Source organism: Gossypium raimondii, chromosome 11, assembly GCF_025698545.1.
Source record: "Gossypium raimondii isolate GPD5lz chromosome 11, ASM2569854v1, whole genome shotgun sequence".
Lineage (NCBI taxonomy): Eukaryota > Viridiplantae > Streptophyta > Magnoliopsida > Malvales > Malvaceae > Gossypium > Gossypium raimondii.
In genome coordinates, this window is record NC_068575.1 from 11,136,531 (window position 1) to 11,203,689 (window position 67,159).

At 32.7% G+C, this 67,159-nt stretch overlaps 1 protein-coding gene, 1 non-coding gene and 1 pseudogene across 2 annotated transcripts; all 3 read left to right on the forward strand.

Annotated features, from left to right (window-relative positions):
- Positions 1-12,780: 12,780 nt before the first annotated feature.
- On the forward strand, positions 12,781-12,887 carry LOC128035150 (small nucleolar RNA R71). The gene has a single exon (XR_008191551.1). It is a non-coding gene; the product is annotated as a small nucleolar RNA R71 (small nucleolar RNA).
- A 16,022-nt stretch (positions 12,888-28,909) lies between these two features.
- LOC105804669 ((+)-delta-cadinene synthase isozyme A-like) lies at positions 28,910-31,836 on the forward strand (annotated as a pseudogene).
- A 23,379-nt stretch (positions 31,837-55,215) lies between these two features.
- Positions 55,216-56,930, forward strand: LOC105804668 (UPF0481 protein At3g47200). The gene has a single exon (XM_012637366.2). It carries the CDS (start codon positions 55,356-55,358, stop codon positions 56,742-56,744), a length of 1,389 nt encoding a protein of 462 aa, XP_012492820.1. The 5' UTR covers positions 55,216-55,355; the 3' UTR covers positions 56,745-56,930.
- The last annotated feature ends 10,229 nt before the right edge of the window (positions 56,931-67,159 follow it).

A 67,159-nucleotide genomic window follows, 5' to 3' on the forward strand; every position in this document is an offset into this window, starting at 1 on the left:
TAAATAGGATTGCTCTACATATTCTATGAACAAATTTTTTTACCTACTTTTGATTATTCATCTTTTACTTAATTTTATATTTTAGGTTTCTTTTAGTTGTAATCGTCATTTAGTTGTTATTTCATTCTTCGCGGAAGATTGTAGATCAATCAAACTATTTGATGGATTACCGGTCATTCCATTATCAATATATTAATATTTTTACTATTTTTTTGTTTAATCTTTATGTTTATATTTTCAATCAAATTAAATATGTGTGTTAAATCCATGAGGGACTAATCTAGTAACGGGAGATCAAAAAGTGGATGTGGGATTAATTAGCTTCTTTGTAGAGTTTCTTAACAGATCAGCTGGTTGAGATTGGAGGAATTTAAAACCCTAGGCCTGATGACCCTAAAAAGTCATATAGATGGGAATGAACCCAAATTTGGTATTGCCTATCTGTGAAAACCTTACCCCAAACTGGTCTGGATTGTGAGGTCGAGAGATAAGTAGTTCTTGTCGACTTATTAGGTTAGTGGAAGGCCGAGAGGCCTTGCTAGGTTAATGAGTAGTTGATTGGATAGAACCCAAAGTAGGAGCTAATTATGAACACTACAGCAAGTTAGTCTTCTGTTGTTTTGATCGGTTAATTCTATAATTTGTTTTTTTTATTGTTCTTATGTTCTTTGATTAGTTTAATAAAATAGTTTCTATCACTATTCACTGTAATATAGTTTAATTAAAATACAAGTTAGACCTATTAGCTTAAAAATTAGAATTAGTCTAGTCTCGCCTCTCTTGGGTACGATCTTCAAATTACTTACATACTTCGTTGTAGAACTATATTACAACCTGAGCCGTATACTTGTAGAAACCACTCAATGCTTATATTTGGAACAATAGCAAAAAGCCTAATTAAAAACCGTATGTAATTAACCCTAGGTCATTCCTAATAAATGTATGAACTTTGGAACAATAGAAAAAAGCCTAATTAAAAACCGTGCACGAAACTTCTAAAATGTTGTTCAAAACCGAAAACACCTAGTTTAATGAAAAGTCCAAACCCACACATACCACAGTTTGTATAATCACCTTACTAAACTTATGGAAATTTTAATTAACCGACCAACACCAAAAATTTCTGAGATCTCTGATGTGCCGAATCCAAAGCTTAACAATGCGAATTACCTGAAAAGAGGAAACTAAAAGGGAGTGAGCTACACAAGCTCAGTGTGAGTTTTAAAACTAAGTAGTTGTGTCATGCTAGAATAGAAAATTACGAATGTAAACAGAGTAGCAGAATCACTAGAAAATTTGGAACCTTTACGGAATAAACCTACTGACAATATCAACATCCATAACAAATATGTGAACCAAAAACATATAGAATTCCACAAATTCATAACATGCATAATACTTTACCAAAATAACTTAACCACTTATTTACTAATAATCTAACATTCATATTCAATTATAGACATAATGAATCATGCTCGGATGAGTAGTAGTAAAAATTAAAACTTACCCAACCAGCCAAACACCATTTCATTCACCCTGCACACCAATTTAGGGCTATAGTAGGTCCATCCAACCTGCACACCACATAGGACCATAGTAGGCCCATCCACCTACACACCACAAATGTAGAACTAAGCCACTTGAATAGAATATGTAGCTGAGCTGACATAAGTATAATTTAATGCGGTAAACCGTTGTACAGAAATATTGCAGTTAAACTATCAAACCAATCTCCCTTCTCTTCACAACCAAAATTCCAGATTTTTATGCAAATGCAGGAATGCACACAATTTGCTAACATGCTCATAGAAACAGAGATACATATTCAGTCGAACAATTTCAGAATCAATAAAATTGTATACATTTAATAAGTAACGATAACAAGAAAATATCTTAAGCTCATTCTTCATATAACATCAATACATTTTTCGATCAACTAAACCTAGCCCTCGTAATAACTCATACATATATGAATCCAAGTGGTGGCGGTGTCTCAAACACAGTTACAAAGGCTTAAACGACGGTTAGATTACACAGGAACTAAAGCGAGTCAATTTTCCAACACAACAAAATCTACAAAATAGAGCCACACAGACGTGTGCCCAGGCTGTGTGGAGGAGTCCAAACCCTGTGAGGGGTTTACACAGTCGTGTGAAAGAGTGACACACCTCTGTGACAGAGCACACGGCTGTGTGGCTGAGACACACTCCCGCTTGACAGAGTTACATGGTCGTGTGGCCAACCCATGTAACTCACTGTACAACTGTACAAAATTAAACAAAATTTGGGAAACAAACTAGACATGGCCGTGTGGCTAAGAAACACGATCATCTGTCCAAGGCACACGCCCGTGTGAAAAATGATAAAATCCCCAAACAAAGGTCACACGACCGTGTGGGCATCCTGTGTGGCACACCTCAGGCCGTGTGACTCAAAAATACCTTAATTCCACAGCAACACACGACCCTGTGGTTCGCCCATGTGCGGCGGACGCCCATGTGCCTACTCGTGTGGTCACGAAACCACATCAAATTCGACTGAATTTCATGAATTGCGAGAACAAAATGATCCCTAACCACTAGTAGTTCAGAAACACACCTGATTAACATTCTTTGAAGCACCAACGATCGATCGAAATATTTCAAATCAGCCAATCTGAAACACTTGATTTACAAATGTACTTAACCTATAGGAAAATTGACACTTGACAATTTAAAGAACACTTATGGCCAACAACCAACAATGATGATGATAAAACCCAAAAATAATTTGAAGAAAAAAATGCAATGGCCAAAATCAACCAAAAATCAAAAGTGGAAAAGAAAGAGGAATCAGAAAGAAAATTTGACGTGCAAGAAATGGAGAAAATGATAGAGTAACATGGGAAATTTTTTTGGGGATTTTCCCTTTTTTTAACAAATAGATTAAAAACCAACTAAAACCAAATTAAAATATAATTAAAAAAAGAAATTTTAAAGGACATAAACCCATCAGATTTTCTTAAAATTTGAATTCAAAAATTAACTTTTAATTCCCTTTTACTCACACGAAGATTTGAACATAGAAGTAAGAGTAAACTAAGCACCTAACCACAGAACCACAAGCTATTTCTTGATTCTAATTCACCACGAAAAACATAAGAACCTACCCGAAATCCTTGACTTACAAGCAAACCTTAATTCTTCTAACCCCCAAAATTGGGATGTTACACTAGATGCTAGTACATTCGGAGACGATCAATTTCGAGTTAGTTGGTTTAAATCATGTGCGATTAAATCCTAGGAAGTAATTTAGGATAAACGAGATAAAAAGTTAAGTTTACCGTGTAAATCATAATTTATCCTAGTCAAGAAAGTGAAGTCAAAAGATAAGTGAGTATTGGTTGATTAGTATATCTTTTTTGTAGTATTTCCAGTCCAAATGTTTGCACGTTTGGTGGCAGTCAAGGTGTTGTCACGACGTCGGCCCTGAATTTTCAAAACTTTACAATGTGGTCCTAAACAAAATAGCATACATGTTTCTTCTACAAAATAGCATATAACAAAGTAGCTCGAAACGTATTAGCATTAGATACATTTAATAAATGTGTAATCTGAGTGCATAAAAACTGCATCCATATTTTTGCAATTGGGAACATAATTTCTTGGTTAAAGGAAGTTGAGTGCTTCCATTCACCCCTAACCTCAGTTAAGTAATTTACTATATTTTCCATTTCTATGTCTTTGAAGTATGTTAAATCAGTGTTTTAAACAAAATCAGACTCATAGTGTGACACATTGTAAAATTCACAGGTTTTCCTAGGGGTGATGAGCACCTCTTAGCCCCTAATTATTACATGGTCCCATATAGCCCCGTATGGTCTCCTAGCTTCGTGGTCTTTAAATGAAGCATAAAATTCTTGGACTATGGGTATAGCGGTAGGTTATTTTAAGGTTACACAAAAGTGCTCCCACCTATGGTACCGAACCAATACCCAAATTTCCTTACATAAATACATCGTTCACAATAAACCACTCCCTTGAATGATCGTCTTTCGTTGTAATTTGAGAAAATATTTTTTGACGTTCTAGTTTGTAACATTTGAGGGATTTACGTTCACCAGTGCTTCTTGCTCAATAGTTATTCTAGATTTCCAAGGAGGCATACTTTTAATATTTTTCTCTTAGAAAGACTAAAACCTAAGCAATATGTTTCCTAATGTAAGTAATGTAATAGTAACAATAATAGGAACCCCTAACCTTGTCACTCCGATTGCTTCTCTTTTCGTTTGCTCCTATTTGTAAATGCTCATTGCTTAGAATATTTGACTTTGCAATGTACCTAAAAAAGAATAAAGAAGGAAAAGAAAGATTTTGGAAAGAAAAGAGTAAGAATAGGTTTGAGAATTAGTGGGAGATAAGAAAAAATTAGCTTTTTAAAATTTAGAACTTAAAATTAAGCCTAATGCAATGTTTTAACTTATATAGGGGTGGGAAATTAGGGTTGAAATCAGGAAAGAATAGGTTTAAGCTCGGCAGGTTACACATTGGGTTGGGTAAAAAATTGCAAATTTTTGCAATAATGTCACGACATAGGGGTTCCGTGTCGCGACACCTCTGGTACTATTCCGTTGTTGCGACATCGGGGTTCGATGTCGCGATACCACTTGAAAATTTGAGTTTTGAGGCTACTGTCCTAGATGTTGCGATATCACGGTACCTGTGTCACGACACTAAGTAAATTTTTAAATTTTCAGCTCATATTCTTATTGTTGTTGTGACACTGAGGTTCTGTGTTGCAACCTAGCTCTGTTTTTGACTTGGTTTCTTATTTTTCAAGTTGTTTAGCACATGCATATCCCAATTCTGAGCTACCCTAATATAAGTACGTCCTAATGTCCTATTTATTCCTAATTTATGTCCTACTCCTATTTAATTAAAATTGATTAGGTTTATAAAAAATAATTAAATTACAAAAAATTACAAAATAATAAATATCTCATCTGTAAATCCTTCACGTTTTGCTATCTAATTCATCTGACAACTCAAATAGTCTTGTAACACCCCAAACTTGGCCTAACCATTATGGCTGAATCTGGCGATGCCACATTGTAACACCCCTTACCCGTATTCGACACCGGAATAGGGTACGAGGCATTACCAAAACACATACATTTATAAACGTATTAAACTGAGTTGTAAATTTTCATACAGATTAAAACTTTTAAATTATTATCTTCGAATCGCTAATTAGGCTTACAAGGCCCAATATATATATACTCATTCGATCCAAGCCTTATAGCTATCACCATTTGTTCATTTCATAGCCATATATGAACTTATAATCCTTCACTTCCTCGTCATATGAATTTATCAATTATTACTTGCTTCTCGCGAGTACTTGAATTGATCCGTATCATTTCATATTCTCGTATCGTCATATTTTTCCTATTAAACCATTGTAATATATTAAATATTCAACATCTTGTAAAGATTCACTAATCTATCCCATATACTTTCCCACGATTAATTCACAATTCACAAGTCTTATAATTTCAAAGCTTATAAGACACATGTACATATCTATACTAACTTGTATGAGTCTCATACTCATTCATATGCTCAATAAATCATTAAATCATGTCAACATCGAAGAATCCACATTATGTCGAAACAATACTAATAACAATCATAAATCTTTTCATATTAATTTCATATATCACTTACTGAACTTCAAATATCATTTCATAAATATGTAATTCACTAACACATCTTGCCATATACAATGTCCAATTGGTGAAATCACTTAATTGAATTCAACTTCAACAATCACAATAAATCTATCACTTGAGTGTGAGTCTATGTAACACTTACCAACTTTATCAAATTAGTAAACGTCTTATGGAATTAAGAACATTGTTTTCTCGATGCCATAGTCCAACTATGGTCTTACACGTAATCACATAACATATACCGATGCCATAGCCCAGCTATGGTCTTACACAGAATTACATATCACTTATTGCCAAGGTCCATCCATGGTATTTTCTGTCAATTCGTCTTTATCACTGAACGAAAGTACTCAATCCCTGCGTCCTACTCAATTTGAGCTTTCTTTCCAATTTATCTATCTTTCTCAACAATCATAATTCAACCATAAATATATATATAGAATAATAAATTATGTCATGCATAATACTAACAAATTATTGTTTGGTTTCATCCATATGAATTTACAATTCAATTCATAATAACTAATTGAAATGAAACATTATGTCATTTCAAATTCAACGTTTATCAAATATAATAGGCATATGACCAATTTATATACAAATCATTCATATATTTTATTTTTCTCCTTCTCCTCTCCATTCCGCATCCTTAATGTACATAACACTCTTATAAATAACATTTCAATAATTTTACTATTCACTCACATGTATATTCAAACCTGTCTTTCCGAGTCAGAGTCACTAAATTATTTTTATCTGGAGCTACAAAGCTCCAAATTAAGATCCATTAATTTTCCCTGAAACTAGATTCACATATATTCTTGTCATAAAAGTTTCAGAATTTTTGGCTAAGCCAATAAGTACAGTTTATTCTTTAAAGTTTCTCCTATTTCACTGCTCGACAGTTCTGACCTCTCTTCACTAAAAATTAATTATCTCACTGTACAGAACTAAGATCATACTTACGTTTATTTCAATTGAAAATAGACTCATTCAGGGTTCTAAACATATAAAGTTTAGCCAGCAATTATTTTTTTTTACAATTTTTAACAATTTTCCAAACTCAGAACAGGGGATTCCAAACTCATTCTGACCCTGTCTCACTAAACTTAAAATATCTCAAAATATATAAGTCTTTTGCTTGCTCTGTTTCATTTATGTAAAAAAAAATAGACTCATTAAGCTTTCATTTCATATCTTATGCACTCTCTAATTCGATTTAGACCATATTTGGTGATTTTTCAAAGTCACATAACTGTTTCTGTCCAAAATTATTTTGTTGCTAATTCTACTATTTCATCATTTCACTTTTTCACTTTCGATCACTATTCAATTCAATTCCACACATATATTCATCATTCAATTACACTTAATCGTTACATGATCTCATGTATTTTCACTTAGTCAATTTCCCGTTGAACACTCGGAATATACACAGATACGTAGAGAATTAGCACATAAGTGCCACACTGATATGTAGCTGAAGCTACCACTGATACATAGCCGTAGCTATCACTGAAATGTAGCCGAAGCTACCACTGATATGTAGCCGTAGCTACCACTGATATGTAGCCGAAGCTACCACTGATCAATAACACTAGAAATGTCCACGAGCCTGCTCACACAAGCTATCAGGTGTTTGCAGCACATGCTAGATCACTCAGCGCCCGAGACTCACTGTAACACTGGTCTCTAGTGACATGTCACTTGTATCCACCTCTATTCCTAAGTTCAACTGAGAATTTACACTTAACACTTTATTTTAAACACTTTATCACTTGAATAATTCATGAACAATTTTCCTTCCACATTCAATATTAATTCACATATCAAATATAATTCACAATTTATAAAAATATATTGCTATTATTTACACAAAACTTACTTTGGTGTAACAATTTAAAAAATTAACAATTTAGTCTTTAATATTTTCTTTTCTCCGATCAAGGTCTATTCCACTTCTTTCTTAATCTATAATAACATATTTGACTTATTTAATACTCACATTTATCAAAAAAGTCCTTGACTCAAACTTTGGAAAAATTATAATTTTGCCCTTAAACTTTTGCATATTTACACTTTTTCCCTAAAGCTCGTAAATTAAAATTCATCCCTTATTCTTATGTATTATGACATGCTGAACATTTTTCCCTTCTATGGAAACATCGAATTCCCACTCTAACACTTATGAACATTAGGTATTTTTACAAATTATGTCGTTTTACTCGTTTTCACTTAAAATTGCTTAGCAAAAGTTGTTTAACATAATTTCAAGCTTCATATTCTACCATAAAACATCAAAATAAACACATTTCACCCATGGTTATTTTTCCAAATATAAGCCCTAAGTTAAATTATTGCTAGAATAAGCTAAATCAAGTTATCGGGACTCCAAAAACGTAAAGAACATTAAAAACGAAGGCTTGGAATCACTTACTGTGGAGCTTGGAAGCTTGAAAACCATAACTATGGCTCCCCCCTTGTGAAATTCAGCCAAGGCTTGAAGATGGACAAATTTTTGGCTATTTTGACCTTTTTAATTCTTTTAATACTAAATGACCAAAATGCCCCTAACTTAAAAATATCCTATTTCACTTATCTCCTGTCCATTTTTGTCCAACAAGTTAAACAATGGTCTAATTTCCATTTAAGGACCTCTAATTCACTAACACATAACAATTGGACACTTTTAACATGTAGAACTCAACTTTTACAGTTTTTACAATTTAGTCCTTTTTACTAAATTGAGTGCCCAAACGTCAAAATTTTCGAACGAAATTTTCACAAAATCATTCCATGAAATCGTAGGCCATAAAATATAATAAAAATAATTTTTTTTCTCGTCGAATTTGTGGTCCCAAAACCACTGTTCCAACTAGGCCCAAAATCGGGCTGTTACAAGTCTATTCATGCGTAACCCCTTTTGTGTTTGTCTGTCTGAGTTCATCCACACTCCATCATGCCACTCCACAGTGCTCCAGTTGTCTTGCTCTCTAGGCTTACTCGTTCGACTTGCACTTATAATAGAATATACCTTTACAAGATACAGGTCGTCAAGGGTATTTATAGATTTTTGAAACATTTATCCCCATTATTTTCCTTGCATCCATCATTTTGTAGGTTACAACATTTAAATATTGTTAAGTATGACTCCTATTTTCAGTCAAATTTGAGAAATAATCTTCTAGTTAAACTCTGTTTATTTGTTTCAATCAAACACTGATTAGTTTAGATTATTTTATTATTATTTGACATATGAATTTAGCCTATAAATAGGACCTTTTACAACCTTAGAAAAAACACCCATTAGATATTAGAACTCATAACCCATTTAGAGAATTTTGTGTTTACGTTTTGAGAGTTCTTTATTTTTAGGTTTTCAGGGTTTAGTTTTTATCTCCATCTTTTGTACTCCTCGTTTCTTTTGTCATTATAGTAAAATTATCTTTGCCCGTGGTTTTTTATCCTCTTTGGAGGAGTTTTTCCACGTTAAACTTATGCGTTCAATTTCTTAATTTCTTCTGCTATTTTTACTTGTTCCTTACTTAATAGGGTCGATCTTTATCAAGTGGTATCAGAGCTAGTTAAATTTTCATATATCAGCCTATTCAGATATGGCAGCAACAAGGTTTGAAATTGAGAAGTTTGATGGTGAGATAAATTTCAATCTATGGCAAGTTCGGATGATGGCAATTCTCGTTCAATCCGGTTTGAAAAAGGTTGTTACCAGGAAAAAGCCTGAGAATCTAAATAAAACAGAATGGGAAGAGCTTGATGAAAAGGCTTTGTTTGCAATCCAGTTGTGCCTCGCAAATACGGTATTGCAGGAGGTATTGATGGAGAAGACCTCAAATACATTATGGAAAAGGTTAGAAAGTCTTTATGCAACTAAGTCTCTGGCTAACCGTTTAGTGTTGAAACAACGTCTATTTACGTTTCGCATGAACGAAGGTGAACTTCTTAGAGATCACTTCAGTCAATTCATTACTCTTTTAAATGAATTAAAGAATGTTGAGGTTCATATTGACGATGAAGATAAATCTATGCTATTATTGTGCTCTTTAACCCCTTCATACAAGTCTTTCAAGGAGACCCTGATTTATGGCAGAGACAAACTCTCGTTCGAAGATGTGAAGGGTCATTTGTTGAGTAGAGACAAACTCGGCAATGAGCTTCATTTGGATAGCACGTAAGATAGACAAGCTTCTGTTTTGATAGCATCAAAGAAATGAGACAAAAGGTGTCACTATTGTAAAAAGTTAGGTCACGTCAAAGCAGATTGTTATAAACTGAGAAATAAAAGAGCTGTTGAGAGTAATGAGGAAGATGTAGCTGGTGCTAATTTGATCAATGAAAGCGGTGATGATTTCTTGTTAGTGTAAATGAGCGATAACTTTAAACTCACGTCCGGGTGGATCCTAGATTCGGGATGTTCTTTCCACATTTGTACCAATAGAGAATGGTTGTCCACATACATTTCGGTTGAAGGTGGAGTTGTGCGCATGAGAAACGATTCATCTAGTAAGGTAAATGGTATTGGTACTATTAAAATTAGGATACATGATGAGACGATTAGAACACTCTCAGGTGTCAGGTATGTACCTGATTTACGAAAGAATCTCATCTCCTTTAGTATTTTAGACTTGAAAGGATGCAGAATCAACATCGAGTTGAGCGTCATTAAAGTATCTCGTGGAGCTCTCGTTTTGTTAAAAGGTAAAAGAACTGGCAGTCTTTATATTCTAGAAGGTTCTATAGTGACCGGTGAAATCGGTCATCCCTTGTCCATTACAGAGTCGAAGTCAACTCATTTGGAGCAGAGGCAACTTGATCATAGGAGGGAAAAATGTATGACCATTTCGTTGAAGAGAAGTTCTCTTTTGGATGCAGGTTTTCAAAAGTTAGGGCACTGTGTTCATGAAAATCAGACCCAGGTTAGTTTTGATTTGGTAGTGTACAAGTTGAAGGCTAGAAGTCTTCTAGTTTCTAAGCACAGATTCGACTCAGTTAATTCCCTGCATAGCTCAAGATAGGCTCGTGGTGGGCTTTGGCAAAATGGCGTTGTAGAAATATGAGTCATGGTGGAGATTTGTTAAGTATGACTCCTATTTTCAATCAAATTTGAGAAATAATCTTCTAGTTAAACTCTGTTTATTTTTTTCAATCAAACACTAATTAGTTTAGATTATTTTATTAGTATTTGACATATGAATTTAGCCTATAAGTAGGCCCTTTTACAACCATAGAAAAAAATACCCATTAGATATTAGAACTCATAACACATTTAGAGAATTTTATGTTTACGTTTTGAGGGTGCTTTATTTTCAGGTTTTCAGGATTTAGATTTTATCTCCATCTTTTGTACTTTTCATTTCTTTTGCCATTATAATAAAATTATCTTTTGTCCGTGGTTTTTTGTCCTCTTTCGAGGAGTTTTTCCACGTTAAATTTATGTGTTCAATTTCTCAATTTCTTCTGCTATTTTTAATTGTTCCTTGATTAATCGGGTCGATCTCTAACAAATATTTTAGTCTCACCATTTATTCTCATTATCAGTTCATTAATCTAAATCAATGGAAGACCTAGATGTTACTAAAAAGGGTCTTCCTAACAAAATGGGGATTTCACAGTCTTCTTCAAACTTGAGAATTACAAAATCGACTAGGATGATAGAATTACAAACTTTTACTAACACATCTTCGAGCACCCATTTCAATTGTACCGAAGATATGTCAGCTAACTGTTGTGTGATATTTGTGTTTTTTAGTTCCCTTAACCCGAGTTTCTTATATATTGATAAGGGCTTTAAATTAACATTGGCTCCTAGGTCACATATAGTATTGCTAAAATTTATGTCCCCTATTTCTATAGGAACTATGAAACTGCCCGAGTCTTTTAATTTTGGGGTTATCTTTTTTGTTATTATCACACTACAGGATGCGCCTATGCTAATTTGGTCTCCCTTTTTAATTTTCCTATGATTAGCCAATATTTCTTTTAAGTACTTTACGTATTTAGGAATTTTATCTATTAATTAGATAAGGGTAAAATAAAATTAAGCAATTTAAATAAGTTTAAGAAACTTGCAAATTCTGCTTCATCTCTTTTTTGTTTGTCCTCTAGCAGTGATGGGAATGGCATTTTTGTAAGGGTAGTTTTTTGTTTTGCTCAACTTCTGGCTCGGCTACCGTGTCTGGCTTTTCTATATTATTATCCTCTTAAAGGGTTTTTTCTTGAAGAATATCTGCACCTCCTTCTTCCTCCTCCTGAGTGGGTTCATCTAGGCTACTCAGTAATTTACTCGAATAGAGTACTATTACTTTCACTTGCTCCTCTCGTCTCTTCGAGGTTTATTCTCTGTAGTACTTGGGATACCGTTGCCAATTTTCCTTTTGATAGCTCCTATCACGCTCATTAATTGGCTCATCTGGTCTTCGAGTTTAGTCAATGTTGTTCTGGTTTGAGTGCACTTAGACTGCACTTGTCTCATTTCTATCCGCATTAACTTCAATTCCCTCTCTATTCGATACAGCCTTTGACCACATACAATATAAACATTTGGGTCGGTCATTTCCTGAGCTTTCTGCAAGTAAGGAGGCTGGTAAGTAATATTTTAACAATTTTGGTTAGAATTACCTCCTCATTGGTTACCTCCTTATCTCATATTTGAGTGGTCTTTCGAGCTGGGATTATAAGTGTTCGATTGGGGGTTTCCACACCTATTCCCAATGTATTTCATGTCTTCAGCTTGGTTCTTAGGGTATTGGCCGACTTTTCTAACTGCCTCATTCATTATGGGTATGGTGGACATTGATTCTAACCAGTTCAACTTGTCCAAAATCTGCTACTACTTATCCTCCTCCTAGACAACTTTAGCCGTGGATAGTCTCAGACTTTATGTAAATTTTTCGTTCAATCACTGGCATTAATTCATAGTCATGTTCCCTATCAATTGATAGATGTCCTTATATGTTCGACTCATCAAGGCTCCCCCTACAGCTCCATCTAGTCTTGACCTCGAATTTTCATCCAAGCCATTGTAGAACATATGCAACCTCAACCATTCAGGTAGACCATGATGAGGGCATCTTTATACCAGCTACATAAACCACTCCCAAGCTTTCTAAAATTGTTCTGCTTCCATCTGTTTGAAGTTGGTCATATCCCTTTTTAGTTGGACCTAAGAACTTGTATAGAAATTTCTTCATAAGATCGTTTCATGTCATGATTGATCCTAGTGCCTGTTAGTATAACCAAGAAAAAGCATTATCAATTAAGGAGAAGGGGAACAACCAAAGATAAATGGCATCATCAGTGACCACGTTAATTTTAAACGTATCACAAAGCTAGAAAAAACCATTTTAAGTGTCGATTTGGGTCCTCCGTTATCATCCTTCTAAATTGGAGGTTGTTCTGTATCATATGGATCATTGTCGACTTTATTTCAAAGTTATTTGTTGTAATTGTTAGTCTTATGATGCTTCGTTGTACTGCATCCAGGTTCGGTAGCACATAGTCTTTGAGCGTTCTTTCTTCTCGAGCCATTGGTAGCTCTATCGGTAACTGGTGTTGTGATGGTGGTGGGTTTTTTATTGGTGGATTGTCGAACAATGGATTATCTCATGGTAAATCAACTGCAATAGACGGGTTATTTTGCATCTGTTGTTGTTGTTGTTGTCAATGATTGCGGTGAATGATTCTCTTTGGATTTGTGGTTAGCCCTATAGGTGTGCCCCTATTCTGAGTCATACACTGAAATCTACAAAGAGAAGAAGCAAGTTAGTAAATTGAATAAATTAATAAAACATAAAATCGTATCTATAATTTGAAAAATCCCATAACTATCCTATTAAACGTAAAAATTAAAATTAATCTAATAAAGAAGCCTCCCCGGAAACGATGCCAATAACTTGACCACCTCTCGACATACTAATGTTGGAAGTGAGAATGCTGCTACAGAAGATAAGGATTTAGGCGGTGTTTGCAAATATACAGGTCAGGGTTGTAAGATAGATTGTACAACGAAGTTCTGGAAGTACTCCAAGGATCGTACCAAAATGAAGCTTGATTAAATTAAAACTAATTCCTACGCTAATAGGTCTAATTAATACTCTAATTAGATTATATTAAAATTATTAATAAATTTATAATAAAATGGTATTTATAAAAAAATAAAATAACGATTGACACGGTGTAAATTTATCAGATTTAAAGATAGAAGACTAACTCGTTTCCATGTTCATAGTTAACTCCTATTTTGGGTTTTATTCAATCAACTAGTCATTAACCTAGCAGGGCCTCTCAGTCTTCTACTGACCTAATGAGTTGACAAGTACTACTTATCTTTCGATGTCACAGGTCAAACCGGGTCAGGGTAAGGTTTCATGACGAGCAATATTGATTTCAGGTTCATTCCTACCTTCATGATTTCTTACGGTCGTCAATCCTAGGGTTTTAAATTCTTCTGTTCTCAACCAACTGATCCGCTTAGAAAACCTACATAGACGTTAATTACTCCCACATCCACTCATTAATCTCCCTACCAGATTAGTTTCTCATGGCTCTAACGCATACAATAGAATTGAATTGGAAAAGAGACATTTGCAAAATCAAAAGTAAAGTTGAGAAAGATCTTGATATAGATCTAAATATTGCTACACGAATAGTAATCCGTGACAAATCTGATGGATCTAAAAATTACAAAGAAAGCTAAACTACGAATGAAAGTAAAATTAAACTAAGGGAAAATTGTCTCTAAATTGTTCTAAACAATCATATTTATAAGCCTAGGGCTAGCAGTTCATCCTTAACCTAAAACAGCTGACTAATATTTGTTAAATTTCATTATGCGGATGAAAACACCCCTGGTCCATTAAGTGACCATGTCGTGTCGGTGTCACAACACCCTCTATCCTGTGTCGTGACACTGACTGCAGTATGCATCTTTGGCATGTCTTAGGGCCGTGTCGTGACACCCTCTGGTTTGTGTCGCAAGATCCTTGGCAGACTGCTCTTTGGGTATTTTACTCGCTGTGTTGCAACATCCAAGCTCCGAGTTACAACATCGCGAGCTGCCCACTATCTTTTTGGAACAACCCTAACCCGTCTTCGTCGCCGTATTGGGGTTACGGAGTATTACAATGAAATTTTCAAACATTTAACACTTTATAGAAACAAATATTCAAATATAATTATAAATAATCTAAACACATTCGATTTATAGCAAACATGTACTTATGGGCCTTAAATTATGGTTACGAGGCCCTAAAAATAGTTTGGGAATAATTAGGGACCAATTTGAAACAAAACAAAAAGTTTAGCATAAAATTAAAAATTATGAAAACAAGGGTCACATGACTGTGTGGCCAGGCCGGGTGACGTAGCTCGGACTGTGTGGACAATTGACCCTTTGACACATGACCGTGTCCCAGCCCGTGTGTCCGCCCGTGTGGTTATTCGAAATAGAGTCACACGGTCATGTCGCAGACCATGTGCTCAACCGTGTGTATATTTTAAGTTGGGTCACACGGCCGTGTGAAACCTACACCTAAACCAAATAACACACATGACCATGTGGCAGCCCGTGTTCTAGGCCGTGTGTACCAAAATTAACTTAAAAAACAAAACAAATTTACACCAATCTTGCATACCAATTTAAGACCATAACCACCCAATAAATACCTCTTAAAACACCTTGAGACAAGTCAATATGTGTCAAATAAAAATAACCTAAGTGCCTAACCAATGTGCCCTCATTGACACCACATTTCATACATCTAACAATATGCAATATCATCCGCTAAAACTCACATATATACACCTATATATCAATAACCATCCATTCTATTTAGCACATTAAACCATACATCAATCCAAACTACTTAACTTATAAAATACACATCCCAAAAGAGTTAAACTCATAAGGCAAACATATATTCATCCACAATCTGTAAACAAGCATTTGCATTAGAAACAAATATAACTCAAAATTTTACATGACAACATCCAATACATGTAATCCTTCATTTAGATACTATACACCAAAATGACCATTTCTCATAACATTAACATCCTTGGTACATGCCAAAACATAAAAGAAAAATCACCAACATTGAGTTCGGGATTATCACTAGATGCTGAGTCGACAATTAAAAATAGGTACCTAGCCTGCATATAAAGGAATGATCAAATAGTGAATAAATTTCATTAACTAAAAGAACTACACATACACTTAATAATCCATAATTTCAAAATCCATAACATGTAATGGTTGTTACCATATAGTTTACCATAAAGTTCATCATGAACATTCCAAGATATCCCTTATTTACCAACCTTCTTCAATAGATCGATTATACATCATCAATATGGAATCTGCTTGTTATTGGCACCTAGTGCCTGACGGATAAACCATAACAAAGTTTGCGCCCAGCGGTAGTCGGATAAATAGACAGTAGGTGTGTCCTGCACTAGTCAGATAAACCGACAATGGTTTCGCGCCCAGCGCTATTCGGGTAAACTGACCATATCAATGTGTGCCTAGCACTAGTTGGTTAAACCAACATTTCAATGTTTCGGTGTGCCAAGCACTAGTCAGTAAAACCAAAAAATACATACATATTTGCATAATTCCATTATTCTTCGTTTAACTACTTATCAATTATATACAATTGCAATTAGATATCAAAGTAATAAACAAATTAATTAAAAATGAATAAATAAAAAATTAAACAAACTTTGAGTTCAATGACTATGAACTTACTGAAATTATGATTGTTTCTGATAATTGAAGTTGATTATTCGAAAACTTTCATCTTCCCTTGGTTAACGATCGCTTTACTTGTTTCTTGATCTAGATACGATAATTTAATTCAGTTAATTAACTTAAAACCACAATAGTTCAACTTAAGCAATTTATCTCTTAATCATATTTATACATTTAACTTTCAACAATTGGCATTTACACAAATTAGTCACATCCTTATCTAATTTCCCTAACTAATCGAATGTACATATGATTCTCTTACAGTCCCTAAACTCTTGAAATTTATAATTTAACACCATGCTATTTAAAATTTATAACATTTAACTACTTGAAAGCTAACACTAGTAAGAATCATTACTTAGGGTAATAATTTCTCATATCATAAAATTTAATAATTCAACCAACATTTCCAGCACAATAAAGAATCTCAAAATAGCCCCATATTTTATCCAATTAGTCCCTCAATTAGCTTGGTCTAGCTTTAAGGGTTCCAAAAATGCAAAATCTATTAGAAATGAAAGTATAAAACACTTACATGCAAGGCATTCAACAACCAAAGCTTAAGTTTCTCCTTCCTATGGTGTTTTTCTAGTGAAGAAGAAACATTAGAGACGATGACCACCTATTTTTATTTTATCAAAGTTTTCTCTAATTTCTTATTTATAATTTTACCATTTAAGCATATTAAAATTACAACTAAACTAATCCATGTACATCCATTATCTTAATATTTGGTATTATTATCCAATAAGTTTTTAAATTTCCTTTTACATCAATTAATCACATTTACTAATAACTCTCAACTTTTGCATCTATTACACTTTAGTCATTTTTACTTAATTAGCTATTTGAACCTTAAAATTTCACTGCCAAATTTTAATACGACACCCATAATACCATATAATTACCAAATAATTAATATATTTTGACCCACTAGACGGAATTGTGGTCTTAAAACCTTTACTCCCCACACCACTGGAAATGGGTCGTTATACTTTTTGTCTACAAATGATGTCCTGCATACTCACCGAACATATTAGTCTACCTTTAGGCCTACCTGGACCCATAAGATCATATAAATTGCCTAAATTGCTCATTTTATTTCCTAAGTGTTGAAAGTAAAAACTAAATAAAAACATACCAAACTTGATTCCTAAGAGCTCATTAAGTACAAAAAGTAGTTTAATCTGCTACAATGAATTGCGGAAGATCACCAACCCTCCTATGGATTTAGTTACGAGCCATTCTAGATGCAATTAACCTAGCCCCATCATTAAACATTAAAATAATGAAAAATAATAAAGATAAAGGTAAGGAGTTCTCAGAAAATCCAAAGTTTCGAAGACTTGTGATTGGTTGAATGGCAACGTGAATCTACAAGATATGTTGATTATCAATTTGAATTAAAGCACGAGAAAAAATAAAGCAAAAGGAAAATAGCGGATGAAAACTGGAAATAGATTAACTTCAGAACTGAAAAGTAACAAAACAATGTTGAGAAAAACTTGAAAACTCACTCAAACTATGAATCTAAAACCTAAGAGAGCCCCACAACTAATGTTTCAAGGTAATATATACAGTCTAGATGTATTTTGACATATTAGGTCGATTACACACTAAATTAAAAGATAAATTCAATTGTACGGATGGAAACACCCTTGCAAAATTTTGGACCATCGAGCTTCAATGTCGTAATATTCCAAGACCAGTGTCGCGACTTTGCAGACAACTTGCTTTATTTTCTAGGACTAGGCTGAATGCTACAACTTTACTCCTCCAATAATGTGACTTTGTAGGCAGTTTGCTCGATCTCTTGGGATTGGGTTCGTAACACCCCGAACCCGTCTCTGTCGTTGGATTAGTGTTACGGGATGCTACAACAATTAACAATTCAAATATATATCATTAAAATTTAGAATTTAATTTAATCATCAATTATAAAAAGCCATTCATTATTCATGGCATACATACAAAAATGAGACTTAAATCGAGCTTGTGGAACCCAAAATGCAATTTAAAAACAAAGTCGGGACTAATTTGCAATAAAATAGAAAAATATGGTAAAAATAGAAAATAGGGGTTACACGGTCATGTGGCCAGGTCATGTGAAAAGGCTTAGACCGTGTGGCTTAAAGACATGGCCGTGTGGCCAAACCATGTAACAAACTGTGACTGTGTAATTCAGGGTCATATGACCATGTTGCCAGGTTGTGTAACTCTCTGATGCCGTGTAAGATTGGGTTACACGGTTGTGTCACCAAGTCTTGTAAAAAATTGTGACTGTGTGGACAAACTTGTACCAAAATTAAATAGGCAACATGGTTGTGTTGTACGACTGTGTGTGACACATGGTTGTGTCACAGGCCGTGTGCACCTAAAAATGCCTTCAAAACCAAGTCATTTCACCTACAATTTCTTAAACCTATCTAAAATACATTGAAACATGCCAAAATATACCAAATAACATTCAACCTAAGTGCCTAACCAATATGTCCTCAATTGACACATCAAATAATATATATATGCCTATACAAATTCACATTCATAAATCATCAACCCACAAGTATATACTTATCAACAAAGCCATTGCACATTAACACCTATCAAACCAAGCTCACAAAAATGACCAAAATTTTCAAAGCTGCAAGGGACACACGACCGTGTGGTCAGGCTGTGTGACACAAACAGTCAGGAGACACGCCCGTGTCTCAAGCCGTGTGGGCATTTGAAATAAGGACACACGTCTGTGTCTCAGCCCGTACCCGTGCTTGTGTAACCCCCTGACTTAGGTCACACGGCCAAGCTAGACGCCCGTGTGCTAGGCCATTTAAGCATACTGACTTGTGCAATTTAAAAGATAAAGGGGACACACGACCGTGTCACTTGGCCGTGTGTCACACACAGTTGAGACATACGCCCATGTCTCTACCCGTGTGGACAAAAATAGGCCAAATTCTAAGCCATATTTCTCACCCAATTTGACACCAACCTAACTCAACATTTTTGCACATTAACAAGTAATAACAAAGCATTCAACACAAGCCAAAAACAAGTTTTAAGCATAAAATATCGCCACATACAACTAATATGTACTCAAGCACCTCAACTGACAACTTAAAAACATGTCGACCAAGTATTCATACTTACCTAAATGACCAAATACATATATGCATATTCAAACCACATTTTACTTTCTTTCATTCTACCATATCAAACACACATCAAATATGATATGGCCACTTATATACACATCAAAATATATCAAACACAAGCCATTCAAGTGGCTAATCTCAACAAAACATTTATATGCCAACATTGGCCAAAATAACCTATACATGCCATTATAACCGAAATTAATTTCCTGAAAGTACCAAAAGGATCGAAGGATAGTGTGAAATAACTCCGACTAGCTTCCAACTTGAACGAGCTTCCAAATTGCTATAAGACACAAAAAATAACACAGAGTAAGCATTTAAGCTTAGTAAGTTCGTATAATACAGAATTTAACTTACCATATATTCATAAAATAGGTAAGCAAAAATAACATATCTCAACCAATTTGGCAAAAAGCCTAAACACATGATCACCAACATATTAGCCATGAAAATCATATATAATATCCAACACATATGAATGAATGAATTCATCAAGTAATCACATTTTCAGTATTTCATGTAAATACCAGTAATAGTTCATCTCAAACTCATATAATCTCGTAATAGCGCTGTGCCTGTTGAACCATTTAGAATATCGTTAGATACACGGGTAGTACACAAGAAGTGTACTGAACTGTAATTCGTCAAGTCATGTACATGTTTGCTCATACGAGCTGTAAACGGTAAGCTCATCCAAGCTAAATAACGGGAAGCTCATGCGAGCTGAGTATCGGGAAGCTCATAAGAGCTGGAATCGGTGACCCTAATGACATTTCATTTGTATCCTAGAAATTCCTAAGGTTCAAACGGGAATTGAAAATTGTTGAATATACAATCGATATTTATTCATGGAAATTATACAATTCACAAACAATCATTCAATTTAATACATATAAATGTACAATTTAATTACACGAACTTACCTCGACAAGTGTATGTAGATATGAAGGCGACTAATAAGATATTTTCTCTTTGCCTCGATCTAACTCTATATGAGGTTTGACAAGATCTATATGAATAAATTTAACTCATTTCAATATAATTCTCATTCAATTTAATCCAATATGGAATTTTGGAAAAATTACCGCCCTATACTTTTAATTCCTTTGTAATTTAGTCCCTAGGCTCGTAAAATAAAATTCATACAATTTAATAATTACTCAAGCCTAGTCGATTTTTATACATATTAATAGCAGCCCATATATTTCACAAAATTCACAAATTTTACCATAAATTTATCATCTTTTCAATTTAATCCCTAATTGATAATTTCATCAAAATTCTCTTTACAAAAATTGTTTATCTAACAACAATCATGCATTTTCTAACATCAAAATTCAAGCATATTCATCAATAGCAAAACTCTAATACTTTAATAGTTTTGCAAATTAATCCTCGAACTAGCTAGATTAAGCTACTACGATCTTGGAAACATAGAAATCATGAAAAATGAGACAAAAATACATACCTAATTGAGCAAAATAAGCTTGTCGAAATTCAAGCTTCCATGGCTAGGTTTCTTTCTTTCTTTCTTATTTTAATTTTTGGTGGAAGATGATGAAAATAGATTATTTTATTTTATTTATTATAATTTGAAACACTATTTTCCAAAATTAACCTAAATAAATTATTAAATTTCCAATGATGACTATTCATACTTATCCACTAACCACTTTAATGGCCTATTTACTATATAAGGACCTCCAATTTAAAATTCTATAGTTATTTAATACTTTTAGCTATTAGAACTCAACCTTTGCACTTAATATAATTTAGTCATTGTTATCAAATTAGACATGTAAACGGTAAATTTTTTTAACGAAATTTTTATACGATATTTCTATCATATTGTAGACCATAAAATAATAATAAACTAATTTTTTTTGACTTCGGATTTGTGGTCCCGAAACCACTGTTCCGATTTCACTGAAAACGGGCTATTACAATTCAACCATCACTTATTCATTTAACATTTCACATATTCATTTCAAGTATCCATTTCAAATGTTCCCTTTCATATATCTATTTCCATATAACCATTTTGTTTAACAATTTCATGTAACCATTCCTATTTATTCAGTTTTCACCTGATGACCCATAATGAAATAGCGTTGGATACGCGAGAACAATGCTCACACAAGCTGTGACGATAAATGCTCACATGAGCTGTGACTATAAATGCTCACGCAAGCTATGAAATGGGTCTGCTCATACGAGCTATGAAGAATCCGCAACAAATACGGGATCTTAGCCATTGGTAGGACATCCAAGACCAATACCCAAAATGGTAATAACCCTGATGACATGTCACTTGTATCCTAAGCATTCACAAGGTTCATACGGGCCACAATTCAAATCCATTTCATTTAATTATTCAAACATTAACTAATCACATGTGTTCAACCATATAGTTTTACATTTTCAAATATAACCTACAATTATAATATCATTGCAACTTGATCCACCTCATCATTAAACATTTACTAACAAATGAATTCAATCACAAACATATATGGATTATTTTTATTCATAAAAACAACTAATCAATTTAATCACTAAACAAACTTACCTAATAAAAAGGGCAATGAATGCAATCTCGATGATTACTCCGCTAACTTTCATTTTCCGCGATTATTGTCCAATTGATTTGTTTCTTGATCTAAGTAATAATTTTAATTCAATTAACCATTTAAAAACTTAAACAATTAAACTTATGCATATAAGCCCTTTTATTATCATTTTATAATTTTACCCTAAAATTTTACCCTTTATGCAATTTAGTCCCTATATCAAAACTTGCAAAAATTTCAAAATTAACCCAAAAACACTAGTGCTAAATTCAATATGGTCCCTCTATAGCCCCTAGACAATTGAATTTTGCAATTAAACCATGCAAATGTCAAGATTATAACAATTAAGTCCTTAATTCAAAACTAACTAAAATCACTTTACAAAATATTCTTATTTAACCACCAAGCTTATAAATCTATCATTAAACTTCAAAAACATAAAAAATTCATCAATGGCTTAAATCAAAATATTTAACAGTTTTACGAATTAGTCTTTGGATTAACTAGATTAAGCTACAACGATCTCAAAAACATAAAAATCACTAAAAACGGACTTGAAATACATACCATGCATGTGGTTTGAAGCTTGGCTGAAAGCATCCTTACTCAACAATGGGGGATTCAATTTTACCAAGCGAAGAAAGATAAAGATGATAGTTTATTCATCTTTTGTTTAAGTTATAATTATTATTTAATTACATTTTTAACCTTACCATTAACTTATAACCTATATAAAATGCATGTCCATAAATGTCAACTTAAAAATACTAGGTATAATTGCTATATAAACCCCCAACCATTAATTTGTAACTATTTAACACATACAACTAATAACAATTAAATTTTACAATTTTTACGATTTAGTCTTTTTTACTTAATTAATTATCTAAACGTTGAGATTTTTTAACCAAATTTTAATACGACACTATAATAACCCTATAAATATTAAAGAAATAAAAAACACCGACTCACTAGTCGAAATTGTGGTATCAAAACTACTATTTCTGACACAACTGAAAATGGACTCTTATAGGGTTGAATTCGCGACTTTATTCCTCCTATGTTGTGACTTTGAGACAAGTGAGCTTGCCTTGTAAATATTGGTTGAAAATTCAGCTAAGTGTGGGGCAACATCCAATGTTGCGGCTTCCATGCTGAATGTTGTGACATTCAATCCAGGCCACTGACTTCTTAGCTTTGGTTGTTTCTTGCACACTCGGTTAATTTGTTAGTTTTACTGTAGGCCCTCGAATCGACCTAATTGGTAATAAAACATCACAAGAAGCTCATTTTATTCGATTAAAACTAAAAACTATTTTTTTTAAATTAACGAAAATGACACAAAAGTACTTGAATACAAACTTTGTAAGTAGCGAAAAGAGCCTAATTTTCATTAATCAATTATGGAAGATCAAATCGAGAAATTCAGAGTAAGGGTTATTGGTGCTAGTGGTTGTAGGTAAATACAGTGACCTGTGCTCGATAAATTTGATGAGGGTTGAGGAGTAAGTCCAGATGTATAATAAAATTGGTTATTTATTAAATAAATTAAACAAGGAAAACTTTTAATTTGGTTTAAGACTTGTTTGTTGGTTTTTAAAAATATATTTATAAAAGTATTATTTTAATAAATAAATTTCATGTAAGAAAAATGAGTATTCATTTATTTATAATTTTGTATGTATTTTTTAAAATATGCTTTAATTTTTCTTTATGAATTTTAAGAAGTAAAATTAATTTGATAGAATGTGTAAAGTTGAGGGTTAAATTTGTTAAATTTTTAGAATTATGACTAAATGATAATATTTATAAACATTGAAGGGATAAATTTATTATATGTAAATAAAAATGACTTAATAGAGGAGTGACTAAAATATTAAATTTCAAAAATATTTAATTAAAATAAAAGATTTTAAAAACAGAAACAATCGATTGTTGTTTGTTGTGAAGGTTAAGGAAAGGAAAAAGAAAAGAAAATGCGTTTCATAAGGTAAAAAGAAAAGAACTAAGAAGCCACTTCAAAGGAATAATTTTTATTTGTTTAATATTTGCTCTCAATGTTTGACTGTCAGTCAACGGTGGTAGACAAATATAATTTGAAAAACATTTTATTTTTATCTAATACGGAATGAAATGAAAATATATATTTATATATGCATTAGCCTGCTTTTAAAAACAAAATACATATTAGTAAATTTATAATTGAATTATTTATGAAATGATTGTGATTAGAATATCAAATTAAGGAGAGATGATAAATATCGTTACTACCCATTTATTGGATTCAATTAAAATCTAATGTGATTATCCACAACCAAGGGTTAATGATTAAAATATAATCCAAGATCTATGTCACCTAAATTAAAATTTCCATATTAACAACAAAACCTTCTTATAAAATAATTTTTTCATATATTATTAAAAATATTCTATATTAATACTTTAACAATAAATATATATTACAGTTTTAAATATATTAATAGTTAAATGTTTTGTAGTATAAAGGTTAAAATATGTCATAAGTCTATGTACTCTTCACAATTTGGAATTTAGTCCTCTACTTTTCAGATTTGAAAATCAAGTCTAATGTTTTTTCAATTTTGTTGATGTCACATTTTAAATAAAAATACTCAGTATTCATGTAACTAAAAATGACGTTATAATTAACATGAACTTAACAAAATATTTTTAATAATGCTAACAACTGAACCTGAATTTTAATATCTAAAAGTATGACTAACCCAAAAATAAAAGTATATGGACTAAATTTCAAATTTACGAAGAGTACAAGGACTTATGACATATTTTAATCTACTATAAAAATATGAATATTTTAATTATATAAATATGAGTATTTGTTTAAATAATGCTTAGCTTCATTTATCCTTTACAACTCTAATGTGTCAATATATACTATCATTTATGTAATTTAAATTAAATTTTAATTAAACATTATTTATGATTAAGTTTATATATGACATTAATTATTATAAAATATTTTCTCCTTATAAAATAAGTTTCAATTCTTAAAAGAAAACGCACTATAATATTTTATAAAAATATATTTATGTTGTGAACAATGTATAATATAAATTTATATATATATATATAATAAATTCAATTAAACAATGAAAATATAAGAAAATCTCATATGTATGTTTTCATTAAAAACAACTTTTATGAAATATTTTAAGAAATCATCAAACAATATGAAATATTTTATAGATTCATCCAAACACCAGAAATATTTGTTTTTCTAAAAAGTAAGTCATTTCCCAAAATCATTTTTCGAGTCATTTTCAATGAAACAAATGGAACTAAACTTCCTTATTTGACTAAGAAACATTAATCTCTAAATAGCTTAAAAATACTTAATATATATATATATATTCAAAATTCGGAATAAATAGTAAGAAAATAATAAAACTTAATAAATACAATATTGAGTTCATATATAATAAAAATTAAGCTTAAAAATTGAACTCAATATGATTTAAACTTGAATTAAAAGCTCGAAACGTGTAATTTCCATAATAATCTAGTCCAAAAATTATGTTCGTGCAATCTTCACTAAAACAGTCATAACTTGAGCTCTTGAACTCGAAATCGAGTGATTCAAAGTGCATTTCAAATATAAGAGATAGATATTCAAACGCTATGAGACATATCAACCAAAAAATGACTAGATCCCATCCAAAAAGTAGTCGTAAGTTGACTGATTTTCCAAACTTGAAAATTGGCAACTTCAGTGAATGAAATTTTATAAGTTTTACCCCATTCCTGAGTGTATCAGATAAAGCACATTGCACTCTTACGGAGAGAACGTCGGTTTGAACCTTAGAGATAACATTGTTGGAAGAGAGCACCACGAACCCGAGCATGAACAGTAAAACAAAGATGAAAAATAAAAAAAGGTACAAAGACCTCTCCAGGCTCTCTCAATTTCGATGTTGAGCAAATTGGTCTCTTTAAAAAAAACGAAAATATTTAATCTCTGTTAATTTTGAAAGTGAGCAACCAAATACAATTAATCACATCATTAATAGTTTTGGTCAATTTTACATAAATTTGAACAAATTTAACTCTCAAAATTTTTGTAAATGTGTAAATATTAAGGCTAAATTTGTTGAATTTTTAGAATGAAGATCACATTAACAAAAATATGTAAATTTCGATGCCAAATTTATTATTATAACAATCAAAATTATGCACAATTGACAAAAAGATATTAATATAATAATTGATTATCCTTAATTACTCACTTTTAAAATAGACAAAAATTAAATTACTTTAATTTTTAAAAATAATTATTTAGGAGATATTTTTTTTAAAAAAAATCATAGTACAACTAAAGCAAAAGCATGAAAACCATGTGAAAAACTAGGCGTCCGTGCCTGATTAATGACGTTAGCGAATTAAAATATTCCTTTCCCTAAGGAAATATATAAATGTTAAAATTCAATATTGATAAGATGGTGTATCATAAAGAAAAGAAAGAAAAATAGAACACACAAATTTTATGTGAAATGTTTTTTTTAGAGAAAACCATGAATAGGGGAGGAGAAAAATCACTAATGTCGAATTCGAATGATACTGGAGGAGTTTAGACTACATCTATTTATAGGTTTAAAAACTTTATTCTAATCAATGTCTAATAGCAGTAATGCAGTAAGATTGAAACACCTTATTCAAATCAATATCAAATAGAAGAAGTAAACTTCTATGCGGATTCACCCTCACATATCCCGTGATCTTGCCACTGTATTTTTCTTTAATAAAAATTTGATTCAAACAACTTTAATAATAAATTTAAGAAAAAAAAGTCTGAGAGAAAGACATTGATAAAAGCCTATCATTTTGGACCAAAACAAGTAAGTCATGATCTACTACCGATGAGAATGAATCTAAAATCCATATGTATCCACATGTTTCCCGTGATGGAAAATTATCGATCTTTTAAGGAATTTAATTGGTCGGAATGTAATTTTAACGTTTAATATGAAAAATTAATTTATTTTTTCTTGAAATGTAACATTTTCTGGAAAGTTATTTTTCATAAGTAATGGAAATTGATTTATTTAATAATTGGTGAGAAAGTTAATTACCTATATAGATGAAAAGTAAAAGGAAATTGTTAGGAAAAATTGACATTTCTTTTATTTGTGTTTAGGATATTAATTAATTTACTCAATGTAAAAAGAAAAAGAAAACGCAGTTGTTGCTTATTTTCTCGTTTTTTTTGTCTCTACAACTTTGATTAATTATTTTAAATTATTTTTATAAAAGAATACTAGGTAAATATCTATATCTTATTTTAGGCTAAATGCTTAAATTAGAGCCCAACCTTTTAGGGGTTGCTCACATAAGATCCAAACCTTTCAAAATGTTCATATAATGGTCTAACCTTAATTTAAAAATGTTCAAATAAAGACTTTTCACGTACTCCAATCCAATTTGAATAAAAATTAGGTGAATTCTAATATATATATATATATAAAATACATAAAAATGCGGAGGATTAGTTATTGGGCTCGCTCTAGTAGATACCTTAAGAAATCAAAAAATAAAATACATGATAGTTGAATTAGATATTGGTTGAAAATAAAAGAAAATAATAAAAAACATAATCTTAGACCTAATTTACGAGATTTAAAAAGCCTTTTTTTTTAGCATTTTTAGAAAGGTTTGACTCTTATTTGAGTACTTTCAAAAAGTTTTGGCACTTTATTTGAACACTTTGAAAGGTTTGGCTTTCGTTTAAGTACTTTTGTAAATGTTAAGCCTTTATATGAATATTTTGAAAGGTTTGACCATTATTTGAGCAACCCCTAAAAGGTTGGACCTCAACTTGAGTATTTAACCTTTATTTTATTATAACTATATTTTGTTTTTTAGCATAGAAAGCTTAAGCAACTTGTAGAATTAAGTAGTTATGTGAAAAATAAGCCTATTCATAAATGACATCTTATTGCACTAGCAACAACATTGGCATCACCTACTTTCAAATTCAATTTTAAAAATATTTCTTTTATCAATTTTCTCGTCAAGAAAGATATATGGCATGCCACCTTAACAAAGCTTATATGAAAATTCTTGTGTTAAAAATGAAGAAACTACACGTAAAACAAACTACTAATTTATAAATTAGTATTAAGATAATTTCAAGCCATAGTTGTATATATGAATACACTTGAATTTACATCTACAATGTAATAAGGAAAAATTACAGATTGTACATATTCACAATCTTGAGTTAGCATGCTAGTTTTTTTTTTTTAATGTGTTCATATAATGGATTAGATCAAAATGTGAGAAAATCATGATTAGATCAAAATGTGAGGAAATCATACCTTATGGATTAATTAAAATATTTATTAATAATAGATATTTAATTAAAATATTAAAATATATTAATGTTATTTTTATTTAATAAGGACAATTTTATAAAGTAATATTACATTCTCAAGAAAATGTTGAGTATACCAAACATGTTAATATAACTTTTTAGAATTTTAGTCAATGTATACCAAACCTTATAAAATAATTTTATTAACAATAACATTCTCATAAAGAATTATATGTCATTAAAATATTAACATGAGAAATCACTAAACACCCTCCAAATCAAACAAATGATGCCTATGAATACATGCAACTCATGCAAGCATTTGGATCACACAAAACTCAAGCTTCTAGCACACTAAAGAAAATGTCTTATCAAGTTTCTGCTGTTCCATCTCAAGTTGGTAACATGTCCAAGGAAAATCGTTATTTGGCCAATTTTGCTCCTAACTTTTGGGGGGACATTTTCCTCTATTCTCCTTCTGAAATGGTATCTTGGCACGCATGAAAATAATTTTAAATGTGTGTTTGTGTGACATCATATACCTATATTATTCAAATTTGATGTTTGTGCTAGTATGTATTTCATAAAATTACACCTATTTTTTAAAAAATAAGTTTCCTTTTTCTAATTTGGGATACATGCATGTGAATATTTTAAAAATAATTGGAAGCTTTCCATACTTGAACAGAAAATGGATGCCAAAACTCAATTAGAGTAGAGAGAGTTGAAGCAAGAAGTGAGGAGAACGTTGGTGACAGATACGGATAAATCATCCCCAAAATTGCACATAATTGATGCGGTCCAGCGCTTGGGTCTGGCTTATCAATTCGAGAAAGAGATAGAAGATGCCTTGCAAATTATATATCATTGTCATTGCAATCACATTCATGATGGTGATGATCTTTACACTACTGCCGTTCGATTTCGTTTGCTAAGGGAGCATGGTTTCAATGTTAATTGCGGTATGTTTTTAGTTTTTAAAAGCAAATAGAGGTTATGAGCTTGATACCACTATTTAAGGATGACTACATCAGTGTTGAAGACTGAACTATACCACCCAATCAAACAACTTGAACTGAGAATTAGTAGTTAGTCCAGTCCAAAAGAATCATCAAACTATCTAATTTTCAAATCAATACAAAATCGACAAGAAAATAGTTACTAGGTATAGGTCCAGATATTTATAGAAAATATCATTTTGCCCCTTGTAAATCAAATTCTTGATTCATATTTAGTTTTGGTAAAATTACATTTTACTCTTTCTCATTTCTCCTTTTCCTTCATTTCAATTTAATTCTTTTATAGTTTTAATTTTCACACTTTTTTCCCAACACTTTTCACTCTCTTACAATTTAGTATATACCCAGATTTATTTTTCTTTAACACACACAAGTCTTTTAATTTCCTCTAATATTCATTTACCTTCTCTACTAACATTGTTAATTCTTATTTTACTTGCTCTGAAAGTTCGATCACGTATATTTCTAAAATGACACTATTTCCCAATTCAGGAGATTTTAGGGATGTTATATGATATCCAATATGTTTGAGGTTTGAATTTTGAATCTACAACTTTTTTCTCTATTTTAATCAAATTATAACCAAAATTAAAAGGTGAATGGAAATAGATATGAAATTTGAGTCCGTGAATGGAAATAGATATGAAATTTGAGTCCGTCCTTCACAAATCTTTTTCTCAATTTGCAAATTGCAACTTTGGAAATAACACCACAAATTTATTTGATGATTATGCTGAGATATTTAATAAATTCAAAGATGAGAAAGGAAATTTCAAAGAATTGATGTGAAAGGCATGCTAGAATTGTTCGAAGCTGCACACCTTCAACTGCATGGGGAAAATATATTAGAAGAAGCGCGTTCCTTCACCACATTTTATCTCAAGTTGGCCGAAAGTGGGTAGGCTATCCTCTCTCCACACAGATTGCCAATGCTTTAATGCGACCCCTTCGCAAGAGCTTGCAGAGGTTGGTTGCTAGGAGCTACAATATACGAAGGATATGGTACCCAAGACAAAAATTTAATGAAATTTGCAAAGTTAGATTTCAACTTACTACAACATTTGCACAAGGAAGAGATATGTTGCAACCAATTTTCTCTTTATACGGGATAGATTTGTGGAATGCTATTTTTGGATGATGGGATTATACTTTGAACTCCAATATGCCATTGCTAGAACTTTCATGACCAAAATAATATCACTCACATCAATTTGGATGATATTTATGATGCATATAGATCATACGAAGAACTTGAAATCTTTACAAAAGTAATCCATAAATAATTCAATGCACATGTCCACCGTCGCTTTAAATCATTAAAAATAAATGTTTTTTATTGAATTATAGAGAGAATTAACTATTTGAATTGATGATATATTATAGATGGGATATCAACTGCATAGATCAACTTCCAGACTACATGAAATTGTGGTATAGCAAAGCTTTAAAAGTTTATAAAGATATGGAAGATTTGATGTCCAAAGAAGGAAAACCATATCGTGTCCAATACGCAATAGAAGCAGTATAAATGATCTTTATTTTTTGTTGAAAAATATTCTTTGTTTGCAATCTTAATCAACTGCATTAGTTGGTTTTTGCTAACTTTTTGCTTGTTTGTTAATAGATGAAACAACAATCTCAAGTCTTCTTTATTGAGGCCAAATGGTTCCATGGAAATTACATACCAACAAAGGAAGAGTATATGCCGATTGCATTACTTTCTTGTGGTTATCTGCAGCTCGCAATTGCATCTTTTGTTGGCATGGAAGATGGCATAACAAAAGAGACATTCAATTGGGCAGTTAATGAGCCTAAGATTTTCAGAGCTTCAAACATTATTTGTAGGCTGATGAGTGATATTGCTGGCCACAAGGTACAAAAATTTATTTGTTTTATTTTTATTATCTGACTTTGATTTCGCTTGAGCTAACCATGGACAGCTCTACATTAGCTCAAATTAATTTACGTTTATCGTAGGTTGAGCAAGAGAGAGGACATGTTTCCTCGGCTGTGGAGTGTTACATGAAACAATATGGGGTGTCAATGCAAGAGGCATACGATGAGTTAAACAAGCAAATAAACGAGGTTTGGAAGGATATAAATGAAGAGTTCTTGAAACCAACAGCAGCACCAACATCGGCTCTTATTCGAATTCTAAACCTTGCAAAGGTCATTGATCTCCTTTACAAGGGCGAAGATGCTTATACGCAAGTTGGTGATTCAGCAAAAACTAGCATCACTGCCTTGCTCATAGATTCAATCCCAATTTGATCAAGAATTTAAAGTTCAAATGAACTATAACTCACTTTTGAAAAAGTGACATCCAGAAGATTATTCTCTATATCCTCAAGTTGTCAACTCATTTCTAAAATAAATAATTATATTCTGATTACCAACCTTTCCCCAAGTTGAAATTAGCTCCAGTTGTTACAAAGCTTGCATAAAGTTAATTAGAACAAAAAAGCCCCATACTCCAAAACACTAAAATAAACTAGAAGAACACCTAAATGCGGGAACAACACAATAACTAGACACAAGATAATGCCAAAATCCAAGCTAACATAATCCCAAAACAAAACGCACCCAAGACAAACTTATCCAAAACACACACTTTACATGCTACTCCTTACTAAAACAACAAGCAGTAATATCATAAACATGAATCACACCGCTTATCAAACTTTTATAAAGCAATATTTGTCTGGAACACCACCGAAATCACGAACTAGCTCCTATAATCCGCCACCCACTACCAACACCCTGCCCAATTCAAGGTTGATAGTGCTTTTGCTGTTTATTTTAATGAATCTTGGATATGAATGGTACTAAATTTGATATTTATTTGTTTATTTTATATGTAGGTGTAAATGCCCAAATTTGCCCGGCCCATTAAAAATAAACCAGGAAATAAAATAAAAAATAATATTAATAAATTAATAGTCCAAGTCCAAATGTTACAAACCCCAAAAACAAAAAAGAAATCCATTTATAGAAGAAGTCCACATGGCCCAAAATGAAAAAAACCCTAAGCAGTCCGTTGACCCACAACCTAAACTCATTCTCAAAACCCTAACCCCTCTACATGCGCCGCACCCCTCCCTTCGCTCGTGCCACGTCAGCACGTCTCGTCCCGAGGCCTAACCTCTCCTCTACTGCCTTGCACCAAAACGGCAAAGGCATCTATCCTCTGCTTCCACCTCCGTTGACATCGCCAAGACCTGCAAACAAGGCAAAAAAGAGACATACACAGAAACAGCAAGAGAAACAATAGCAGAAACAAAAGCAAGCAAAAAAATAGCAAATACATCATGTAAACTGGCTATAAAAGCCACCACTACCAGTTTGTAATTTTTTACAAAAGAAATACACCAAAAAAAAGGAAAAAAATCGAAAGAGAAAGAAATATTAAAAAAGCTATAGTTTTCTTATAGAGGTATATTTTTAGGCGGACGGAAGGTGGCCCATTGACCGGAGCTCGGAGAGGGCGAGAGAGACTGAGAGAGCTTCTTAGATTTTTAAAAAAATTTAACTTATATAGCCCACTTTAAACGACGTCGTTTAGGGCTGGCTACAATAGCCCCAAAACGGCGTTGTTTTGGCCTTTGAACCGAGTTCTCACCCAGGACACCTTGGATCCGCGTGTGCTTGGACAAAGGGGCTATTTTTAGCTTTAGTCCTTCCGCTTTTGTGGCTTGTTTCAATCGGGGCCTATCCATTTTTTTAATTTTGCCATGTATTTTTTATTTTCATTTCAATTTGGTCCCTAGATCATTTTAAAAGGCGAACACCTGGAACAATGTCGTTTTGATGCAACCCGATCCAACCTGGGATCCGCGTGTTGTTGCACGGAAGGGATATTTGCGTTTCTAGTCGTTCTGTCTTTTTGGGTTGTTTTAATCTAGTCCTAATTTCACCTTTTTTTTCTTTCTTTAATTGTACCCCGCGAGTTTTGTTTTGTTTCACTTCAGTCCACCGTGAAGCTGAGCGTATAAGGACCAGGGATATTTTCCCTTTCAATCCCCATTGTTTTTAGCGGGTGGTATTTTGATCCTTGTTAGCCTTTTTTATTATTTACAATTTGTACCCTTTAATTTCACTTAAACTTCAATTAAATCTTATATTTATTTAATTTAGCTTTGTATTGTTTTTATTTTTTTATTTTTTTATTTATTTCATTATCAGTATTACCTTTTTTATTTTAAAATTCATATTATCCATATTTGTTTTATATATTGATTTATTTATTATTCTTTATTTTTTTAAAAACACTTAGGATGGGCGTACCACATGTGCATGGGTTTTAGATAGAATGGGGTACCACATGTGCATCGAATTGGCTCTGGTACAGCTCCTTATACATCATTGGGATGGGCGTAAACTGGAGTCTTTTCGTATTTGGCCTTGTATTGGATTCTTGCTTTGAAGGACCCTAATGGTTAGTGGTTACTGTCATTGGCTGACCTACCGTGATTGGTTTAGAATAGCCTTTGTTATATATACTTGCATTATTTACTTCGTGCTCTTTCTTCCTCGGGGCTGACCTCTTAGCGCTTCCCCTGCTTCTATCATGTTGCATCTTATTACTTTTTCTATCATTTCTCCAGACATCACTATATCTGAAAAGCTTTTTGTAGTACTTCCCAACATGTAGTTGATGAACGGAGACTTCAAAGTATTAATGAAAAGCATGGTTATTTCTTTCTCTAGAAGAGGTGGTTGGACTTACGTCGCTACCTCTCTCCACCTTTGAACATACTGCCTGAAGCTCTCACTTGGCTTCTTTTCTATATTTTGCAATTTGATTCTGTCAGGTGTCATATCCATCACATGACTATATTGCTTCATAAAAGCCTATGCCAAGTCCTTCCATGAATTGATTTTAGCATGGCTCAGTTGGTTGTACCATTTGGCTGCAGACCCGATCAGACTGTCCTGGAAGCAGTGGGTTAATAGTTGATCATTATTGACTTATCTTGTCATCCTTCGATAGAACATAGTGATGTGAGCTTCAGGACAACTAATCCCATTATACTTTTAAAACTCTGGCATGTTGAACTTAGGTAGGAGCATTAAATCGGGGACCAAACTTAGATATTTATCATCAATTCTATACTGGTAATCAGAGTTCTCCATTGCTTTAAATTTCTCTTTTAGCCATCTGCATCGGTCCTCAAGTTGTTTTGGCAGATCCTCTAACTACCTTTTCCATTTCTGCCACATCATCGAGATCAAGGACAATGTGATTAGTTGAATTATCCCTCAGATTAGAACCCAAGCCTATTGGAAAGTTCATCAGTGCCGAGGCACCAGCCTGATATTGGGATCTGATGGTGACAGGTACCTTTTGTGGGTACACATCTGGTTGTGCTTGGGTGTTTGTCGGGGTAAAGCTTGGAGGATAGGCAGGGTCTTCATGATCATCCCCAGAATTGACCATAGGGCTCTTCCATTTATCATGTCCTCCAGCCATTAACTACGTTAATTGGCTCATCAAATTTCTTTAGGATTCTAGCATCTGATCCCTCATGTCTTGTTGAATTTTGGCTAATTGTTCTTGCATCTGTGCCTGCAGTTGATCTTGCATATCCCTTTGCAATTGTTCTAATATTTCCAATCTTTGATCCACTACTTTCGTCTTGCGGCGGGTACCGTAGTGATATTTAGTTGGTGGATTTTTGTTGGTTTCCAGGGTAACTGTCATAATTTTAATTAATTAGGGTCTTTTTATGAAACTTAATGCATATGATGAAATGTAATGCAGATAAATGAAATGAATGCAAAAAGAGGCATTGATTCTGATTCAATTTCATTAGAATAACTTTACTAGAAAATAAATTTCTTTACATAAAATGAATTACATATACGGCTTTGCCCTAATATTCAAATCCTTAAACTTCCAAAGAAGACAAGCTAATTCTCGACCTCGGTTTTATTCTGACTCATATTTTAAGCTTAATATGTCAGCTTGAATTGCTAGGGTTTGCATATGATCGGCCACTTCCCGTACTTGAGCCACAGCTTTGCCCATGATGTAGCCTCTATCTCTAATCTGACCTTGAGAATGATGGAGCTGCTCTTGCCAATGTTCGTTAATCTTCTCAAGAAACTCTACTCGAAGTTCACAGTTTTGCAATGTGTCCTCGAGCTCTCCTATCTTTCCCTTCAATTTTTCGATCTTACTTAAGCTTACTCTCAACTCGATTGTAGAGTTGTGACTGCGATACTGCTGAAGTGACTTTTCTAATTCTACTACTCGAGCTCTTAATCATGCGTTTTCATTTTAAATTTCCAACAAATTCTTTTCCAAAGCATTCTCTTGAGCTCGAGCATCTTGGAATTTTCTTTCCCACTGGTTGACTCTCACCTTTTCCTCTTTGATCTCTTGCCACCATTGTTCTGAAGTTTTACCCAAACCTACAGTTCTTATATACAAACGCAGCTTCTTCTAATCAGTTTTTAGACTATCCAAATCTTCTTTGGCCTTGTTCTTTCCCTTCATTAATTTCTTGGCCTCTAGCTTATGGATGTCGACGTCTAATCCTAAACACATCTTTTCCTCCTCTAACTGCTCTATCTTCTTTCCCAATTCGAAACTCCTTTTTTCAAAGTCTTGCTTGATGATCTCTAACTCAGAAGGGATTACTTGTAGATGCTCTTCTATCGACCGAGTGTTTTCTTGACTTGGCATAGGGATGTTATCGTTGACCCTTTTGCCCCACCACCAATTATATTCGGGGGTTTTCATCAGATTCGCGGAAAATATTTTCATTCTGCAGGTTTGGTTCCAGGCATTTGATATTTCACGAACCTTCTTCTTGTAATTATCTCCCTTGTATGAAAACTCACATTGAGACAACCCTTGCGTCGCTAGTACGAACTGCCTCGATCTGTACTGTCTCAATACCAGTAAAGGAGCATATCCCACAGCTCTCCAAATCCCAAGTAGAGAGACCCAGTCAAAGTCTCCACACTGGTACAAAATCTTATCGGGGATCATCCAAAGGGCTCTCTATTTGACTTCCTCCTCTTGGAGATTCTGGAGAATTGCCATCCACTTTTCTTCTGAAATGTCATCTCGCCTTGGTGTAGCCACTAATTCTTTCAAAGGAGTGTAGTTTTCAAAGAAAACTCAATAAGAGACATCAATAGGAGACATTTTCTACCTTCCAAAATTGGTTGTGGAACCATGCTAGTAAGAGTTGTGCGCACCCGATGAATCCCCCTTCGCCCACTCTTCGGTATGTGTTTAGGGACTTGAAGGTTTCATCCAGAATTATAAGAATGGGTGTGATCCTTTTATCAAGTCTGTCAAATAAATCAGAGACCACCTCATCGATATGCCCTAAAGCCTTGGGGAAGATAACCAGTCCATAAATGCTCAAAGCGAAAACGTCAACCATTTTTTTCATATCAAGATGCGCTAAGATCAAATCCCTCAAATTTCTCCAAGGGATGCACTTTCAATCTCTTTTTTACTTTATCTGGGCTGTAATCCACAGCTCGCTCATCCCTGTAATGTTCATTAGGTTTTTCAAGAATGTCGGGACATTAGCAACTCTCAAATAAGCCTTGTCAGTTTGAATCTTCGGGTAACGGAGTAAGGCTGTGTACTCTTCTACGGTAGGTACCAAATCTACTTTTCCAAAAGTAAAGCAGCTATAAATAGGGTTCTAATACTAGGCGAGAGCTCGGAATAGGTTCTCGTCCACCTTGATATCAAGTAGATATGACAAATCACCATAGTGACAGTAGAATAGTTGCTTGATCTCGTCATTACATTGACCCCAAATTTCTTTCATCTCTTAAAGGTTATTTTGGGTTACGCTGATACGAGAGAAATCCCACAACTCCAACACATACCCCTCTGTAGTACTATCACATTTCTCTTGTTGCGTTGTCTCTGCCCATATCCGGATGGTCGCATTATCCTCCACTTTATCAAGAAACCCCTTTTTCATGATAAGTTATCTATTTAGTAACCGAATGTGAATCAACACCTTTTTTGTGATGAAAATGCCATGCAATTACAATCAAAACAAACCAAGTCAGTATTTTATAACAGTTTAAAGCAAACAATGAATAATAAATAAAGCACCTACTAGGTAACCACTAGGGTTTGGTGTAGCTCTACCTAAGGCGGGCTCCTAAGGCTCACTATATACGGTTCGGTTCTAAAGTAAAGGTACTTGAACCAGCAGATTTCTCGATCCTCACCCATTATAGGCTCAAACGGACCGAGTTCAGTTCAGGGGAATACATTTTCCTATGGCCGTACGGAGATGAAAATCTCATGAAGACATAGGTATGGATGTATCCCGAAAGCAATCCATTATCCTGCACGCAGGTGAAGACCTCACGAAGGAATAGTTTCTCACTCCCACTTAAAAGGGTATAATCGAGCGGTCATGTAATGTAATGTGCAAAAACATATCAAAAATTTAAACCAGTTAAGCGATTATAAACCAAAATGATGAAGATCGTAACAAAAACGAATGAAATGCAACAAAATAATCGTAATTTGAAACTAAGTTTTCAATTTTAGACAAAAAGATAAAAAGTAATCAACACGTGGCTTAACTATCTTATTTTTAGCTCCACAGTGGAGTTGTCAAGCTGTCGAAACCATGCTTTTTTGACAAAGGGCGACTTTTATTTAAAAAACGAAAAAAGGGAGTCACCAACAATCATTTTTATGAGGTGTGATCGGATCACCTCGTAATGGTTTAATTTATTAAAGCACAATTTTGATCTACGAAATTTGAGAAAACGGGTCCGGGAGTCGGTTAAGTGCGAGGAAGGATTAGCACCCTCGTCACGCCCAAAATTGGTACCTAATTGATTAATTAATGTCTAAATGTCAAAATTTGAAAACTTCAAAAGAATTTAAAGTACGATCCCTCCCTTTTATTAATGTTAATTTTAAAAATGCTTGAATTAAATTGAAACGCGCATCAAAGGCCCACTCGTCCCGCGATAACAATATGTCACATCCCGTAAGTTAGGATGGGACACTTGAACCCTTGAGAATAAGCTTGCCTTTAATTTTTATTTAAAACTTAGGTATTTTAAATTCAGAAGGATGTTCGGTTGTTTAGATTTAACGAGAAAATCGAAACCCCGTAAGTTGTGGTACAACTTCCCGAATTTCCAAAAACGAAACATTTCTTTTTAATTTTTTTTTGAATAATAACAATTACAAAACCTAACCGATGCGTGCTATTTAGTTGAAATATAGTAAAATGACCTATTATGGATAAAGGGAAAAATTATGCGTGACCTTTAAAGTGATTTTAATGAAATGTGATGAAATGATAATATATAACATGGAGAAATAATTTACTGAATAAAATGTTACAATCGATGAATCACAATAGCATGAAAATACGAATAAATGAATTATAATACACATAATGGCAATAATCACACAACACATCATTTTTTAATACCAATATTAACAATCAAAGAAAACAAAACAAAATAATATATAAAACAAGTTAAAGTAAATAATAATTTAAAATAAATAATTTATAAGAACAATTCAAAATAAATAATAAAAAGTTTCAAATAAACAATATGTAAAAACTTTAAATAAATAATAATAAAATAGTTTAAAATAAATAATATAAAAAATAACATATAAAAGCAGTTTTTAAAAAAATAATATATATAAAATTTAAAAGATAATATATATAATAGTTTAAAATAAATAATATATAAAAAAATTTAAAATAAATAATATGTAAAATAGTTTAAAATAAATAATATATAAAAAACTTAAAATAAATAATAATAAAAGAGATTTTTTTAAAATATAAATAAATTAAATGGACTAAGGACGAGATTGAAATCGAACTAAAATTTGGGGTTTAAATTGTAAATAAATAAAAAAGGGGGTTACAAGGGACCAAAATAGAACGTGCTTAAAGAATGAGGGATAGACTGGGAAATTATTCCCAGCCCTTATGCGCAACGTTTCAGCATGGACCAAAGTGAAGCAAACAGAAAATTATGTAGCAAAATAAAAGAAACAAACAGGGGCCAGATTGCACTACGTCGCAAAAGCGGAGGGACCCCGCGCGAAAATAGCCCGTTCACCACAGAAACACGCTGATCCTGCCAGTGGGTTGGGTCGGTCGGATCGGGTAGCTCAAAACGACACCGTTTTGGGCGTTTGGGAGCTGAGTGAAACGATGTCATTTCACTAGGCTATTTAAGCCAAAATTTCTTCAAAAAATCTCAATTCTCTCCTCGTTTAAAACAAAAAAAACCAAAAGTACTCCCATTTTCTCTCAAATTTTTCCTCTTTCTCTAGCCTAGGGTTCCGGCAAGTTCCACCGGCGACGATTTCCGCCACTCCCAGTGTCTGAAAAATGCCAAAAATGCCCTTTTTATCCCTCTTTTTTAGCCTAAGTTGAGATCTAAGGGTGAAAACCATAAAAAGGGAAGAAAAGGCCCGACCCACGCCCCTTGTGACCTCTCATGTGCCTTTTTCGAAGCCTAAACGAAACCTCAAAAGGTTTCTAGGGCTTTCGCGACGGAGGAAACCTCCGATGATGGCGATATAAGAAGGAAGCGGGTAAGTTTCGACACTTTTCCCTTTTTTTTATATTTTAATTATAAAATAGATTTGTAAAAAAGGATACATAATAAAAAAAATCACCTTCAAAGATTAAAATTTGATTTCTAACTTTTCTTTGATTTTTCTCTTTGTTTTGATTACTCAGGTGTGCGTAAAAAATTACAAGGAGATGTGACTTTTTTATAGCTGAATTACAAGACCGTTTGCTTCTAGTTTTTTTTGTCGTTTTGCTATTGTTTCTACTGTCTTGCGTGTTGATCTCTCTTTGCAGGTGTCAGACACGCATGGAGGAGGCGTGCGGCAGCCAGGGGCAGGCCTAGGTGGCAGCTAGGAGCGGCGGCTGAAGAGGGTTAAGGGTTAGGGTTTATTTTTGCTAAAATGTTTTAGGCTAATTGGGGAAAAGTTAGTTTTGGGTTATTGGGTTTTAGTTTGGGTCATCTGATTGGGCTTGCTTTTGGGTTTGATATGTAATGGGTTTTAGTTTAGGTTATTTGGTTTGTAAATGAACTATTAATTTTGTACTCTTTTTTTTATTTATTTGGTTTGGGTTTAGTTTTGTAATTTGGCCCAGGCCAAAATTGGCCTATTATAATTAATATTTTAACAATCTAATCATTAAATTTAATAATATAATTATACTTGCCCTCCATTTAAAATTTTGAATTGACCTGATATTTTTATTATTTCAATCCAAAACTTTATTTCGTATATATTATATAAAGCAAAGTTTTAATTTTTTAAAATGTAACTAAGTAAGCATGTTTCTTCTACCACAAGTCAAAAGTTTGCAGCAATTTTAACCGTTTCGTACATTATATATCATTATAATGTTGCCTAAACTAAAGTAGAATAATATATATTTCCATAAGTTCTAAAAATATCATAAATTTTGTTGGAAATTTTATTGGTTTATTCTAAATCACATAATTAATAAACAGAAATATAGAAGATTTCCATATATTATCGCCTTTTAGTATAAGTAGTGATGGAAAATTTTGTTGATTCTGGTCAAAGCTAATTGCAAAATTCAAGTAAATCAATTTTGGTTTAAAATTTTAAAACTACATATTGAATCTCCTAGCAGTATTACTTTATAAGAGCATAGTTTATGGAATAATTTTTATATCCAATAATGGATTCTTATAAAGATGGTGAAATTATAAAATAATTTTTGTGTGGACCATTCGTGGTTGTAACGCGGAGAAAGCAAAAGATGATGGTCATCCTGATTTGAGGAAATTGTATTATCATTATACCTCACTCACTGCTGTTTTTTAAATCAAAATTTCTGTTAATGATTTGTTTTATTATTAAATTGAGATTTATTGTTTTGAAGTAAAGTGGTTAAAATAAATTGATTAGAACGGTCACATTGGCAACCCTGAATTATAGTCTTCATTTATCTCGTTTACATACCATCCATCTAATTTTGAGAAATCTTTCACTTTTAATTCCAAAATTGTAATTAAATAGTTTTATCCAATTAAATAATAATAAATAATAATATATAGCTATGATGATGTCTATAATTTTGTAAAATAATTGCTCTAATCTAATCCATGTCTCTTTCTTTTGAGTTTATCATGCCATAAATTCCTTAGATTTCACCTAAATATAATAACCTTGTTATAGTAATGTTATTTTAAATTAGTTAAAGAAAGAAAATTTGTGATGTTATATTTAAATTGAATCTTTCTATTTATTAGGAATTGATTTTAAATTAGAAAGATTAAAATTTAAGTAGGATCACTTAGAGATGTTAGGGATAAGTTTTGCGGGGTTCCGTTCTACTTTGTATTCAATTGAATGAAAATGAGTACAGGTTTCGTAGTCGGTGGGATAGGGATGGGGACAAAAACTAAACTCGTTGTGGGTGGTGGGGTAGGCATGGGTATGACCTTGTATCTACCTCATCCCCACCTACCCCACCCCGTCTCAACCCGTCCCGCATAATATAATGAACATATTTAAAAATAAACATTTATAAAAAAATAATTTGATAATCATTTTAATAGCATTTAATTTTTGCACTTGTGTTGCATTTGAAGATATTTATGATGTATTTGAGATATTGTTTGTATTTTGATATTATGTAATGACTTTATTTTTAAAATTTTTTAAACTTGAAATTATATCTTATTTACCAATTAAAGGTCGTGACGACTTATTTTTTTTTAAATAGTGACAGTTGGAATGTCATATATGAGGTGGGAGTCCGAAGGATAGATATTTTTTACTTTTTTCACAAAAATTTAGTCTATATTTATTTAACTGATACTTATAAATATATCATATGAAGTGGATCATACGACGAGTATAGCGAGGATTAGGTGGGTTTGAGACCCACGTGAATGGTAGGGTGAGGATAGTTTTTGGATTTTTGTACCCGCAATGGGTCGTAGGATAGAGATATGGATGAAAATTCTTGACAATAATGGATGTGGATGGAGCACCTCAACACCTAGCCCACCCAATTTACATCCCTAGATAAAAGATGTAGCTCACTCTTCTTAAAGAACATATTTGTGGTGTGCAAGAAAGACATGATTGTTAAACGATAAATTGTGTAAGTCAAAGTCTTTGTAATTTGTAGTAATGTATGGATTGAATACCAAGAAGGAATCTTCGACCCTCTCTCTTTCTCTCTGTCTTCCTCTTATTTTGGCGTATTGTTTGTTTGGGCTTGTTTTGTCTTGTGTTGATCTGATTTGTTTTGTTCCAGTGATGTTAACCCTTTGACTAGTAATATGAGTAAGATTGGGCTCCAACCAAATACACGGTAAAGAATGAAAGTTAGAAAGACGCAAGACTGCATGTCTACACCAGTATTCACTATTCAACAATACATTAATTCTTTTTTCTTTGTGATAAAATCTATTAACAACAAATGTCATGCTTGTTTTATGGATAAAGTATTGTTTATTTAATATATCCATAACAATAAATTATTTTCCAATCATACATCTCATTCAATAATAATATTTTTTTTATAAATAACAGAGTAAACTCTCTATATATAAATAAATGAGTTGAAAATGAGTTGGATTGGGCTAATTATTTGATTTTGGGTTAAATAAAATGAAATTCAAATTGATTTAGGCATTGAGTTTAAGTTAACTTATATAAAGAGTCTAGTATGTTGCTTTATTTGACTTGTTTGGTTTGGATACTCAAAATTGAAATTGATCAATTAAATCAACACAATTAAGTCTCAACTAAATAAAGTGAAAACTCAACTAAATGAAATTGGATTAAATTGATTCAATTAATCAAATTTTCACATACTTATAATCATCGTGATTCATTTATATTATTATTCTCATACTATATTCATGTTCTGTAATAAAATTGTGTCATAAAGTATTTGATCTCATTTTCCTAACCTGACATATTTGGACAGATCATTTTTTATTTTTTATTTTTTAAGGCATCTCTTGGAGCACATGTGAGATTACTAAGATTTTGTATATTTGGGCAAAACAATTTGTTTCTTTCCACAGGGAAGACGTTTCTAGACAGATAGAACAAATGTTAAGAGTAGAGATGTCAGAAAGTTGGATCAGTCTCTACACTAATAGGGCAGTCCAAATTGCCTAGGGTGATGCTACAGTAAGGGGAGTCATAAGAAATGGAAAATGTGGTGGATTATGGGCCGGGATACAACAAAAATCTAGGAAAATGCTCAATCTTCGATATTGAATTGTGGGGAGTTCTTGATGGATTAGCTCTCACTCACAAAGGGCGCTATGATGGTGTATTGATACAAACTGATAGCTTGGAGGTGGTTAAAGCCATTCAGGATTCCTCTTCCTCAAGCTCAAATTCTACCCTCATCAGACGTATTCATCACTTGCTGCTAAATGTAGGTTCATGGGCCATTCAACATATTCCTAGAGACCATAATAAAGTTACCGATTGCTTGGTCAAAATGGCCTTTGATACGAACCAAGGACTTTCGATCAGTTCATCGATGGTCGATAAGTATGATGGTCTTAATGATGATCCTGCACATATTTCGTGTCTATCTCATTGGTGGTTTTAAAAACCTCATGAATTAACTTGGGTTATATGTAATGCCCCAAAATTCTTATTTCTGTTTTTGTTAAACTATGACACAAATGTATATTTGCTTCAGTGGTTAAGTGATCTGGGTGTATTTGGGAGGTCCCAAGTTCAAGCCTTACTTAGGTTAAATTTTGGTATTTTTTTGAATAAAGCCTTAACCTTGTTCACTAGGTTTATATCTAATTGTTGGTAAGTTTATAACAGAATGGGCTTGCTGGTTTGGTGGTTAAGTTGAGTATTGATATATTGGAGGTCTTATGTTCAAATCTTTGTGTTGGCATTATTTTTGCTCATTCGTCCAGGAGAGTTTGAGTTGGACTAAAAATCTAAGTGGTTGGATGTAGTGGGGTTAGTGGAGTGATTTAGGGGATTGGATGGTTATCAAAATATCTCAGTTTCCTCTCTTTCCCAAAAGTTTTTCTCTGTCATTTTTCCTCTCCTATTTTTTCCTCCTCTTGCTGTAGATTTTTTCCTCTTACTTTTCTTTTTTATTTCATTTCTATCGACGACCTTCATGCTTATTGCTTCCATTAAACGGTTCTCTCACCCTTTTCGATAAGATTCGGTAGATGAAATTCCTATTTATTGTTCTTAAGTTGGTGATTAATGGGATTTCGTTAATGCCAGTTTCGGGAAGATTTAAGGACTCATAATCGATTGCTAGAGATTAGATTAGTGGGAATCACCGTGGTTCGATCGAAGGTAAGTTTAAATCGCTTGATAGATGTATATTTTGTTTCGAGTTCAGTTTTAGTTCGATTGATAAGTGATTAATCGAGTGAAATATCGGTCAATTATAGGTTTTGGAGTGCTTGGGGATTGTTTTAGCTTCAATCGAAACCAGGTGCGTACGTGAAATGCAAAAAACAGGATTTGGTGAAAAGCTGAAAAATAGTGCTATCGACGCCACACGGGCGTGTGGTAGGCCGTGTGCTATAGCACGGGTCTGTGATCGACGAGGCCAGGCCATTCGCGCAAGACATAGTCGTGTGATGGCCAGGCTAGGCCGTGTGCAACACACGGGCTAGACCAATTCGGCCGTGTGGGTCACACGGGCGTGTGGGCTTTTGGGCCAGGCCGTGTGATCCCCACGGCCAAGGCCAAATTAGGGCGTGTGGGCCTACACGGGCAAACCACATGGGCGTGTAGGCCCATTTAATTGAAATGTTGTCTAAGGTTGCACGGTTCGCCCAAGTTGACTGTGAACCTATTGTAGGGTCGATTAGCACTATTTAGACACTTAAATACGTGAAATGAATGTGTGATAATTATATACATGTATATTAAACTATATGTATAACTGATAATCATATGAAAGCATGTCATATATTGTATGTTTGCATTGCATCGGGTTGGGATGATATTATTTGGAGGAAGTGTACTGGAAGGCTCTCAAGCCTATTATTTAGCAGCTCAGCTGCAAATTTACTGTTATGTGATGCATTTAGTACAACCTGGAGTGTAGGGATGGGTGGGTGTTTTGAACCCCACATGGAGTGTAGGGATGGACGGAGATGGTGTGTAGAGGCTGGTGGGTAGGACACAGTGTAACACCCCTAACCCGTATCTGTCACCGAACTAGGGTTAAGAGGCATTTCCAGACATTTCATAAACTTTTACTATCATTATACAAATATAATTCACACATCATCATTTCATATAAATTCATACACATATAGTCCCTTTAGAAACTCTACGAGACCTTAAACATGCTTTAGAGAGGGTTCGAGACTAAACCGATCTCGTGTGAAAACTTTACGAAACTTAGAAAGTTTTTCCTTCAAAATAGGGCACACGTCCGTGTGGCTAGGCCGTGTGCCTCACACGGTCGTGCCTTAGACCATGTCTTATCTCGTGTGCAACACTGGCTTGGGTCACACGGCCTGTCACATGCCCATGTCTCTGGCCCATGTGCAAGTCTGACTTGCTTCGAATTGCAACATTGAGGGACACGATCGAGACGCACGCCCGTGTGCTGAACCGTGTGGGCAAGTATAGGCCATTTGCAAGGCCAAAATCGCCACCCATTTTGGGTCATTCCTACAAGCCAAATTCAAGCATCAAATATACCACATTTTAAGTCAATTTCAACTCCAAAATATGTATCATTCAAACCATAATATCTTCAACAAATTTCATGCTCATTATCCCTACCAAAACATACCAAATTCCCAACTAAGAACAAGCCAACTTGACCATTTCATTAGACCATATTTAAACACATCAAATATACCATTTTTACATCACAAAGCATAAACCAACTTCATTCATAAACTCAACCATAACTAAGCTATATCACATGGCCAGATATACAACTCAAAACATATCTTAACTTCCCTAGCCTATACATGCCATACTTTAACAAATACATCTTCAAAAGGTACCAAAATAATGATTGATAGTGTGATGACGATCCTCGAAGATCCTTGAGCCTCTGGTAGCTTCAATAATCTATAAAACAATTGAAATCACACACAAAGTAAGCTTTCAAAAGCTTAGTAAGCCATATACAAATAAACTTATCATCAAAGTAAATAGTCACCATATTTTACAAGTAATCCATAGCCAAATGCATATACAAACCTCATAGTTCACATATATTTCACATATTACCAAATCACTTTCACATATGGCATATTTTCTCGTACATATATCACATATCTTCAATTGCACATATATTTACCTTTTATTCTCAAACATTGTATGCATTTCAAACGTACCTGATTCGGATATACATTCACCTAATCATTCATCTCTCGATAATGCCCGTTGAACCGTTCAAAATCTACAAGGATACTCGGATAGCTCGAAAAGCTCATACAATGCCAACGTCCCAGACGTGGTCTTACATGTAATCAAATATTGATGCCACTGTCCCAGACAGGATTTTACACGAAATCATATACGATGCTGATGTCCCAAACATGGTCTTACACGTAAATCTCAAATCGATGCCAACGTCCCAGACGTGGTCTTACATGAAATCATATCTCAGAATCCTATGTCATGACATATGTATCCTAACTATTCCTATGGTTCGTACGGGGATTTCGAACGTTGTCACGTTATCGGAACTTTCTCAATTTCATATATTCATCTTCCATAGTCATTCATCACATTTCAATAACATATAAGCCTAAATAAATCAACTCAAATACATTTATTTGTATATGGACTTACCTCGTACGAAAATGAACGGACGAAAATGACTATTCAACGGCTTTCGACTTTCCCTGATCTAATTTCGTTTTCTTTAGTTCTTGATCTATACACATTCAAATTTGACTCTTTAATCACACATGGCATTCAATTTAATCCATAAACACATAATTAGGGCATTTTACACTTTAGCCCTATAATTTCACATATTGACATTTTAGTCCCTATTTCACAAATACACAAAATACACATAATTTATTCACACCCAAGCTTGGCTAAATTTTATACTAGTCCCTAGTAGCCCATATCTTTCATTTATTTTGCATTTTAACCCTTCAAAGTTTCATTTTCATGAATTAGCTCATAATAATCAATTTTATCAAAAATCCCAATACAAAACATATTTATCAATCATCAAGCTTTCATATTTCACCAACTATCAACACAAATCAAACATATTCATCCATGGCATATCTCAAAATCATCATCAATTTCAGAAATTCAAGCATGGGCTAGCTAGAACACTTAACAACGATCACAAAAACATAGAAATTATCGAAAACAGATCAAAAACCATACCTTAATTAACCAAAATGAGTGTCAAATGCTTCTAAGTGTATAAAACTTATTTTCTCTTCTTATTTTTGGTGGAAACAACAAAGATGAACATCATTTTATCATTTTGTTCATAAGTTATACATCATTTACCAATTTACCCTTACTTTAAAACATTTAAAATCCACCATCCCATAAACATATATGTCCGTTCATAAATTCAATGGTCAAATTGCATTATAAGGACTTCCCATCTAATAAACCATATCAATTCAGCACACATATCAAGTATCACACAACTTTTGCATTTTCTACAATTTAGTCCTTTTTTCAAATTGAGCACACAAACAATCAAATTTTCATATGAAACTTTCACACATGCTTAATCACATACTTTAAATACTAAAAATAATATTAAAACATTTTTTGACTCAGATTTGTGGTCCCGAAACGACTATTCTGACTAAGGTCTAAACCAGGCTATTACACACTATTTACTATTTACAGTACGCATGACTGTTACTATGGTGGGCTAAGGCCCTATTATGTATCTGGACTGTATCTGAAATGGGCTAAGGCCTAAACTACTACTGAAACTGAAACGGGTTTAGGCCTAGACTGCATTTGATCGTTTACTGTGATTGACTGTATGTTTGCTTTTCTGTGGGGATTACACACTGAGTTTACGTAAACTTACCCCTTCTGTTTAATGTGTATAGGTAATCTCTAGATTTAGGCGGATCGGTAAGGCAGAGGACTCGATGGTGACCACTGTTATTAGTACTTTTAATATGATTATATTTTTATTATTGGTTAATTTTTTATGTAATTTGGGACTTTTTGGACCTTTTTCTTAATTGTGGGTTTTTATTGGTTTCATGGATTTTATAACTGCGCAAACTCAACAAACAAACGGCTTTTACTAAAACTCCTAAGTAGTTTCTTGCTTCCCAAAAACTCCTAAGTCAGCCTAACTCCCACGAGTTGAGGATTCAATAGAATTCCCCTTTGAAAACTAACACAAACGAAAGCAACTCAAAGATCAAACAAAGATTAACGAAGAACGAAATAAGAACAAGCCACAAAATATCAAGAACACAAGAGAAAAGTTTGAGTGAATACTCTCAAGAATTCTTATTACTCTGTTAAAACTCAAGTGATTTACAATGAGGGTAGATGCCTCTATTTATAGTAGAGCCTCCTCAAATCCAACGGTATAGATCTAGTACATCAACGGCTAATATCGAAAGATATCTATAAATTAAATCACTAAGATTACAAAATCGTATCTTCTAGGATTACATATCATATCTACAATTGCATATCCTCGAAGATTATGTTTCCATATGTGACAAGCTTGTAGATGGGCCTTCAATCTCTTCAAGCAATGGGTCAGTCCGATCAGGCCAAATGACCTCCTTCCCACTTGATGGATCGCACTAATGTGTCATGGTTGCGGGCTCCCATGCACAACCCATGATAGAATCAGGAGCTAAAGAAGCACATTTGGGTTAAAATTGCTATTGATGTTGCGACACCATAATATCAACGTCGTGACACCGAAGATAGACACAACAAGGGCCAAAATAGAGTCGACGTCACGATGATATCTTGACTTAATCACTTGCATTTTTGACAACCAAGTAGGGTTCGTTTCCCAGTCGAACTCTAAAAACTTCAAGGGCATTATAGACATTTTAATATTCCGAATTTAGCCTATGCAAAGGCCATTGTAACCAGAATTTTACACATAGATTGAGAGAGACAAAAATTATTATCTAGATTTTAGTTCATTCTTAGTTTTTACTTAGTTAGTTTTATGTTCACTTAATCGAAAGTTCCTATTCCGAAGTGAGACTATCGTGAGTAGAGATTGTTTCGGAATAACACTTTTGCATCAATTAATCAATGAGCATTCTCTGTCTCTTATTTTATTCTATTATTTATATCTCTTTCTTTAACTTTATTAATTGGATGTTTATGTAAATATTAGAACCAGTTTATGTTTTATACACATTTCGCACGTTTCAACTATTTAAACCTAATTAATTAACTGCAGAATAAAGTTTAATATAGATTGGTTGCATTATATTAAGAGTGCGAAAACCCTAGGATTGACGACACTAGGAAGTAACACAGGTAAGATAGGGCTGGGAGATAAGTCTGCCAAGAATTCCTTAATTTATCTCGATATAATCTGAGGTTAGGAGATAAGTAGGTTATGTTGACTAGTTAATTTAGTTATAGGTCGGGAGGTAATAGCTGAGTTAATTACTAGCTAATTAGTTAAAACCATAAACTAAAAGGTAATTAACAATTAGGTAACACAATTAGATCTAGGCTAAAGTAGCTCGCGTAGTTGAAATTAGGACTAGGAGAAGCCAATAACTTAACCTAGGGATAGATTTAGTTTAATTTGACTAGTCTATCATTATTATCTTGTTTTGGAATTTATACTACTAATTAATGACTTTGGTAGATTAGTAATTATTTTCAGTAATTAACATAATAATAATTTTCTCTAAATAGCAGTCCCTTAGGTACGCTTCTTGGAATACTTACTAAGCGTTCCTTGTAAACAAACTATATTACAACATGACATGTTCGCTTGCAAAAACCGTACTTAAATTCTTATCTTTCTATTTTTACACTATTTAAACTCTCGATGTTCGCACGTCAAGAAGCGATCAGGTCTAAGATAAAAAAAATTCATAAAATAGAAAATAGAAAATTATATAAAATCTAGTCTTTTCTTTTTCGAGTATTTAGGAATTTTTTTAAAACGTTTTTTTTCTATGAATTCATATTATATTTTACATAGTTTATTCTTATGATTTAATTTAGAAAAAATTATGTTTTCATTTTAACTATTATTGTCTTGTTTCAACTTATTACTTGTTTTGCATAATTTATGATAATAATTCAATTTATAGATTAATTATTTGTGTTTGTTTTATTTTTAAATTATTTTAAATTTATATAAGATTTTCCATATGAATAATTAGTGTTAGTAATATTAAGAACAACATCATCATAGTACTAAAATAATGAGATATCAAAATAACATAATTTCACATCTAAAAAATACAAGGTAGGGAAGTGCTTGTACTACTATAAATAGAGGTGGTCTCTCCATCTCTAACTCATAAAAAATCTGTCATTACTTCATAAGGCAATTTTCTCTCTAGTATTTTTTGCAACGAAATACATTTGGTAGTGTTCGTGGACGTAGGCGCAATTTGGCGAACTTCATTAAAATTTTGGTGTTCTTTATTGTTTTTTCTTTCAATATTTTGTAAGGTACATTTGTAGTAATATATTGTGTTATTAAATTACATTGGTGGGATATTTTGTCTAGGAGGTTGGGTTTAAGTGGGATCGACTCCTCCAATCTTTCCTGATAATTGAACCTACTGTTGTTTTCTAGTACAATAATTTACTCTCTTCTACCCTATTCGCACAACATGAGAGAATTAAGAGAAGGTCAAAATCTTCCCCATTAAATAGTCCCAATTATACCTCTAATTTACAATCAAACCCTAAAATCTTGATATTTTAACAATTTAATCCTTAGATAAAAAAAACTAATAAAAATTACTTCACAAAACAACCAAATACCACAATCGAAGCTTCCAACACATAATTGTCATAAAAAACAACCAAGATTTATGAATGACAACTTCTAAAATTTTTGACAGATTCAAAAACAAAAATATGAGCTAGCTTACCCTAATTTAATGATATCAAAAATATAAAAATTACAACAAACAGATTCAGAAGAAACTTACATGCAAAATGTTTTGCTTGGTCGAAACCTTCCAAGAGTTCCCCCATGGTTTTCGGTTCTAAAGGTAGAAGATGGATGGCAACGATAATGGTTTTCTTTTATTTTACTTGAGTTTTATTATTTATTTTTAATTATTTAAACATTTAACACATCAATAAAACAAAACTTAAAAGCTCTCTTCCCGTCCCACTAATTAAAAATGGCAGATTTACCATATTAATCCTTCCACTTATATTAATTAAGTCATTTAATCATTCAAATACAAAAGTAATTAAGTTTTACATCTTTTACGATTTAATCTTTTCAATTAATTATCCAAACATTGAAATTTTTAAACCAAAATTTAATATGACCCCAATAGCACTCTATAAATATTTAATAAAATATTTATGGGCTCGATTATAGAAATGAGGTCCCAATATCTCATTTTTAAAACCACTTGACTTTTAAAATTAACCACTTGAACTTTATTATACAACTATTTAGAAAAATTTATTAAAACGAAACTTCAATAATATTATACTTGACTCATAAATATTAATTAATAATATTTATAAATTCACTCATCGAATTTGTAGTCCCAAAATCACTGTTTTAGACACCATTGAAAAGCGGGTCATTACAACTTTCCCCCTTTAGAAAATTTCGAGGATGAATTTTCTTACCTAGAATAAGATTAGTTACTATAAATTCATATACTTCTCTATCTTCCAAGACAAATATATATCCTTTAGAATCTAAATTACATGTTTCAACTGTCTGTCTTTTGTGCCAAAGCTTTGTGAATTTCGGATACATATAACTCGACTAGTTGTCAAACGAATAATCTGTCCTAACCAGAATAAAAATGAGCCATTTTCATTTGTCTAAATGCATAATTCATCAACTCGCCTTCATATCCCATCAAACTATAACAAACTGTAACAATTCAGACAACACTTGATATTCAACTTTGACATACTAGATATCTTGATATAAATTTCACATTTTAATCCAAGCTATAAACAACTTTTTCTCAAGTCATTTCATAGTTTATCAAATTTGACTAAAACAGCCAGACTCATAAGATGTCTCGTATAATATCAGAGTTGTTCAGTACATTTTTTATTTCAGAAATATAACTATTATCACTATCCATATTGTATTAGTGATTTGATTATTCTGAATCTATTTCAGTTTAACTAACAACTTCAAATTCTTTGAAAAATTAACGGTTTAATTCTTATCTTTGTACTAAAAAACGAACATCATTCAAGGTTACCTGTGTAAAACACTACTATCGAAAATGAATTTCTTTCCAAATGTATATTAATTTTGAATCGAAGCTTTTGTCAAAAGAGTTTCCAACAAGACAAAACTTCGTTGATACTTATCTGATCCAGGAAATTTAACAATTTCTTGTAATAAATCCGTCCTTGGCAATACAATCATTGAACAAGATTCTTAACGAATCATCTGTCGAAATGTGGCTAAAAGACTTGATTTGCCAGATCCATTAATGCTGTGACAATACTAGATAATCTGAAAAGCGTAATCTACACTCGTACTGTTCATAACAGATTTTGAATGCTACCTTCATCACATCTGCATCTTTAACTGACAACTGATAGTAACCAGATCAAAAATTTATTTTCAAGAACACTATAACACTTTTCAGCTGATCGTACACATCTTCAATACTAAACAACGAATTAAACTCGTTTTTCTTTTTATCATGACGTATTTAACTGTTGGGCTAGGAAGATGACAGTGCAAGGTAAGAGAGAGATCGAAGTATGATCTACTTGGAGAGTAACAAGAAAGGACAAGTATGCGGGTAAATGGGATAGTCAAAGGATCCACCAACTTAAGAAGATAAGAAAGATGAGTAAAAATATATGAGTTTGTAAATTTTGGTGAGTAAACTCGATTCAAATGTGAAAATAGGAAGATTAAGCAGAACCTAAGTTTAAGGGGTTCACAGGTAAAAAGACAGCCTAGGCGAGTAAGTCCACCGGGGTTCACTTGGGAACAATGATAGCATAATGGTATAATTGGTAGAGTTTATCAGAAACCTATAGAGAAGAAGATGTTTGACCAGGACTAAATAATTCCAAATAGACTGCATAGGGCTAATAGGACAAGCGTTCGATAGGGACTACCCTGGGATAGATAGTTCATCAAGAATAGCGGAGGGTAAGGATATGAAATCTGATGAAGTAAACGGAAGACAACCAGTGGTAGACAACGGAATTTACATCCAAGGTTGCGAGTCAAAGGGGAAGTTAAGTTTGTTAGGTAGTAAGGGAAGTTGGGATGAGGCAGAATAAAATCTGTACCATACAGGACCGTTATCGTAAAAGAACATGCTTATGTTTCAGATAGAGAATAAGTCCGTCAACAGTAAGCCGTGGGAAAATGGGGAGGCATCGACCTCGGTGAAGAAATCTTTGAAAGGATGATCAAGGAGTTGAAATCTCTACTTAATACTTTGTTCTTTAAACTTTATGAATTATTGCAGTAGTGTCGTCTTGCATATTCTCACTAAGCTCATTTGGACTTGCAAATTTAATATTTACTCGCAGGATAAAGTTTTAACTCGAGAATCAAGTGGAGGAACCAAGCCATACATCATCAGTTTGTGGGAAGGGCGTGATTATCTTTTTTATGTATGGAAGAGCACTCCTTAGAGGCTACACCTCGAGAATTAAATTGGATGTATTAGTGTTATAGACTTAAATCAAAATGGCGAATAATGTCAGAAGAGTACCGATATAGTGAAATTGTAAGAATTCTAAAGTTTGTTTGAAGTGGGTTATGGTTGAAGTTAAATTTTGTAAAATGTGGAAATTAAAACATTTAAATAGGATAGTTAAGGAGATCTGTTAAGTTACATGTGGGTTGTGACATTCAATACTCAGACCGGTTGATTGGGTCAGGTACAAGGTGTTACAGAGAGCGGAAGAAGTGCCAGTAGAGGTTGAGATTAGTGTTGAACTGACTAGGGTTGAGATGTGGCTGCAATATGAGTTGCACAGGTGGTTAATTTTGTGTTTTGGTTGAAGGAAGCTCCAGGTTAGGGTTTTTTGGGTGAGCATGAATATCAATTGAAGAATGAGTCATGGTGCGATCCACACCGCACCAATTGTTGATATTGGTATTCAACAAAGAGGAGAAGTTGGTGGTTGTTTAGAGGTTGGTTCACTTGGAACAAGTGAAGAGCTGGAGAAAGGGATTAAGGATGGAGAAATGAAGGTAGGAAGACTTAAGGGTTGTCTGGGCTATCAAGAAAAGTGCTTAAGGGGGAAGAAAATCTTTCTTTTTGTGTGATGGGATATATATAAAAGAATATCATGTTATCATGTAATACCATGTGACCGAAAATACGGATGGTGGTCCACTCCATGTAGGTCTAAATATGTCAATGTAGTGGATTCAAAGGTGCCATAAATACATATGTTTTGAAGTGACGTCTATAGATGATGCTAAAGTTACATGATACAACACATTAGACTAATGGTTCATCTCATTGTTTGAGCAGTGTTATTCTTTTGCTTTTTGTAATTATAAATAACCCAATCTTTCTCATCCAACTTCAACTTCAACAATTTCTTCTTTCATCTCATTTTTATAGTAAATTTCTTCTTTGATCTCATTTTTCTAGTAATGGCGGAGTGTGAAGTTTTAACTGAAATAGTTGGGAAGATTTTGGAGTCAAAGTTGGGTGAACTTTCAAAGAAGGCATCTTCCCCCTCTTTCATTTTCAAGGCGCCTCGTGAGCTGCGTCGGGTAAATGAAAGTGCCTTTGAGCCGCAAATCATCTCCATAGGCCCATACCACCACGGTAAACCTCATTTGGAAGCAATGGAAAGCCAGAAACTCCATTATTTAGATAGCATTCGCCAACAGCCCGAAGGTTTGGAACTCTTCATCGACGTCTATATGTCCATAGAACAGTTTGTTTGGGATTCCTACGCGGAACATGATCTTAAGAAACGTGACGAATTTGGGGCGATTATAGTCCTCGATGGGTTGTTTTTTGTTCAACTCTTTCGCAAAGTCATGGATCCAAAATTGAGAGAAGAAAACGATGCCCTCTTCAAGCAGAATTTGAATCTATCTATTGTGGCAGAAGATTTGTTGCTGCTCGAAAATCAACTTCCTTTTCGTGTATTAGAAATGTTCGGTAATAAGCTTGGGATTGATGGAGCAACTTTAAGAAAGGAAGCACTTATTTTCTTCTCAGAAACAGAACCACGGCAGATCGGAATGTTATATGAAGATGATCTTATCCCAATGTTATATAAAGAAGAAATTATTATCCGAAATGACGAGCATCTACTAGGCTTGGTGCACGATAATTGGATTCCACGACAACCACAACCAAAATCAGAATTAGTTCCCTTCCATATAATAGAGACATCGGGCTTGGAGGAAACCAATTCGCAAACAAGTCTTTCTAAAAAAAGGCAGCAGGCCGAAGGAAATCGGAAGAAGGCTCCAGTCCGTAAAGTAAAGAGACGCGTACCACGGTTAGTCATAAGATCTGCAACGGAGCTGTCAGAGCGAGGAATCAAGTTCCGCAAAATTTCCGATAGTTGCTTGTTTAACATCCAATTTAAACGTGGAATACTTTATATTCCGACCTTGATAGTCGACCACGATACCGATCGAATGTTTCGGAACCTCATTGCTTACGAACAATTCCTGGACTGCCTCATCAACTATGCCAACGATGTGGCTTTGCTATGCGACTGTGGGGTAATCGAGAATCGGCTGGGTAGCAACGAAGATGTGGCCAAAATGATTAACAAGCTTAACGAGTACGTTTATCTATGCACTGAAAACTTCCATTATTCCCCTATATTTATTGAGGTGAACAGGCACTGCGGTCGACAATTAACCTTATGGACGGTGAAACTGAGGCAGAAATATTTCAATGTCCCCTGGGGTTGGGTTCTCGCTTCCATTTCTGCTGCCACTCTCTTGCTCATACTTTCCTTTCTGCAAACTATATTCTCGGCTCTTTCTTATTTCAATCAAAGTGCAAGATGATTGTTCTTCATGCACTCATGCTTTTTATGTTTGGTTTTGGTTATTAATGTTTGGGGTTTGGCTTGTAATAATTCATTTTCGTTATGTTTTTTTCCAGTTTAGAATCAAACAAGTTTTATTCCTATATTTATTTTTCTATTCGAGAAAATGAATGGTAAGGTGTACGTAGATTCTACAACTTGAATAGCCATTCATGCATTCCAACTTATCTAATTCAATTTGTTTAGTCTAATTGAGCCGCCTATGAGTGTTGCTGTCGAAATTAAGGGAATCTATATTTATTTTCCCACTCCTCAACTACTAAAGTCAATGTCTTTAGTTTGAAATACTGCCAATGAACGACAAAATCGTTTTAGGAGTTTTTTTTTTTTGGTAGTAATTTTAAGAGGAATTTTACCTTAACTGTTTACATACTTTTTAAAATTATTTTATTTAAAACTAAATATTAATTAATCAATTTATAATTGGCTAATTTATTATACTTTATTATTGAATTTACATGTTAGCGAATCTCGGATTCTAACCTACATAGAGATCTCTTAAACTTCCTTAATACAATGAGAAATTGAGAGAGAAATTGAAAAACTATTTTTAACAACTTATATAATCGGCTTCCTCTCAGAAAAATCAACCTAAAAGCTAGTATTCATGCTTCGAAGCACGAGGGAAGTGAAAAGAACAAAGCACCCCTTGCTGGAGTCAAAACATATTTTGAGTGTTGTCTGGATAAAATTGTATATTTTTATGATAAAAAATATAAATTTATCATTTTAATAGTTTATACTTTTATAATTTTAAATAATTAAATCATTTTTTTCATTTTGAGAGACCAAAATATAATTTAATCATATTCTAATTTAAAATTTTTAATATTATAAAAAATTAAAAGATGAAATTTTTGTTTTAGGGTACCGCTCACTCAACTTAAAAAACAACTTGATTGAAATGTTTTAATAAAATTGTTTAGATATTTAGTTGAAGATGTTTGAGAACTTTCTGCAACATATTAAAGAACCATTTAGTGCATAACTACTTTTCATATTTTCTATAGTTTTATCCATAAGTTAATAAATGTTGGAAATTTTTTATAAGAAATTATTAAAAGATCAGTTTAAAAATTTAAAGTTTAATGAATTATATTTCAATAGTAAATTATTATATTATATTTTATAATTGCTGAAATCAACTACAGATTAAATTGGTTAAATCAAAGAATCGATAGTTACGTCAGTTCAACTACCTCCATTAAATTGAAAATTATCCGAACAGTTAAAAACCGATGAAAACCGGTTGAACTGGTAAAAAACCGGCTAAACTGGGCTCATCATGCTTCATCTTCCTTGGTTGCTGCTGTCGCCATTTGCTTCATCAGGCTCCAAAATTTGATTGTTGGGACTCTTATTTACTTCTTCCATAGATTGATCTATATGTTGTTCGCTTCCACTGGTGATTCTCAATTCTGAAGTTTAAACTTCGAATAGTTGAGAAGTTGATGAGAAGAAAGTGAAACATAAAATTGAGTTTTAAAAAAGGGAATAAATAGTGGGTTTTAATGGATGAGTCTAAAAGTGAATAGAGTAGATTCTTTTAAAAAAAATTGTAAATCAAGTGGATGAGATGGTCTGACAGGTTAATTTTGAAATTAAAATAAAAGAAATTAATACATCATATTTAATTTCTATTAATTTTGAAGTAGATTAATACAATGTGAAATGACAATTATCTCAATATGTTTAAAAACATTAATTGAGAAATTAGGTTTATATTTTAAAAAATGTATCGATCTACGCTATGTTTGGAGAGAGAAGAAAACCATCCTACAGGATGCGTTTTTACTGTTATTCGTTTTCTTCTCTATCCTAAAAATGCATCACGTATTTTCTTTGTCAGATCAGTGAAAATGCGTTCTGCAAGGCGTGTTTTCTGTCAAACAATAACATTTCCTAACAAGCAAAAATTCCAACGGTTATAGAGTCCCAACAACTATGGAACTGATAAGCTATAAAAGTAACATATTTTAATCCTATTCTTAATGCATTTTTGGATGATTAATGATGTAAATTAGTGAATTTGATGCTCCTAATCCTTTAAATTCATGTTTCTATACGTAGGAGAGCACTTGGGAGTGAAAGGAGCAAAAAATGAGTCAAAATCGAATAAATAGAGTTGTTTCTAGGATCTACACGTGTAACACCCCTTACCCATATTCGACGCCGGAATAGGGTACGAATCATTACTAGAACACATACACTTGTAACGTATTATACCGAGTTGTAAAATTTCATCCAAATTAAAACTTTCAAATTATTATCTTTGAGTTGCTAAATAGGGCTTACGAGGTTCAATACATAATCATTCAACCAAATCTTATAGCTTTCACCATTTGTTCATCTCATTTAATTCACAATTCTCATGTTCACAATTCAAGTCAATTTCTCAATCCAGTGTACATTTTAGTACCACAATAATTCTTTTAATTCAAATCATTTCATTAGCAATTTCCATATAATTTACGTACAATTCAATATTAATAAGTTCAATACTAATATGTATTTACCATTTAACTCAACGTTTATCGATTATACTATTTATTAACACATTTATGAAATTCTCAATTTTGCAATAAAAATATCACTTTAGCTTAAATAACAACATCAATTCAAATCATCATCTCATTTTTCATAATTTTTCACTCCAAATATGAACTTACTATTTCGTTACCTTTCCACACCTGTTTCCTATGCATATCACACAAGACATAAACATATCATTCAACCATAGTCGCAAGCTAGTGCATTTAAACATAATTATTTTTGGAACTAACCACATGATAAACTATTTCACTAGAGATTATATAATTTAAAACTTACCACCCTGTCATGATCACAAGCATATTTCCATTTAGGCACTTACCATTTCAATGCATAACTTATAAGTTTAACGTGACATAATCCAGACACAACTTGACCAAAGCCTAAGCATGTACATCAAAGATATTAACCAAATAAACATATAGCATAAGCATTATAAGGGTGGATGAACACAACATTTATTCATGTATTAAACTTACCAACATATGTTAATTCATAAACCATTCATGACATTACTTCATGCCAAATCATATTCCAAATATACCATAAACACATACTATGAAACTTTATTTTTCCACATGAGCTTAAACCATAACAAATAATGCGCAAATATAAGCATCATTTCTATTTCATCATCTATCAATTATAATCGAGCATATGACCAATTATACTCAAATCATTCATATATTTCCCAATTTTCCTCCTCCTCCTCTCCATTCCACATCCTTAATGTGTATAACACACTTAAACAACATTAATTATAATTTTACTATTCACTCACATGTATATTCAAAGCTGTTTATCCAAGTCAGAGTCACTAAATTATTTTTATCTGGAGCTACAGAGCTCCAAATTAAGATCCGTTAATTTTACCTAAAACAAGACTCACATATCTTTTTACCATAAAATTTTCAGAATTTTTGGTTCAGCCAAATAGTACATTTTATTCTTTAAAATTTCCCTTATTTTGCTATCTGACAGTTCCGACCACTCTTCACTAAAAATGAATTATCTCATTGTACAAAATTCGGATGATGTTTCTGTTTATTTCCTTTGAAAATAGACTCATTAAGGATTCTAAGAATATAAATCATAACTCATAATTATTTTGTACAATTTTTAATTTTTTTTCCAAAAATTGGAACAGGTTATTCCAAAATCAATCTGACCTTGCCTTACTAAAATTCAAATATCTCAAAATATATAACTCTTTTGCTCGTTTGTTTATTTTATGTAAAAATATACTCATTAAGCTTTCATTTCATATCTTATTCACTCTCTAATTCAATTTACACCATTTTTGGTGATTTTTCAAAATCACATTACTGTTATTGTCCAAAACTGTTTTGTTGCTAAATTTATTCTTTCATAATTTCACTTACTCCATTTCATCTTACTCAAGGGTCAGTTAAATATTGGACCCAATATTCATCACGTAATCTTGTTCATTTCACATGTACTTTCACTTGTCCAACTTCCCCGATGATCACTTCGGAATATTAACCGTTACTTGGTGGAATCAGCACTTAGCAACCACCTTATATTCAGTGATACGGGGAATCAGCACATAGCAACTCCTTTCACAATTAAGGATATGGTGGAAACAGCACTTAGCAACCACATTTAGAATCAATAATTCGGGGAATCAACATTTAGCAACCCTTCGGGGAATTTGCACTTAGCAACCCCTCTTTGATCAGTAATTCGGGGAATCTGCACTTAGCAACCCCTCTTTGATCAGTGATTCGGGGAATCTGCACTTAGCAACCCCTCTTTTATCAGTGTTTCAGGGAATATGCACTTAGCAACCGCTTACATTCAATGAATCCTGGTCTAATCTGAGTGTTCAATCGGGAACCTTATTTTACAACATTTGACCAACTTTTCTAATTTAACCACATTTTATAATCTATATCAAATATTTATTCTATATTTAATCATATCTCAATAATATATTAATAAAATTAAAACAATGAATTATTCACATACAAACTTACTTTGGTGCAACAATATAGAAATTTAGCAATTTAGTCTTTAATCTTTTATTTTCTCTGATCAAGGTCGATTCCACTTCTTTCTTGATCTATAATAACACATTTGACTTATTTAACACTCACAGTCATCAAAACAGTCTTTGACTTGAACTTTGGTAAAATTACAATTTTGCCCCTAAACTTTTGCATATTTAAACTTTTTCCCCAAAGCTCAGAAATAAAACTTCATCTCTTATTCTTATGTTTTATGACATATTGAACATTTTTCCCTTCTATGGCAACATCAAATTCCCACTCTAACACTTATGAACATTAGGTATTTTTACTGATTATGTCGTTTTACTTGTTTTCACTTAAAATCACTTAGCAAAAGTTGTTTAACATAATTTCTAACTTTATATTCTACCATAAAACATCAAAATAAACACATTTCACCTATGGGTATTTTTCCAAAAATAAACCCTAGGTTAAATTATTGCTAGAAATAGCTAAATCAAGTTATCGGGACTCTAAAAATGTAAAGAACATTAAAAACGGGGCTTAGAACCACTTACTATGGAGCTTGGAAGCTTGAAAACCCTAAATATGGCTTCTCCCCTTGTATAATTTGGCCATTGAGTTGAAGATGATGAAATTTTGGCCTATTTTGTCTTTTTAATTCATTTTAATTACTAAATTACCAAAATGCCCTTAAGTTAAAAATATCCTATTTCACTTATCTCATGTCCATTTTTGTCCACCAACTTAACCAATGGTCTAATTACCATATAAGGACCTCCAATTTAAAATTTCATAACAATTGGACACCTCTAACATGTAGAACTCAACTTTTGCACTTTTTACAATTTAGCCCTTTTGACTAAATTGAATGCCCAAACGTCAAAATTTTCGAATAAAATTTTCATGAAATTATATTGTGAAATCGTAGACCATAAAAATATAATAAAAATAATTTTTTTCTAGTTGAATTTGTGGTCCCGAAACCACTGTTTCTACTAGGCCCAAAATCGAGCTGTTACAACACGACCTGGGCATTCCCACACGGGCTGGCCACACGCCCATGTGCCAGCCCGTATTGATAACGCACCCTACTTCTCAAATACGCATAAAAACCCAATTTTTAAGCTTTCTATGCATTCTAAAGTCTATAAATAACAATTAGAAGAAGACTTATGGGGGAGACATAGAGAAGATTGAAGAAAAGACTTGAAGAACGCCATCGGAATAAACTCGGAAGTGGATCTCCTTCAAGATTGAAGATCTCCATTTAATTTCTTTAGAATTTTATTTATGTCTTGTTGTTATCCTAATTTTGAGATATTTCTATTCAGGATTATGAACTAAATTCCCTAGATACCTAGGGAAGATGAAACCTATGATGAATCTTATTATTTGATTTCTGATTTACATAATAAATACTTGATTTTTGTTCGGAATTATGTATGCTTATTTCATGTTTTAATATTTTCAGGATATTAATTCATGTTTAATGTGCTTATTTCAGTGGAGCAAAAGTCATTGTTTAAGAGTAGATCTAGCATAATTGAGAAAAGTTGCATGCAATCCTAGAAATAGGACAACATAAATCTACCGGATTAGAGTCAAATCTAATAGAGGAATCCATAGATCGAGTTAATGTGATAATAGATGTTTTAATTAGAAAGAGATTTCAATTAATCAACCTAGAGTCAGTTGTTCTTACTCTCGAAAGTGATATTAACATAATTTAGAGATTTCTACGGATCAAGACACAAGTGAATAAATCGTTTAATCCAGATTCATAATAATAAGTGAAGTCTAGGCAGATTCTTTCTTAGGTATTGTCTATCTTACTAGTATCTTCGATTATTTTCCCTTTTTATTCTCTGTTGTGTTTTTAGTGGATACGACATTCCCTACTCACCATAACTACACTATTATTCGATAGGTGCGCTTGCCTTAGTTGTATTTATAGTTAGTTTAGTGATCATTAGGGACTCCAACCATATTTTTCCGTATATAAAGACCTCCAACTAAAGAAGAATATGACGCAGCATAACCAGAGTCAACTAGGGCCAAAGTCGGCTAATATTAGTAGCCACCTTCAATGTACCAGATTACGAGATTTATCTGGCATTAGCAGACTCCAGATCAACCTCAAGATGAATGCTTGCGCGAATTGTTCCTTTTCAACATCACTCGCAGAGGCCTCGATATGTTTGAATTTGTCCTCCAACCATCTCATCTCAATCTGCCTACCCTAAACCTGTTTGGCACATTCCTTAGTAGTTGCTCGCATGTTACACTTTAATCAGCACTAATCACTGGCCTCGAACAACTTCCCCGTCAACTGATAGACCGAGTTGTAAACTAATATCCTCTAGTGTAATTGTACACTCACCGCAGGGAAGATGGAATGTGTGTGTGTCTTCGATCTCTATCTTTCGACCAAAGCATTGATAAGTGGAGGGTCCAATTTAGTCTCTTCGAACATGCCAGCCACGTATAAAAATCCAGCATCTCGCAAGTGACCATAGATGACATGCGGTGCACCTTCACTTACATTGTTTATGTACGTCTCCAAAATTCGTTCTTCCGGTTGAGAATATAAATATAAAAAATTAATAATCTAAACAACATAATAATTAACTATTTAAAATAAAATAATTTAATAATATTTTCTTAACATCATAATAATTAACTGATTAAAATTAAATAATTTAATAATTTTTTCTTACCATTTGTAATTGAACATCAGAAATATGCTTGTCATCCAAATGAATAAGTTGATTTGCCATCGAAGAATGATAAAATCAAATCAAATCAAAGGATATAAACATTTTAAAAAAAATGGAATTGGGAATTTAAAATAAAAAATCAAGAATTGACAATTGAGAATAACAAATCGAAAACAAGAAATTGAGAATCAAATTGTGAAAATTGAGAGTTGAGTTAAAAAGAATGAGAGTTGGAGGGCTTTATACAGGGAGAACTATGGTTGTTGGAGTCCCATAGTCGTTGGAATTTTTACTCGTTAGGAAATATTACCGTTGGACAGAAAACACGTCCTACAGGGCACGTTTTCACTGATCTGGCAAGAATATGCGCTGCGTAGGATGCGCTTTTAGGAAAGAGAAGAAAACATGTCCTATAAGGCACACTTTCTTTGCCAGATCAGTGAAAGCGTGCCCTATAAGTCGCGTTTTCTTTTCTCTCTCCAAAAACAACATAAATCGATAAATTCTCAAGAAAAAAACCTAATTTCTCAATTGATTTTTTCAGCATATTTACAGTTTAAATAAAATAAGTAAAAACACATATTTAAACACCATAACTTCCATAAAATTAAAATTTTTTGGGTATTTACATCTTTTACTTTTAGTGGTTAACTAATTGGTTAAAATATATTGCAAGTTTTATACTCTTCATACATTTGGAAATTAATCTATCTACTTTTATTTTCAAGAATTTAGTTTCTCTAGCACTACTTTTCGAATTTAAAATTCAAGTTCAATGATTATTTAACCTCGTCAAACTTCTTCAATTAAAATCATTGGTTTGAAATTTTGAAATAAATGCAATTCCACTTGGTAGCCACATAACAAGAAAATGATGCTTAATAAACATGACTTTAACATAAAAATTTTAACGGTGTTAATAATAACACTTATATTTTTAAGGGTAAACTACATCCATGGTCACTTTTGTTTACCTTAGGTTACATTTTAGTCACTTATATTTGAAATGTTATGTTTTAGTCACTTACGTTATCATGTTGTAACATTTTAGCCACTGAACCTTTAATTGTTGTTAATGGTGTAATGGTAAGCTAAAGTGGCATGTTAAATCATCATTTCAAACAAAAAATTTAGGTTAAATTATACAATCGATTTCCATATTTTTTTCGTTTTGAGCAATTTATTTTTTTCTTTTATGTTCTTTAAATTTTTTTTTCTTTATTTTAGATTCTCTTGTGTTTTTCCCTCTATTTTCCTACCTTTTCTATATTTTTTTAACATATCAGGAAGTTGAATTGGCAGTGAAGAAAGAAGTAGGAAGTTGAAAGCCAACATTGCCTATAACCAAAACTCATAAAACCCATATCGTGCTTCTTTCTTCATTGCCAAATTGACTTCCTGATATGTTAAAAGAAATGGAGGGTAAGAAAGTAGAGGGAGAAGGAGAAGACAATGGAAAATAATGAAAAAAAAAAAGAAAGTTAGAAGAATATAAGAGAAAAAATTAAATTGCTCAAAACGAAAAAAATATGGGGATCAATTGTATAATTTAACTTTTGTTTTTGAAATGATTTAACGTGCCATATCAGCTTAACGACAATTAACAACTCAGTGACTAAAACGTAACATTTCAAACATAAGCAACTAATGTAATGACTCAAATTCAAGGTTATCGAAATAGTGGATTTGTAACCACAAATTCAATTTAAAGAGAAATTTATTTTAATATTTTTGCATGAATATTGATATGATAGGAAAATCTTATGAAAATATCAGTAGAAAATTTTTTACCGATTTAGTGGTTAGTTAGGAAAAGAAATTATTGAAGAAATTAGGTAAAAACAAGGTATCGATACCTCGATCTCGTAATATCGAGTCAAAAATATTTTTATAAATATTTATGAAGTATTAGTAATATGGTACTAAAATTCCGTTAGAAAATTTTAATGTTTGGGTAGTCAATTAAGTGAAAAGGACTAAATTGAAAATTGTGTAAAAATTATTAGAAAGATTAAATAGCTCAATTCTTAAATGAGAAGGACATAAATTGAAAATAATCCCAAAAGGAGACATTTTGGGTGGCATAAGCTGAGAAAAATCAGGAGAATTAATGAAATAAAGGTAAAATGGGAAAATAACAAAATTTAATAACATAAAAATAGGACCAAATTGGAATATCTAGAATTCTCTTCATATTTTCTGTATTTTCATCAGCCAAAAACATCCTAAGGGTTTCTTCAAGCTGGTTTTTCATAATTTTTGCACCAAGTGAGTTAATCCTCGCCTTTTTCTTGAAATTTTTGTGTTCCTAAGACTTTTACAACTAGGTCCTATTACTAAATTCATTAGTTTTTGATTTTATGAATGAAATTGAAAGTTGCTATGAATATGTGATGGAGGTTTATGATGAAATAGCATGAAATTGAAGCTTTAATTTGTTTATGAGATGATTTTATTCGGTAATTTCAATAGAAATTGATTTGTAGGACCTAATTGTGAAAATGCTTGGAATTAAAGTCTAGTGCTAAAATTCTGATTTCCAAAGGTGATAAAGTAGTTTAAAGTGATGGGATAAAGTGTTAATTGATAAAAATCATCTCAATTGAGAGGTTAATTGAGCAGGGATGAAATTATCATTTATTGAAAGCTTAGGGAAAATGGTAATTAATATCATGCACTAAAACAGTTTTGGACAGCAGCAGTAGTCTAACTTGGAAAAATCACCAAAAATTATAAAGATCGAATTAGATAATTAATAAAATATAAAATTAAATCTTATTGAGTCTAATTTCTTGTAAAAGAAACAATGTAAGCAATGGAATTGTAAATCATGAGATATAATAGATTTTGTGAGACAAGGTCAGAACGAATTCAGAATCCCCTGTTCTGAATTTGGAAAATCATCAAAAGTTGGAGAAAAATAATTATGGGATTAAATTTATATGTTTAAAATCCCTAATGAGTCTATTTTCAAAAAAATCAAGCAAGAACATCATCCGGATTCTGTACAATGAGATAATTAATTTTTAGTGAAGAGGGGTCGGAACTGTCGAACAGTGAAACAGGGGAAAATTTCAAAAATAAACTGTACTTATTGGATAAACCAAAAATTA

What these genes read in the sequence shown, in the direction of transcription:
- LOC105804668 (XM_012637366.2), top strand. Translation starts at nt 55,356, where the DNA reads ATGGCGGAGTGTGAAGTTTTAACTGAAATAGTTGGGAAGATTTTGGAG.